Genomic DNA, 72,089 nt, shown 5'->3' on the forward strand with positions numbered 1-72,089 from the left:
AGTACAGAAACACGCAATAGTGATTACATCCCTCCAATAGGATTGGCGTCAAGAAGGACATCCGGCCTTAAAACAGGGCCAAATCCACATATCCTACACAGTTCGCACCCTCGACCCCACAGATGTGGGAAGAGCGGTAAAAGAAGAAGGAAGAAGATTTCCTCTTACAACAATAATCACCACCACCATTCCTCTCTCTTAGCTGTACTATCTGACATTTTTTGTTCACGTTCTCTTCCTACCCGGAAAAAATAGATTAAACTTAAATCTTTAATGTTCCTCCCCTCATTTGCGAATATCTTCATTCTTCGAAGTCTCACTCTCTCACTCACTCACTCACTCACTCACTCACTCACTCACTCACTCACTCACTCACTCAGCAGGCTTCTATGGAACATGAAGATCCCGTGCCGATCTCGCAAATTACCTCCACTGAACTCTGTTTTGGGCGAGTTCTTGCCAGTTGTTCACATTTCGACGTCTACATAGCTTGAAGATTTCGTTTTTCCGGGAGCTATGTAGTCTTCTTATTGGTCTGTTTCCTGTTAGTTCTTCTTTCGTAAGACCACATTTTCCATCCTTAGAAGACGACCAGCCCATTTATAGTTGGGCCCATGAGAGTTGAAGTCTGACGTTTAGCGCCACTGGCGAGAAAAAGTTGACTAGCGCTGCTCGAAAATGGTCAGTTGCTATGGCAACGATAACATAGCTGCCACATTTAAGAACGCTATGGCCACGTGGGTTGACTTGCTGTCAGTCGCTTTAGTGGTATTATTCGGAGTAGTACTGTGTTAGCTATGGTAATTGTTGCTGGTTTACTTAATAATTGAAGGTTTGTTTCCTGAATATTATTTTCGTTGGTAGTTTATTTTTTGTAAGTTCATTAGCGGCTAGTTGTACAGTTCTATTCACTATTTGACACGTTCATTTGTTGAGGTTGTTGTCGGTGTAGTGTTTATGAAATCTCTTATTTATCGGCAATTACCGGAATTATTAGCGCGAGCTTAGGAACGGGTCAAAGTTTATTGAATTGCATTAAATGATTAAATGATTCAGCCAGTATGAAAGAGTTACAATATATGCCGCAGGTTGAGGTAACTATGACAACGCAGCGTACTTCGTAGTTACTGCTTTCGCCGCTCAAATGTCAGACTTCAACTCTCGTGGGCCCAACTATAAGTCTTCTGGAATTGATGATGTTGTTTATTGGTGCTTGCTGTGATAGTGAGTGTATTTCTATATTTGATCTCTTATTCCAGGTTTGAGATATAGGATCAAAATACGGTCCAAACATTTTCCTGTGAACTTTATTTTCGAAAACCTGCAACTGATGTTCTTTTTTTGTTAAACTCCATGATTCTGAACCATAAGTTAGAACTGGCCTGATGACAGTATTGTATATTTTCAGTTTTATATTTCTCGTCATGAAAAGAACAATATGGACATCAATGCATTTGAAGATGATGTAGTAATTTGGGGAAATACAGAGAAGGAAGTCCAAGAGAGGCTGAACACCTGGAATGAACATTTGAAAGCACACGGATTAACAATAAATAAATCGAAAACTGTTACTATGTCTGTCAACAGGCAGAAGAAGAAAGGAAAAATAATGCTGGAAGGTACACAGCTGGAAACAGTAGACCAATATAAATAGCTTGGGTGCATCATTTCAAGTGATAACAGAATACAGCATGAGATTAACAACCGCTTTCAAAAATCAGCTCAGTTTTACCATCAAGTTCGGAAACTCCTCTGGAACGAATAAGTTCCCTTAAGATCAAAGCAGATTCTATTCCAATCATACTTCACCCTCATAATAATATATGGCCTAGAAACCTGCACAACAACCCAACAAGTGGATAGCAAACTACACGCCGCAGAAATGAAGTTCCTACGAACTATGGTACAGAAGACAAAAAGGGACAGGGTAAGGAATGAAAGAATAAGGGAGGAAGCTGATGTGTACCCATGCCTGAATGAAAAAGTGACAAGAGCCCGTTTTAAATGGTTTGGCCATGTCAAACGAATGGACGATAGAAGGACAGCGAAACAATGGCTACACACAGTCGTGGCCGGAAAACGACCGGTAGGAAGACCTAGGAAGAGATGGCTGGACCAAGTGAAAGAGGACATAGGAACAAGAGGAGTCAGCTGGGATGTCGCCTTGAGAGAAGAGTGGTACATGGACAGACAGAAGTGGAGAGAGCTCGTAAACCACACCCGGGCAACTGGAGTGGAAAACTGATGATGATGATGATGATATTTCTCGTCAACAATTTTGATATAGGAACTTGAAAACCTCAACTGGTTCAAAAGTATGTTTACCAATAATCAGAGGTGACCGGTTCTCATTCACGTCAATATTCCTCTTCATTATCATGTACTCTTTTGGTTGTTAATTCTGAGGCCTAATTTTAACGCTGTCTCCTCAAGTTCAATGAACAATTTCCTTATTTAAATCTCATTTCTTCCAATGAGTACATTATCATCTGCGTACGCAAGCACTTTATGATGCTGTCCGAGATATATTCCCGACGGAACTAATTTCAGTGATCTAATAACTTTTTCAGGAGCAATATTGAAAAGAAGTGGGATAAAGCATCGCCTTGTTTTGAACCACTTCTGTTTTGGAAAGGGTCCGATCTTTTCCCATTGTATTGCCATCCATACACAGTCTACACAGATTAATGAGTTTAAAAGGGAATCCGAATTCTGTCATGACATTCCACAGACTGTCTCTATGGACTGAGTCATATGCTTCCAGGAAATCAACGAACAAATAGTAAATACCGTACTTTGATTATCCCACACTTTCTCACTTATCATTTTGATTGCAAATATGTTATCAGTCGTGGATCTATTGCTGCGAAATCCATTTTGGTAATCACCAATGATGTTCTCTGCATATGGTTTCAGGCGATTTAGTAGAATAACAAATTCTATAAGATGTATTAACAAGAGATATCTCACGGTAATTTTTAATATTTTCTTTGTCTCCTTTTTTATGTAGTTGCACTATGAGAGATTCTTTCCACTCTACAGGCATAACTTCTTCCTGCCAAATCCTTAGGATAAGTTGGAATATACGTATATTTGTATAGGCCTAGTACTTCTCCAGATTTGATTAGTTCAGCTGGGATGTTATCATTACCCGAAGATTTATTATTTTTCAGAAGTTTAATACTGTTTACTACCTCCTCATAAGTAAGCTCCGGAATCAAATCATACTTAGGAGGATATTTTGGTTTCACAATTGGTGATTCTGGATTAGGGCAGTTTAGCAAATTGTCAAAATATTTCTTGCAATGAGAGAGCAGGTTATTCTGTTCAGTTATGAAGTTCCCCTTATGATCCTTCATGAACTTTGTTTTTGGCTTGAAGCCTTTATTTATAGTATTAATTGTACCATACATTTTACTGATGTTATTGTTTTGATGATCATCTTGCATTGCTTTAACTTGTCGCTTATAATATTGTTTTTTTCTTCCGAATCAATTTACTGCAATTTTTCTGTTTCTCTTTATAGGCTTGCTCTATTCCTATTAAAACGCAACCATTCTCTACGTAAAACCATTACTTCATTCACTGCTTCCTAACATGTCGCATCAAAACATTTCTTTTTAGTTTTACTCCTTTTAGGTAAACAACTGTCTGCTGCTGATAGAATACATTGTTTAATATTATTCCATTCTGTATTGCAGTTTGCCTTTACCTCCTCATTATTCTCTGTAAGTGTACTATTATCTAACAGTTTGAATTTCAATATTATATTTTAGACTTTCCTCTGTTATTTTTACATTTTCCATTTAATATTTCTTAATGAACTCAGAAGAAGACTTTAGTGTTGTTTTCAATTTAATTTTGATTGTTGCAGTCCTAGATTGTGGTCAATTCCCATTTCGGCACCTCTTAAGGATCGGACGTCAGAAATAGCATGTCTATGTTTTCTATCCATAAGAAAGTGGTCAATCTAATTGGCTGTTTTGCCATCAAAGGAATACCAAGTTTCTTTATGTATCTGTTTGTGAGGAAAAATGGTACTGCTGATGATCATGTTAGCTGATACAGCAAAATTTATCAGCAGCACTGCATTTTTATTACTTTCATTATGCAGGCTTTCTGCACCGCTAGTGGGTTGGAAGAAATTTTCTTTTCCTATTTTTGCATTGAAGTATTTATTTATTTATTTATTTATTTATTTATCGTATGATGAATCTATGTACACACATGTATATAGTTCAGGGTAAATGTGCGTAGTCACAAGTCCGTACAGTACTATAACTCTAGGTCTAGCATTTTGACCCAATCAACTGCTTCATCCGATGTGCGGTGAATGTCCATCAGCGTTCCTTTGAAAGCTCGAATTGGGCAGTCAGCAACAATGTGGTGGATTGACTGAGAAGATGCACCACAATCACAATCTGAAGACCTAGTCCAACCCCATTTGCACAACAGATAACCACATCTGCCTTGTCCAGTTCTTTGCATTGAAGTCACACAATATTATCTTAACATCATGGCGTGGCACTCTATTTTATAATTCTGAGAAATATTCATAAAATATATCCTTAATATCATCATCTTTTTCATTCGTTGGTGCATGACAGTTTATTGAGGACAAATTAAACTATTTGGATCTTAATCGAAGTGTCGAATCACTTCTTCTTCTCGTCTGAATGACCACGACTACCACAACCACAAGAAGCTCAGAAATGACTCTTTGCTAAAACGATCACGAATTCTTGACTAGTAACTGTATTAGCCTTCTACTAGCAATATTACCCCCTGTGGGTGTGGGCAATAGAATAACACACAAGGTATCCCCTGCCTGTCTAAGAGGCGACTAAAAGGGGTCCCACGGGCTCTGAATTTGGGAGCGTGGGTTGTGACTACGGGGCCCTTAGCTGAGCCCTGGCATTGCTTCAACTTATTTATGCCAGGCTCCTCACTTTAATCTATCCCATCCGACCGCCCTTCGTCAACTCTTGTTCTTTTTCGACCCCGACGCTATTAGAGAGCATTCATTTTCACGCCCTTCGTGGCCCTTGCCTTTCTTTGGCCGATACCTTCATTTTTCGAAGTGTCGGATCCCTTCCATATTTTCCCTCTGATTAGTGTTATATAGAGGATGGCTGCCTAGTTATACTTCCTTTTAAAACTAATCACCACCACCACCACTTGGAGACCACGGTTCCCCTAGATGAGTATGTCATTGCTCCCGCTTATTTGTGTCAAGCTCCTCACTTTCATCTTTCATTTCCGGTCTCCCTTGGTCATATCTTGTTCTTTTCCGACTCCGACTGTATTACAGCATCCGAGGCCTAGGAAATCTTTCATTTTCACGCCCCTCGTGACCGGTGTCTTTGGCCGATATCTTCATTTTTCGAAGTGTCGGACCTCTTCCATTTTTTCTCTCTGATTAGTGTTAATAGAGTATGGTTGCCTAGTTGTAGTCTTCTTAAAACAGTTATCACCATCAACTTAGTTTTATTTATGCTAGGCTCCGGAACTTGTTCTCTACGTTCCTCGATGATGTTAGGTTTGCTATGCCTAAAGTGTCTTTTATTTTCTTCCATTGAGTATTGTTAAGAGGGGTGATGTCTAGTTGTACTTCCCTTGAATCATTAATCCCCACCACTTCATCTTCGTGGCCATCCCTTCCTTTTGGCGTTATCGTCTTTCTTAGAAGGTTTCGAACTTCTCCATTTCTTTCCTATGTTTAGCGTGAAGAGGTGATGATTGCCTAGTTGCATCTCCCTTTAAAACAATGATATAGACCAGCACAGTGACTTCCACTACAATCTCAGCAAATTTGTTTGCCTAAAGCCATTTTAGTTAATGAACATTAGGTACAGGCTTTTTCTCCAAATATACCAGAACCAATTTCTAGGAGGCGACCCATGAGTTCTTGACAATCCAGTAGTCACTACCATTTTCATGAGGGTTTCAGGTCATTTTGCACAATTTTTTTCTGCAACTTATTATTATTTAGCGTATGATGCTTACAAGACAATAAGAATTACAATAAATTATATTGTTACATATATACAATTTACAGCATTAGGATCACTTTTCAAAAAATGGATAGAAAGGTCTGCAATCCATCTAATTCCTTCTGGAGATGCTGAGTGGAGTTCATCCAAGGAGCCGGGATATGCACGTAGAGGGCACTCCTGCACAATATGCTTGATGGTTTGCTATTCAAAACCACAGTCACATTGGGGAGAATTTATCCAACCCCATTGATATAGGGCTGCACAAGTTCGACGATGTTACATAGTACAGGCAACCACTGGGAGGGAGTACAACGTAGAGTACCAGAGATGATACGCAACTGACAATACAGCAATATTTCTTTTGTCACCTGGATTAGCTGTATTATTTGCAACAATCTTTTTATTGACACTTCCGCCTGTGCGTGGGGGTGGTAGAATAACAGCCCCGATATCCCCTGCTTGTCGTATGAGGCGACTAAAAGGGGTCCCAGGGGCTCTCAACTTGGGAGTGTGGGTTGGCGACCAGGGGGCCCTGAGCTGAGTCCTGGCGCTGCTTCCACTTACTTGTGCCAGGCTCCTCACTTCCATCTATCCTATCCGACCTCCCTTGGTCAATTCTTGTTATTTTCGACCCCGACGGTATTAGGTGTCGAGACCTAGGGAGTCTTTCATTTTGATGCCCTTCGTGGCCCTTGTCTTTCATTATCCGATACCTTCATATTTCGAAGTGTCGGATCCGTCAATTTTTTCTCTCTGAGTAGTGTTATATAGAGGATGGTTGCTTACTTGTACTTCCTCTTAAAACAATAATCACCACCACCACTTTGTCAATAGCTCAATATTTGAAAACAAACATTTATGCACATGACCTTCATTTTATTGTATTACAGTATGGCAGCAATATTACGTAATTTAATTTAATTATTCACATACATACCCGGGATCGGTAGCCTCTTCTCGGTACAACTTTAATAAATGGCTTATTGTTCGCAGGGTGTCTAGCACCGTACCTTATTGTTTATATTTTTCATATTTGCCAACGATGTTATCCATTTGCATTGAATTAAAAATGTAGCTCTTCAAGATGGCATTCCTGTCATTTGTGTGTTGCACAGCCAAACTGAATGATAATAGTATAGTTTTCGTGTTCATCTTTCTTGACGTGGTCTAGGAAATTCCGTACTGAGCCGAGACGTGATGTGATAGAATATTGATAACATTACCTATTACTACGTGGCCGAAAATAGTTGGTGATAAAATGCACGTTGATCAAACCTTTCTGCATTTTTTCTGAGACATAAATATCCAACAGTCTTGTGTTGACTAGATCATTTACGGCGGATACAGTTTTTCTTAACACTTTAAGCAACAAATCGAAGAGACGACATTTTAAAGATTTTTCTTTGATTATAACCCACTCTGTGACAATACCCAGTGTGACAGCCTTATTGCTTTCAGTTTTACCGACCTCACTTTATGTTAGGTTTGTGAGGCCTCGAGAGTCTTTCATTTTCACGCCCTTCTTGGTCCTTATCTTTGTTTTGCCGATACTTTCATTTTTCGAAGTGTCGGACCTTCTCCATTTCCTTCTGGTTAGTGTTAAGAGAAGGCGATTGCCTAGTTGTGCTGCCTCTTAAACCAATGATTGCCACCATCACCACCACTGTTCCATTTCTCTCCTGATTAGCGTTAAGGGATGATGGTTCCCCAGTTGTACATCCTCGTAAAATAATGGTAACCACCCCCTCTCTTAATGATTAGTGTTAGGAGAGGATGGTTCCCCAGTTGTACATTCTCTTAAAAATATGATAAATACCACATCTCTTACTGATTAGTGTTAGGAGAGGATGGTTCCCCAGTTGTACACCCTCTTGAAATTATGATAAACACCACATCTCTTACTGATTAGTGTTAGGAGAGGGTGGTTCCCCAGTTGTACTTCCTCTTAAAACAATAATCATCACTACCTCTCTTCCTGATTAGTATTAAGAGAGGATGCACCCCTGTTTTACTTCCTCTAAAAACCATACTCACCACCACTACCTCCACGGCAAGCACGATAGTCACTCGTCAATGAAGATACACCACGACGAACGATCACTGCACTCAGGCGGTGGCCCATGAGTTCTTGACTAGCCAGTAGTCACTGTATTGTTTGTCTGTCATTATTCTATTCACCAGGTAACTTTGTAAGCCAGGTTCAATGGTACCGTCTTTAGGACCCTGTGGGGTGGGAGCATAGAATGCATACCTAGTAAGAGGCGACTAGAATGTTAACTAGCTGGGGCTATCAACTTACGATTGAAGGATGACAACTACGTGCCCGTTGTCAATCCTTTCTTCTTCTTCTTCTTCTTCTTCTTCTTCTTCTTCTTCTTCTTCTTCGCAGGACCGCACTTCTTCCTTTTTCCTTTCGGTTAGTGTTAAGAGAGGATGATTGACCAATACACTTCCTTTTAAAACAGTAATCACCATCAGGGGCGCCTGACTGAACTTGGCATTGCTTCCCCTTACTTGTGCCAGATTAATTACTGTCATCTTCACCCTCTGTACTTGCGAGAGTGGGTTGGCGACCACGGAGCCCTTAGCTGAGTCCTGGGAGTGTTTCCACTTACTTGTGTCAGGCTCCCCACTTTCATCTATCCTATCCGACCTTCCTTGTCAACTCTTGTTCTTTTTCGACCCCAACGGTATTAGGTTTGTGAGACCTAGAAAGTCTTTCATTTTCACGCCCTTCGTGGCCCCTCTCTTTCTTTCTTTCTCAGTTACCTTCACTTTTCGAAGTGTCGGACCCCTTCCATATGTTCCTTTTGATTAGTGTTAATAGAGGATGGTTGCCTAGTGTTGTACTTCATCTCAATAGTCACAACCGCCTACTTTTCCGACCCTGACGGTATTAAGTTTGGGAAGTCCAGGGAGTCTCTCATTGTCACGTCCTTCCTGGCCTTTCCGTTTCTTTTGCCGATACCTTCATTCTTTGAAGGCTCGGATTTCTTCCTCTTTTTCCTTATCTTCAGTATTAATAAGAGGGTGGTTACCCAGTTGTACTGCCCCTTAAAACAATAACCATTACCATCACCAAATCCCTGTGGGTGGGGGCGGTAGAATAACGCCCACGATATCCCCTGCCTGTCGTAAGAGGGAATAAAAGGGGCCCCAGGGGCTCTGAAATTTGGAGCGTGGGTTGGCGACCATGGTCCCTTAGATGAATCCTGGCATTGCTTCCACTTACTGTGCCAGGCTCCTCATTTTCATCTATACTATCCGACCTTCCTTGGTCAACTCTTATTTTTTTCCGACCCCGACGCTATTAGGTTTCCGAGGGCTAGGGAGTCTTTCATTTTTCATGCCCATCGTGGCCCTTGTCTTTGTTTGGCCGATACCTTCATTTTCCGAAGTGTCGGATCCCTTCCATGTTTTCTCTCTGATTAGTGCTATATAGAGGATAGTTGTCCAGTTGTACTTCCTCTTAAAACAATCACCACCACCACCACCACCACCACCGCAGCTATGATGGCAGAGAAGGAAGTAGAACTTGCCTCCTCGGACCTTGAAATTCATGGCTTTTCTGCGGATGTGGGGTGGTTCACTGTCTGGCCCGCAGTATCCCGTTCGATTGGTTCGGCCGATGCGTCGCGATCGGATCACGGGCGGGATCGGCGCGGTCGGCTGGGGATGCTCCCTTTCCAGGACACTATGCCCTCCAAAACTCCCGACCCCTAATATCTTCCCCTTCAACTAACTATCGCCCTCCCCACTTCAGGGGCACCTCGGTGGTTCGAGTAGCTGAGACCCTTTAGCCAAGAAATTTACTCCTGCCAAGTACACAAAGTTACCACCTACCCACTCACTTCCAAGCAACCACCTAAACTTCGCCTTCTAAGCCAAAGTTAACCCCCTGTGGGTGGGGGCGGTAGAATAACACCCACGGTATCCCCTGTCTGTCGTAAGAGGCGACTAAAAGGAGCCCCAGGGGCTCTGAACTTTGGAGTGTGGGTTGGCGACCACGGGGCCCTTAGCTGAGTCCTGGCATTCCTTCCACTTACTTGTGCCAGGCTCCTCACTTTCATCTATCCTATCCGACCTCCCTTGGTCAACTCTTGTTCTTTTCCGACCCCGACGCTATTAGGTTTACGAGGGCTAGGGAGTCTTTCATTTCACGCCCTTCGTGGCCCTTGTCTTCCTTTGGCCGATATCTTCATTTTTCGAAGTGTCGGACCCCTTCCATTTTTCTCTCTGATTAGTGTTATATAGAGGATGGTTGCCCAGTTGTACTTCCTCTTAAAAAAATAATCACCACCACCACTAAGCCAAAGTTAAATCCATCCTCAAACCTTGAAACACTAGAAAACAGGTAACTGAAGCAGGCGCACAGTCAAACGCTGCCTATATAATCGTTCCTTTCAAAATTAGAACACCCGCACACTCACATTAGCGTGAATGTGTCAGTCACTGCGAAACACTACCGGTACAGTTCTGTTGCAATACCAAAGCAACAATTGGGTGACCACCCAGGACTACCCCCTGTTGGTGGGGGTGGTAGAATAACTCCCACGGTATTCCCTGCTTGTCGTAATGGGCGACTAAAGGGGCCCCAGGGGCTCTGAACTTTGGAGCGTGGGTTGTCGACCACGGGGCCCTTAGGTGAGTCCTGGCATTGCTTCCACTTACTTGTGCCAGGCTTCTAAGTTTCGTCTCTCCTATTCGACCTCTCTTGGTCAACTCTTGTTCTTTTCCGACCCCGACGCTATTAGGTTTGCGAGGGCTAGCGAGTCTTTCATTTTCACGCCCTTCGTGGCCCTTATCTTCATTTTTCGAAGTGTCGGATCCCTTCCATTTTTTTCACTCTGATTAGTGTTATATAGAGGATGGTTGCCTAGTTGTACTTCCTCTTAAAATAATCACCACCACCACCACCCTGGACTGCCACATACTGACACTCATTGTTCGCTGTGCCAGCCTGGTCACGAACAATGCGCCGTCGCTTTTGGTAAACAATTCTGAATATGTTATTTTCATACTTCACATTAAAACACATCGTCTTGTAAAACACACCTTAAATGTTTTTAAAACACCCTTAAAACGTTTTAAAAACACCATTAATGAACAAACCATATAAAGACCGACAGGGGAGTGCAATTAAGCGCACCGGTATCGGTACATCAATTCCATCTATCTCTCCGGAGATGGATGGTACATAGGCCTACGGATAACTGGGGTAGAGGAAAGAATGGTGTCAAACTTCTATCTGAGAAAATCAATTAATAATAAATTTATGTTTCGCGGTCATGGCCCGTCAGTCCGACTCCTTGGCTGAATGGTCAGCGTTGAGGCCTTCGATTCAGACGGTCCCGCGTTCGATTCCCAGCCGGGTCGGGGATTTTAATCGCGCATGATTAATTCTTCTGGCTTGGGGACTGGATGTTTGTGTTTGTCCCAATACTTTCCTCTTCATATTCATACAACACACTACACTACCAACCACCACAGAAAACACGCAATAGTGATTACATCCCACCATATAGGGTTGGCGTCAGGAAGGGCATCCGGTCGTAAAACAGGGCCAGATCCACATGTGCAACACAATTTCGCACCCGCGACCTCACAAGTGTGGGAAAAAGCGGTAGAAAAAGTAGTAGTAGTAGAAGAAGAAGAAGAAGAAGAAGAAGAAGAAGAAGGTCATGGCCTGTCAGCAGCTGCTACGTAACATCGTGTCACACGTTTTGTGTCGCTAATTTCAGATGACCCCCAGCCATCAGGCATATTTATGTCAATATAATAATCTGGGTTTAATCTGCAGTAATTACCGAAAACATAAGGTGCGTCGACGATTGTGATGATGTGTTACTAATTGACCTGATGCGACTATAAATAAGGCGTACTGACACGAGTTACTGGCAATCAACTATTTGCAGCCTTTGAAACGTCAACGAGCTACAGGTAATACAGCCATTATTGCAACCTGTTGAGGTGTGAAATGTGATTAAAATGGTCGCTTATTGCTTTGTTGAAATACATATAGTTTCTTAATATACTATATTCTTTCATTGTTGTGGCGAACAGTAATTGTAGTTCCCCCTCTTTGTGGCTCAGTAAAGAGGGATGCGTTTGGCAACATTTCAGATTTTGTCAGATTCTTGCATTAATAACATCAAACCTAGTGTGACCATACCTTGCAGGTAAAAACAAGGACAAGTGCGTCACTGGCAGAATCTACTCGCATCATTCAGATTCCCGTCGGCAATACCGTGGACCGAGAGGTGTGTCACATGTTCTTTAGTATGTTCTTTCGTTGGCACGTAAGTTCTGCCCCATGGTCCCCTGGGATCATCACCCTGTGTGTGGGGGTGGTAGAATAACATCCACATAACCACTGCCTATCGTACGAGGCGACAAAAAGGGGCCGCAGGGGCTCTTAAATTGTGAGCTGAGTCTTGGCATTGCTTCCACTTACTTGTGACACGCTCCTCACTTTCATCTATCCTATCTGACCTCCCTTGGTCAACTCTGCTTCTTTTCTGACCCCGACGGTATTACGTTTTCTAGGTCTAGGGTATCTTTCACTTTCACGCCTTTCGTGCGCTTGTCTTTCGTTGGCCGATACTTTCATTTTTCGAAGTATCGGGCCCCTTCCATTTTTTCCCTCTCATTAGTGTTAATAGTGGTTACCCAGTTCTCTTAAAACAATGATCACCACCACCACCCCCTCTGTCAATTGTTGTCGCCCTGTGGGTGGGGGCGGTAGAATAACACTCACGGTATAACCTGCCTGTCGTAAGAGGTGACTAAAAGGGGCCCTAGGGGCTCTGAATTTAGGAGCGTGGGTTGGCGACCACGGGGCCCTTAGCTGAGTCCCGGCATTGCTCCCACTTATTTGTGCCAGGCTCCTCACTTTCATCTATCCTATCCGACCTCCCTTGGTCAACTCTTGCTCTTTTCAGATCCCTACGGTATTACGTATGGAGGCCTAGGGAGTCTTTCATTTTCATGCCTTTCGTGGCCCTTGTCTTCCTTTTGCCGATACCTTCATTTTTCGAAGTGTCGTGTCCCTTCCTAGTTTTCCCCACTGAATAGTGTTATATAGAGGATGGTTGCCTAGTTGTACTTCCTCTTTAAACAATAATCACCACCACTGTCAATTTTTGTTATTTTCCAACCCCGACGGTATTAGGTTTCCGAGGCTTAGGGAGTCTTTAATTTTCTCACTTTGTCTTTCTTTGGCCGCAATCTTAATTTTTCTAAAAGTCGGACAACTTATTTGTTAAAATAATTGAACAATCATAATGATTAAGAATATTTTGTGTCTAAGGATGGCAACTTAAACACGGAGATTAACCACAGAGTGCATTCTGCCTGGATGAACTGGAAAAGAATGTCTGGCATCCGGTGTGACAAAAGACTTGGCATAAGGGTTAAAGGAAAAGCCTACAAGACAGTAGTGAGGCCAGCCATGTTGTATGGTACAGATACTTGGGCAACAACAGAGACACAATGTAATAAATTAGATGTTGTTAATGGAGGATGGATACCTGATGCATTTCCTCTTAAAACAATAAACTACTGTTGGTGGGCTGCCGACCACGAGGTTCTTAAATGAGTCCTGACGTAGCTTCAAATTACTTGTGTCAGACTCCTTACATTCATCCCGCTGTGGGTGGGGGTGATAGAAAAACACCCGCGGTATCTCGTGCCTGTTGCAAGAGGCGACTAAAAGTGGCCTCAGGGGCTCTCAACTTGGTAGCGTGGGTGGGTGACCATGGGACCCTTAGCCAAATAATTTAATACACCAATACCGGACAGTTCTATCTCAACAGCATTGAGCGGAGTGCGAACAGCGACGGTGGTGACTTCTAGCCCAGGCACTGCATACTTCTCTATGCTGCAGTTCCGAGAAATGCGTCTCCATTCGTTGGAAATATTTGTTAAAATAATTTAACAATCATAATGATTAAGAACAAAATTTTAAAATATGCAATACGGTACCTCCTTCATAAAGTTCCGACGAGCATTATACTACCGATGCCTTTCGCTGAGTCTTAAAAATTAAAAGCCGAATTCTTTTGAGGATCCACCCAGCCTCTCTGGCCTTTTCCCAGCTACTCGGGACCAGCACTTTGAATGAACGTGCCCTAGTTTTACGCTCAGCATAAGAGCGCAGTCGTATAATTTATCGAAAGCGACAACCTATAGGTTTCGTGGGTTCAAAAAGTTTCAGGAATTTCCTAATTTTTATCCCCCTTCCCCCAAATCAAGATGGCGGCGTAATCTGCCAGACGAGCTAGAAAATTGAAATTTGGCGAAATTATAGCTTAGCCTCTAACTGACGGAAAAATTCCAAGATGTTCAAATTTTTCACTTCTTACCCCCAAAGATATCAAAATATGGAGGCAATTTTAATGACTGCAGACATTCCTTTTGAGGTATTTGTTGGCTAAACGGTAAGTTGTATCACAAAACGGATGGCACAATCTCGGTTCAATTTGGAGTGATCTACAACTTAGGTCCTATGACATTTTGTCGCATCTCTATCCTTTATACGTTAAATTGGGCTCTATTTCTCTGTAGATTGTATCTACATTTTGAACTTTATATGCGTATACTTGATGGTTTTAATCACTTACAGGAAAGGTAGGATCATCAAATTCTGCACGAATATTAGCCCACCCAGTAGCCATATGTAAGCCAAATTCTATGTTTGAAGCTGTCACATAAGAATCTGAAAAGTAATTCAATATATGGAAAGCTTGCACCAATTTCACCCTATTCAATGTTTCTAAAACAATCTTACCTTTAAATAGATGAGATACTTGAACATATCATTGGACCAGCCATTTTGATCGCTAAATGTGGCCAGAGGCGTCTTATCGTACAATCCGTTTTTCGATATGATGTACCGTTTAGCAGTAGTTATTCTGTAAATGAAGGCGAACATCCATATACTTCCATATGTCGATCTACTGTATATTTGTTCATCAAAGTCGATTTGTAGCAATCTAGAAAGGGCTTGTTTGCCATTATAATTAATACTTTACAGATTCGTATACAATGTAGAGTGCCGTAGCGAAGCACGGGTACATTTGCTAGTCTTTCTTATATGACCTCTCTTGGTCAATTTTTGTTATCTTCCTACCCCGACGGTGTTAGGTATGAGAGGGTTAGGGAGTATTTTAATTTTTACGCCCTTCGTGGCTTTTCCCTTTCTTTTGCCGATACCTTCATTTTCCGCAGTGTTGGACCTCTACCCCCTGTGGGTGGGGGCGGTAGAATAACACCCACGGTATCCCCTGCCTGTCGTAAGAGGCGACTAAAAGGGGTCTCAGGGGCTCTGAACTTTGGAGCGTGGGTTGGCGACCACGGGGCCCTCAGCTGAGTCCTGGCATTCCTTCCACTTACTTGTGCCAGGCTCCTCACTTTCATCTATCCTATCCGACCTCCCTTGGTCAACTCTTGTTCTTTACCGACCCCGACGCTATTAGGTTTGCGAGAGCTAGGGAGTCTTTCATTTTCACGCCCTTCGTGGCCCTTGTCTTTCTTTGACCGATATCTTCATTTTTCGAAGTGTCGGATCCCTTCCCTTTTTCTCTCTGATTAGTATTATATAGAGGATGGTTGCCTAGTTGTACTTCCTATTAAAACAATGATCACCACCACCACCACCACCACCACCTGTTGGACCTCTTCCATTTTCTTTCCGATTTATGTTAATAGAGGATGGTTGTCCAGTTGTACTTCCTCAAACAATACAATCACCATGTATTCCGTACAAACAGAGTCACTTAGTGTACGTTACAAATGCATTACTTTCTTTGCCTTTATTACTCGTATTTTTCCCTCCCGTCTTCCACATACGTCATCCATTTCTTTAAAAACAATTAATAATTACATTGAAATACTTATTAACGTAAGCATTAAAACAGTCCTTATATATGTTTAGCTCATTTGGCTTGTAAACCATATGACTTCGAACAGTTTGCAATGTCGTAATTGCTGCAATTGTACGCTGCACAATAACGCCAGCCATAATACGAGTACTAGCATTAGTAAACTGAAATTTAAAACTATTTAGTGAAACACGCTAATAAATAATTATAAACACGCCAGTGCGCCAAGAATCATACAAGTGGCAATGTGCTATTGGATTTTTCTTCACACCAAGACATGCAGGTTGCAGCACTATCGACTTTCTCTCTGAAAACAGCAAGATGTCCTGTATTGGTGTATTTAAGTATTTGCCTTTGCTGAATCCTGGCATTGCTTCCAGTTACTTGTGCAAAGCTCGTAACTTCCACTTATCCTATCCGACCTCTCTTGGTCAACTCTTGTTCTTTTCCGATCCCGACGGCATTACGTTTGGAGGCCGAGGGAGTCTTTAATTTGCATCCTCCTGTGGGTTGGGGCGGTCGAATTAACACCCACGGTAGCCCCTGCTTGTCATAAGAGGCGACCAAAAGGGGCCACAGGAGTTCTTAACTTGGGAGCGTGGGTTGGCGACAACAGGGCCCTAAGCCGAGTCCTGGAATTGCTTTAACGTATGTCTGACTCCTCACTTTCACCCATCCTAGCCGACCTTCCTTGGTCAATACTTGTTCTTTTCCGACCTCGACGGTAATAAGTTGCGAGACCTAGGGAGTCTTTCATTTTCACGCCATTCGTGGCCTTATCATCCTTTCTTTTGCCGATACCTTCATTTTTCGAAGTGTCGGACCCCTTCAATGTTTTTTTCTCTGATTAGTGTTATTAGAGGATGGTTGCCTAGTTGTACTTCCTCTTAAAATAATAATCACTACCACCACGTATCTTGGTCAAATCTTTTTCTCCGAACCCGACGGTTTCAGAGCATTCGAGGCTTAGGGAGTCATTCATTTTCACGCCCTATGTGGCCCTTGCCTTTCTTTGACCGATACCTTCATTTTTCGAAGTGTCGGGCCCCTTCCAATTTTAGAGTACCCTCTGATTAGTGTTAATAGAGGACGGTTGCCCAGTTGTACTTCCTCTTAAAACAATGATCACCACGACCACCGCTCAACTGGATGATAAACTGCATCGTTGTTGTTCACGACAGGGTTAACTGGCATGCATTTTCTTTCTTCGCGAGGAATTCGTGCATTGTGTTTCCTATTTATTCTCGCTACCTGTTTATATTTTGGGGCTGAAATAACTCGTTGACAAGCCACATATTTCAAGCACCATGGAAATTGTGAATGTCTTGAAAAAGCACTTTCAGTTCAGCTATTCTGAGACTGCACGATGTTAACCAATGATGCAGGAATACTAACATTATCATCAGAGCCCTAAAGCATTCTATTTCCAATTTTCAGTAGTGCCCCATTGAATTCCTCTTCTACCTGACCATCAAGTTACAGACAAATGTTGGTTGTGAGAAAAAAAAAAAGTCTCTCAACCAACGGACCCTCTATTGGTTGGGCGCGCTAGAAAACACCTACGGTACTACCTGCCTGTCGTAAGAGGCGACTAAAAGGGGCCCCAGGGGCTCTGAACTTTGTAGCGTGGGTTGGCGACCACGGGGCCCTTAGCTGAGTCCTGGCATTGCTTCCAATATTTGTGCCAGGTTCCTCACTTTCGTCTATCCTATCCTACCTCCCTTGGTAAACTCTTGTTCTTTTCCGACCTCGACGGTATTAGAGCACTCGAGGCCTAGGGAATCTTTCATTTTCTCACCCTTCGTGGCCTTTGTATTTTTTTGGCCGATACTTTCATTTTTCGAAGTGTCGGATCCCTTCCATTTTTTTCTCTCTGATTAGTGTTATGTAGAGAATGATTACCTAGTTGTACTTCCTCTTAAAACAATAATCACCACCACCACCACCACCACTACCACCACCACCACCACCACCACCACCACCACTATTAGGTTTGCGAGGCCTAGGGTGCCTTTCACTTTCGTGCCTTCGTGGCCCTTCCATTTATCTTATTTTATTATTATTATTATTATTATTATTATTATTATTATTATTATTATTATTATTATTATTATTATTATTATTTGCTTATGCCTTCGTCCTCCGAAGAATCGGACAATCGGATCTGTTTATTTTGCTCTTCTGATTTGTGTTAAGACAGAATGGATGCCAAATTGTACTTACTCTTAAAACAAGCACCGCCACCACCCTCCTGTGGCTGAGGGTGGTAGAAGATATGCACGGAATCCCCTGCCTGTCATAAGAGGCGACTAAAACGGGACCAGGGCCTCTCAACTTGGGAGTGTGGGTTGGCACCGCGGTTCACCTAGCTGAGTCTGATACTGCTTCTATATACATGCGTCAAACCCGTGTAGGTGGAGGATGGTTGCCTAGTTGTACTTCCTCTTATAACAACAATCCTGGTAGAATAAAACTCATGGTATCCCCTGCCTGTCGTAAGAGGCAACTATAAGGGGTCCCTGGGGTTCTTAACTTGGGAGCATGAGTTGGCGACCACGGGACCCTTAGCTGAAACCTGGCATTGCTTCCACATATTTGTGCCAGGCTCCTCACTTTCATATATCCTATCTGACCTTCCTTGGTCAACTCTTATTCTTTTCCGACCCCGATGGTATTAGAGCACTCGAGGCCTAGGGAATCTTTCATCTTCACGCCCGCCCTTCATAGCCCTTGTCTTTCTGTGGCCGATACCTTCGTTTTTCAAAGAGTCGGTACCCTTCCATATTTCTCTCCGATTAGTGTTGTATAGAGGATGATTGCCTAGTTGTACTTCCTCTTAAAACAATAACCACCGCTGGCACCACCCGACGTTATTACAGCATTCGAGGCCTAGGGATTCTTTCATTTTCACGCCCTTCATGGTCCATGTTTCTCTTTGGCCGATACCTTCATTTTTCGAAGTGTCGGATCCATTCCATTTTTTCCCTCTGATTAGTGTTATATGAAATGGCGTATGGCTTTTAGTGCCGGGAGTGTCCGAGGACATGTTCGGCTCGCCAGATGCAGGTCTTTCGATTTGACACCCGTAGGTGACCTGCGCGTCGTGATGAGGATGAAATGATGATGAAGACGACACATACACCCAGCCCCAGTGCCAGTGAAATTAACCAATGATGGTTAAAATTCCCGACCCTGCCGGGAATCGAACACGAGACCCCTGTGACCAAAGGCCAGCACGCTAACCATTTAGCTATGGAGCCGGACAAGTGTTATATAGAGGATGGTTACCCAGTTGTACTTCCTCTTAAAACAGTATCACCCCCACCACCACCGCTATTGCGTGATTTGCATACTGTTCCGACATCAGAGCAAACTTCCTCTAGTGGGTGGGGCTGGTAGAATAACACCCACGATATTCTGCCTGTCGTAAGAGGCGACTAAAAGGGGCCTCAGGGGCTCTCAACTTGGGAGCGTGGGTTGGCGACCACGGGGCCCTTCATTGAGTCTTGGCAGTGCTTCCACTTACTTGTACCAGGCTTCTCACTTTCATCTATCCTATCCGACCTCCCTTGGTCGATTCTTGTTATTTTCTGACTCCGACGGTATTAGAGTACTCAAGGCCTAGCGAGTCTTTCACTTTCACACCCTTCGTGGCCCTTGTCTTTCTTTGGCCGATACCTTCATTTTTCTAAGTGTAGTATCGCTTTCAGTTTTTTCTCTGTCTGTCTTAAGAGGCGACTACAAGGGGCCTCAGGGACTCTGAACTTTGGAGCGTGGGTTGGCGACCACGGGTCTCTCAGCTGGGTCCTGGCATTGCTTCCACTTACTTCTGCCAGGCTCCTCACTTTCATCTATCCTATCCGACCTCCCTTGGCCAACTCTTGCTCTTTTCAGACCCGACGGTATTACGTTTGGAGGCCTAGGGAGTCTTTCATTTTCATGCCCTTCGTGGCCCTTGTCTTCCTTTGGCTGATACCTTCATTTATCGAAGTGTCGGACCCCTTCCATTCTTACCCCCTGTCCCCCTGTGGGTGGGGGCGGTAGAATAACACCCACGGTACTACCTGCCTGTCGTAAGAGGCGACTAAAAGGGGCCCCAGGGGCTCTGAACTTTGGAGCGTGGGCTGGCGACCACGGGGTCCTCAGCTGAGCCCTGGCATTGTTTCCACTTATTTGTGGCCGGCTTCTCACTTTAGTCTATCCTATCCGACCTCCCTTGGTCAAATCTTGTTCTTTTCCGTCCCCGACGCTATTAGGTTTGCGAGGGCTAGGGAGTCTTTCATTTTCACGCCCTTCGTGGCCCTTGTCTTCTTTTGGCCGATATCTTCACTTTTCGAAGTGTCGGTTCCCTTCCGTTTTTCCCTCTGATTAGTGTTATATAGAGGATGGTTGCCCAGTTGTACTTCCTCTTAAAACAATAATCACCACCACCACTCTTACCCCCTGTGGGTGGGGGCTGTAGAATAACACCCACGGTATCCCCTGCCCGTCGTAAGAGGCGACTAAAAGGGGCCCAGGGGCTCTGTACTTTGGAGAGTGGGTTGGTGACCATGGGGCCCGCAGCTGAGTCCTGGCATTGCTTCCTCTTACTTGTGCCTGGCTCCTCACTTTCATCTATCCTATCTTACCTTCCGTGGTCAACTCTTGTTCTTTTCCGACCCCGACGTATTACGTATGGAGACCTAGGGAGTCTTTTATTTTCACGCCCTTCGTGGCCCTTGTCTTCCTTTAGCCGATACCTTCATTTTTCGAAGTGTCGGACTCCTTCCATTCTTTCTCTCTGATTAGTGTTATATAGAGGATGGTTGCCTATTTGTACTTCCACTTAAAACAATAATCACCACCACCACCACCACCATCTCTCTTGGTAGTGTTATATAGAGGATAGTTGCCCAGTTGTATTTCATCTTAAAACAATAATTACCACCACCACCACTCAGAGCTAACTTTACTTTCTATTAAACAAATATTGACACTTACAATTAATTCGTTGGATATTAATTTTATGCTTATTTCAAATCAGGTAATGAAGCTCCTTCTAGTTCTCTTATCATTCGTAGTTGCCAGCCAGACTATCTCGTATCCGGAACTTGTGAACGAGGAATGGAAATTATTCAAGGTAAGGACATGAACACATTTCCCATTACAACATGTTAGAGTGGAGTTACTAAGTATGTTTAAGGTTTATGTGTTCTGTTACTCAAGGAACTTATTTCATGTCCTCCTGTTTGTGGGACTGGACGCCATTAAGAGCATTCGAGGCCTACATAGTCCTTCATTTTCACGCCCTTTGTGGCTGTGGTCTTTCTTTCGCCGATACCTTCATTTTTCGAAGTGTCGGATCGCTTCATATTATCCCTCTGATTAATGTTAATAGAGGATGGTTGCCTAGTTGTCTTTCCACTTCAAACAATAATCACCACCATCACTACCACCACCACGATCACCTATGTACGGTCAACCGCATAAAAATTGGCGGCAAAGAAATATATCATTTTATACATTCTCGAAATGCGAGGATATTCGTAAACTGTGGATAGTCGGTGGCCGGAGAGATGGTACTTGGAATTCTACCACGTGCACAATGTGTACACCCTATTTCAAAGAAGAGGATTTTGAAAGAAAGTCATATTCTGCGACGGCCAATTTTTGTGCGATTGAGTGTATGTACATCTCTTGATACATAAAGTGATCGGCTGACACGAATACAAGCACGACTGGAAGGTAGCAGCGCATTACTAGAGGTTTTCTTTGGCTGGTTAATACACGGAGATTTATCTACGCCTCGCCATAAAGGGTGCACGTCTGTGCTTTTAGAATCATTTTAAAGAATAACGTTGGCTACAAATCTCCCTGTGTGTGGGGGCGGTAGGATAACATCCACGGTAACCCCCCTCTGTCATAAAAGCTGACTAAAAGGGGCCCCAGAGATTCTTAACATGGGAGCGTGGTTTGGCGACCATGGAGCTCTTAGCTGAGTCATAGCGTTGCTTCCACTTACTTGTGCCAGGCTCCTCACTTTCTCCTATCCTGTTCGACCACCCGACCATCCTTGGTCAACTCTTGTTCTTTTCTGACCCCGACGCTATTAGAGCATTCGAGGACTAGAGTCTTTCATTTTCACGCCCTTCATGGCCCTTGTCTTTCTTTGGCCGATATCTTCATTTTTCGAAGTGTCGGATCCCTTTCAAATTTTTTCTCTCTGATTAGTGTTAGAGGATGGTTACCTAATAGTAGTTCCTCTTAAACCAATAATCACCACCACGACCAGTGGCTACAAATTGCCCTAAACACGGCTTGTCACTTCCGTTGACAAAGACAATTGTATTAAAGAGTAAGTCAATAAATATTTTACTTATTTTAGTCGCAACACAGTATATGTTATAGAGGTTGCTGCAGATTATTCGAAACAAAGGGCAGGACTCTTCCTAATACGCTGAAATGACTTTTACCTCAACAGGTCCAGTATGAAAGACGTTACTCCAGTCCTACTGAAGAACAACGCCGTCTTGAAACGTATCTGAAAAACAGAAAGATGATCGCAGAGCACAATAAGCGATATGCAGAAGGGGAGTTCTCATACAAGCTGGAGATGAATCAGTTTGGAGACATGGTAAGCATTAATTTTATTATTTATTTATTTATTTATTTATTTATTTTATTTATTTATTTATTTGTTTATTTGCGAAATAAGCCCGTCAGAACTTCGCAAAATACTTAGAGGCGTGTATTTGCCCTTCTTTGTGGCCATATTTCTTTCATTCAGCTGTGGGCTTCTTTCTATATTCAGACCAGGTAGTTACAGTTTTCTTCTTTGGCCTTTCCCTTGATCAACTTGCCATTTATGAATTTTGGATCTGGATATTACCCTGTTTTGGACATATGCTGGAGTAATTCCTGCCTATTTCAGATCGTTTTTGATTTCGCCAATCCATTTCATTGTGTCTGTTTTAGCTTTACTCCTGTTTCCATAGAATTCGACTGTTTGTTTTGTAAGTACCCTATGTCTGGGTCCATTCTTTTGATATGTCCATAATATCTAAACCTGCGTTTTCTAATGCCTGTCAATGTTTGTGAATTGTCTGATTCCCTGTTCGCTTCTGAGTCGGTATTGTCCATCTGCGAGTTTCGGGCCCAGAATTTTTCTTGTGATTTTGCCTTCTTTTGTCTCATTGTTTTCAGTGTCTGATTTCGTATTGAAAAATAACGTTTCTGATCCACCACCGTCTCGATCCTCCTAAGGTTGAATTTTGGGTTATTTAGTAAATTGTGGTGCTATTATTTGGAATAGGCCGAAATTGTAATTCTAGACCAAGTCATAAGTGAGCCTTTACCATTATTCCGTTAAGTGTGCACACTGATCATTCCAATCAGAGTGTCAGAGTAGGGATCGAATAGCTGGATTACTATGATGAACCAGTGTGTTACGTACCAGCAGTATCAGCAAGTATGAACCAGAGGAATGGCATGCTAAAGAAGAAGGTTATCTAACTCTCCAGATACATCCCGCCGATATTCAGGCAGGCTATTATACTCGGTACGCAGCAGTAAACCCATCTATCGGAGATGAGTGGCAGCCTAAGAGACAAAGCATATCACAACAAACAATGGTCAATGTAATGTTATTGTTGATCAATTTTTTGAGCTTTTGATATTGTAGACCTTCACATTTAGTTTTCATCCGACTCTGAAATGCCAATCTTATCATAGTCGGTACGTTAAAACTGAATTAAACATAAATTATCGGAAATTGTATTCTCTATAACTTCCGTTATGTAGCACTTTTCGATAGGACCAGTAACATAGGCATTTAAAAATTAAATTTTAGGTGCCTTCCCTGAACTACCATTTTATCCAGGGTGATACACATTTTTTATAGCTTACATTGTAGTTCTTTATTCCCCGACTCTATATGCCGATTTTCATTTAATTCTGTTCACCCATTTTCTCGTGGCTCGGTGTTGATATGGACTTAGCAACAAAAATACAAGTTCATGAATATCTCTGTTAGCTGGTAGGTAAAAATGTATAAGACATAAATGATCGGAAATTTAATTCTTTGTAACTTTAGTAATGTAGTATTTATCGATAGGGCCAATAATAACATAAATATTTGAGAATTACGTTTTAGGCCTTCCCCTAAACTATCATTAAACTCAGTGTGAATAAAATGATTTATAGCCTAGATTGTAGTGGCTCATTCCCCTACTTTACATACCGATTTTCATTAAATTCTCTTCAGTCGTGTTCTCGTGATGCGCGTACATTTTTTGCTGTGCCTTAATTCGTTTGAATATTAATTGCCTTTAATGGCACTCTTATAAGATTTAACGCAGTCTTAACTGGTTTTCGATTTCAGGTTTTAGTCCTTCTGTTCAATTGTTTATTAATTGCATTTTATGGCTTTATATGAAGTTTACCTGCAGTTTCACTGCTCTTTTCATGTTAATTATTTACGATCTATGTCTTAACTCGTTTGAATACTGTTTAATTGCCTTTTATGGCACTCTTGTAAGATTTAACGCAGTCCTAACTGCTTTTCGATTTCAGGATTTAGTCCTTCTATTCAATTGTGTATTAATTGCCCTTCATGGCTTTATGTAAAGTTTACCTGCAGTTTCACTCCTCTTTCATGTCAATTAGTTACGATTATTATATTCACTATTTTTTTTACAAGGTTTAAATTGAAAAAAAAAAAATTTTTTTGTAAATCTGTGGTTCCAACCCTCTCATTCCAAATTTCAGTGAACTTTCACTCTTTCCCCAATGGTAGGGATTTAAATCCTTATCTTCGATTATCCTTCCACTCTTCAAGCCTCGCCGTGTCCTATCCTATCCTTGCCTAAAATCCAGCATAGGTCAGAGTCACAACTCAATCGAACAGTGTTACCTCAGTTGTCTAAGTGGTACACCCATACAGTATAACCAAAACGCAAGGAATCTTGGTATTTTATTTGACGAACATCTGTCCTGGTCTGCCCAAACTATATCTGTGTGTAGAAAAATTTACGGAACGCTACACTGTCTCAGAAAATTTAAATTCACTCTCCCTTTTAAACTAAAGAATTTTTTTGTTGAATCTCTCGCATTACCTCATTTTGATTATTACGATATAGTTTACAACAACCTAGGAGTGGAATGGGGAAGGAAATTACAGTGTGCTCAGAATGCTTGTGTAAGATATATCTGTGGGCTTCGTTACACTGACCATGTCACACCGTCGCACATGCGCCTCGTGTGCCTTCGCCTGCAAGAACGACTCACACTTCATACTCTTTACTTTTTGCATAATATTCTTAAAACTTCTCAACCAGCCTATCTCCGTGATCACATCAAACTCCTCTCCAGAGACCATAACAAAAATACCCGATCCTGCAGCATCATGTGTTTATTCCTTCCCTTCCTGTACACAGAGCAACAATCTACACGAAATCATTCACCTTTACCGCAGCCCGACAATGGAATTTCTTACCAGTAGGCGTCAGAAGCATGTCAAGCAGCTCATGCCTGTGTCGAAATACTAGGTAAACATGCAGAATCATCAAGTTTTGACCTGGAAACACCTCACGTACTTCCTCTGCTCATTACTTCCCTCCTTCTTTCACAGATAATTTTCTCCTTACTAATCCTTCTCTTCACTTCTCAATTGAAGGCGATATCTCGGTATCTTCTTGAAATTTATATACTTTTGAAACTTTCTTTTAAGTAGTATACCTAGTACTTGTTACTCATAGGCTATATTTTTAATGTACTCTACGTACGATGTGTATTATATAGATGATATGATTTGTTTTTTAATGTATGATATGATTCTTTCATAATATCACTACGTTTGATTATCTTACTAGTACTAACTTATTACTGTTATTATTGTTAATATTGTTTTCATATTATTATCATCAGTAGTTATGTGGTTAAGTGTAAGAAAGACAGTACTTTACATCCCTAACTTTTCCAGAATAAATAAAACATATTATTATTATTATTATTATTATTATTATTATTATTATTATTATTATTATTATTATTAAACACACAGGAAAAGTAAAATTATAATCATTAACACTATGTACCTGAGACTGATGATTTTCTTTTAATAATAATGCTTTATATACAGAGTCATCATGAATTTGTGACCTTGATGGGTCTATTTAATCGGACTGACAACCTTTCCGGAAGGGAAGGAGTGTCTGCAAGCGGTCCGAGGAATGTTCAAGCTCCTAAAGAGATCGACTGGCGGCAGAAGGGAGCTGTTACTCCGGTTAAGAACCAGGGAGGTTGTGGATCTTGCTGGTGCTTTAGCTCTGTAAGTATTACTTCATAAAACTGTAACGTTTCGAAAGCCAGATTACTCTAGTTCCATCAGGCGCATTGTAGATTAGATTTTAGTAGATTGTAGATTAGAGTGATAGAGACTTAATCAAATTATTTTTGTTCATTTATGCATTTATTTATCGTGTCAGAAGCAGACATATAGCCTGGTATTTGAAAAACGACTGCATACATTAAAATACATTAAAAATACACTGACTGACAGAGCAAATGCAACACCAAGAAGGAGTGGTCAGAACTTTATGCCAATTGCAGGGTAGACTGACGTCACTGAGGTATGCTCATGATGTGAAATGCGCCACTGTGCTGCGCACGTAGCGAACGATAAATGGGACACGGCGTTGGCGAATGGCCCACTTCGTACCGTGATTTCTCAGCCGAGAGTCATTGTAGAACGTGTTGTCGTGTGCCACAGGACACGTGTATAGCTAAGAATGCCAGGCCGCCGTCAACGGAGGCATTTCCAGCAGACAGACGACTTTACGAGGGGTATGGTGATCGGGCTGAGAAGGGCAGGTTGGTCGCTTCGTCAAATCGCAGCCGATACCCATAGGGATGTGTCCACGGTGCAGCACCTGTGGCGAAGATGGTTGGGGCAGGGACATGTGGCACGTGCGAGGGGTCCAGGCGCAGCCTGAGTGACGTCAGCACGCGAGGATCGGCGCATCCGCCGCCAAGCGGTGGCAGCCCAGCACGCCACTTCAACCGCCATTCTTCAGCATGTGCAAGACACCCTGGCTGTTCCAATATCGACCAGAACAATTTCCCGTCGATTGGTTGAAGGGGGCCTGCACTCCCGGCGTCCGCTCAGAAGACTACCATTGACTCCATAGCATAGACGTGCACGCCTGGCATGGTGCCGGGCTAGAGCGACTTGGATGAGGGAATGGCGGAACGTCGTGTTCTCCGATGAGTCACGCTTCTGTTTTGTCAGTGATAGTCACCGCAGACGAGTGTGGCGTCGGCGTGGAGAAAGGTCAAATCCGGCAGTAACTGTGGAGCGCCCTACCGCTAGACAACGCGGCATCATGGTTTGGGGCGCTATTGCGTATGATTCCACGTCACCTCTAGTGCGTATTCAAGGCACGTTAAATGCCCACCGCTACGTGCAGCATGTGCTGCGGCCGGTGGCACTCCCGTACCTTCAGGGGCTGCCCAATGCTCTGTTTCAGCAGGATAATGCCCGCCCACACACTGCTCGCATCTCCCAACAGGCTCTACGAGGTGTACAGATGCTTCCGTGGCCAGCGTACTCTCCGGATCTCTCACCAATCGAACACGTGTGGGATCTCATTGGACGCCGTTTGCAAACTCTGCCCCAGCCTCGTACGGACGACCAACTGTGGCAAATGGTTGACAGAGAATGGAGAACCATCCCTCAGGACACCATCCGCACTCTTATTGACTCTGTACCTCGACGTGTTTCTGCGTGCATCGCCGCTCGCGGTGGTCCTACATCCTACTGAGTCGATGCCGTGCGCATTGTGTAACCTGCATATCGGTTTGAAATAAACATCAATTATTCGTCCGTGCCGTCTCTGTTTTTCCCCCAACTTTCATCCCTTTCGAACCACTCCTTCTTGGTGTTGCATTTGCTCTGTCAGTCAGTGTATATACAGATTACACTGCGAGGCGTAGGGAATCTTTCATTTTCGTGCTTTTCACGGCACTTCCTGTTATTTTACCGATACCTTCATTCTACGAAGTGTCGAACTTCTTCCATTTTCCTCTCTGATTAGTGCTAAATGAAGATCAGTAATGATTGATTGATTGATGGTTGCCTAGTTGTACTTCCTCTTGAAACAATAATCACCATCACCATACACTTGGTCAAGTCCGTCCGTCCGTCCGTCCGTCCGTCCGTCCGTCCGTCCATTTAGTGCTATCATCCAAGTAGCAGATTCCTTATCAATAGCAGATTTTCAATCAAAATGTCATTATTTTTTCATGAAAACCGTTTAAAACTTCTTTTTTTATTTTGTTTAACAGACAGGTGCCATAGAGAGCCATCGTTTTCTGAAGACTGGGAGACTTGTGCCTCTCAGTGTCCAGAACCTCATTGATTGTTCTAAGGCCTATGGGACTCAAGGGTGTCGTGGCGGGTGGATGGATGATGCATTCAGATATGTGCAAGCTAATGGTGGAATTGACACTGAAGAATCGTACCCTTATGAAGGCAAGGTAATTATGTATCTATTTTTTTCTCTACCCACATCGCTCGAGATTCTATTGCTTCCACATACTGGTGCTTGATTAGTCACTTTAATCTTTACTATCAGATCTCTCATGGTCAACTACAGCTCTCTTGCGATCACGACGGTATTAGGTTGCGAGGCCTAGAGTGTCCTCCATTTTCCCTCCCTTCGAGGTTCACTTCTCGTGATTCTCAACTCGGTAACTTGGGTTGTGACCACAGGGTCCCTAGCGAAGTCTGGCATTGTTTTTACTCTCTTGTACCAGGCTCACGACTTTAATAATTCCTCTGATCTTCCGTAGTCAATCTCCAGTACGGTTGGGGGAGAGGCAGTTGAATACACCCACGGTATCACTTGCTTGTCATAAAAGGTGACTAAAAGGGGGACGAGGGACTCTGAACTTGAACTTGGGAACGTGGGTTGACAACCACGCCTCACCTAGCTGAGTCTGGCATTGATTCCACTTGTATCAGGCTCCTCGCTTTGATCTTTCCTATTTGTCCTAATCGAGGCCTAGATAATCTTTCATTTTCACGCCCTTCGTGGCCCTTATCTATGTCTTGCCGATACCTTCATTTTAGTAAACTAGTTACGTGCACATGGAAGATGCCGCTCACCCTCATCGGAGGGTCTGCCTTACGAGGGCTGCAGTCGGTTAGAAATAGCCCCACGAAATTATTATTACCTTAATTTTTCGAAGTGACAGACCCCCTCAATTTTCCTTTTTGATTCGTGTTAATAGAAAATTGTTTACTAGATCCCATTAAAACAATCACCACCACCATCACCTCCCTTGGCCAGTTCTTATTGTGTTCCGGTCCCGACGATATTTGGTTTGCTTGGGTTGTGATGTTTTTCTTCTAATTATCCTCGTCCATCTCTTTCTTTTGCTATTACCTTCAATCCTCGAAGGATCAGTCCTCATCCCCTGTGAGTTAGGGCATTAGAATACATCCTCGGTATCCCCTGCTTCTCGTAAGGGGTGCCTCAAAGGGGACCCAGGGACTCTCAAACTGGGAGCGTCGCGATGTGCGACCGCGCTTCCCTGGCTGATCTGCCATTGCTTCTACCTCTTATTTGTGCCAGGCCCTTCACTTTCATCTTTCTTATCCGACCTTCCCACCTGGATATATGAGTGTACCTGCTACGGATATTTGTTCTCAGCTTCTTCGAGCCATGTCAGTGTCCAGGGAATCGGAGTGGCTAGCTATCCGAACTCCCAACAAGCGGAGAGAAATTTCAATACCACCTTTAACTAACTAGTTCAATATTAAGTGCCAAAAATAAAACTATCTACTGTAGTTCAATATCAAGTACCATTGTTACTTGAGGTAAAATAGAATCATCGCTCTCAACATGGAAGTGAACAAATAATTCTTATTCTCTGAATAAATATTTTTTTTTCTTTTTAGGAGAGTTACTGTCGGTACAATGCTAAGTACAGTGGTGGAACCATCAAAGGCTTTGTTGACATCGAAGTTGGAAATGAAGTGCAACTACAGAATGCTGTAGGAAATGTTGGACCTGTAGCAGTCGTCTTCGATGCTTCTCTCGCGTCCTTGCAGTTTTATTCTACTGGTAAGTTACGTCCGTTTGATTATTCATATTTTCCTTTTTTTAAATATTTAGGATCATCTCCCTTAACGGTAGCATTTAACAACTTACGATACTTTGGTTTAACGTATAGAATAGAATGCTCCCATTTCCTAGTTCAGGATCACCTGGAACTGGGGAGAGAGAGTTATCATTCATTGTAATCTAAATTGTGTACTGATACATGCATCATTTTCCTTGTTAAAATTACGTTATCTATTACTACACCATATCGGATGGTTATCTCTTGAGAGACCAGATTAAGGAATGGTTCATCGAAAGGGGGGTAGCAGCCTTTCGGTAGTTGCAAGGGCGGCAGTCTAGATGATTGACTGATACGGGCTTGTAATAATACTCAACATGGTTTAGCTGTGTTGATACTGCTACACGGCTGAAAGCAACGGGAAACTACATCCGTAACTAACTCCCGAGGACATGCAGCTCTCTCTGTATGAATGATGTACTGATGATGGCTTCCTCCCGGGTAAAATATTCCGGAGGTAAACTAGTCCCCCATTCGGATCTCCGGGTGGGAACTACACGAGAGGGGGCAAACATCAGGAAGATGGATACTGACATTCTGCGAGTCGGAGCGTGGAATGTTAGAAGTTTGAATCGTTGTGGTAGGTTAGAGAATCTGAAAAGGGAGATGGATAGACTAAAGTCAGATGTAGTTGGTATAAGTGAAGTACGTCGGCAGGAAGAACAGGATTTTTGGTCAGGCGACTACCGAATTATCAACACAAAATCAAACAGGGGAAATGCAGGAGTTGGTTTAATAATGAATAAGAAAATACTGCAGCGGGTAAGCTACTACGACCAGCATAGTGAAAGAATTATTGTCGTCAAGATACTGTAGACACCAAGCCAATGCCCACTCCAATAGTGCAGGTCTATATGCCTACTAGTTCAGCGGATGATGAGGAATTCGAAAGAATATATGCGGCGATAAAAGATTTAATACAATATGTAAAAGGTGACGAGAATCTAATTATGATGGGAGACTGGAATGCAGTGGTAGGCCAAGGAAGAGAAGGTAATACAGTAGGAGAATTTGGATTGGGTCAAAGGAACGATAGAGGAAGTCGGCTGGTTGAATTCTGCACTAATCATAATTTAGTCCTTGCCAATATTTGGTTCAAACACCACAAACGACGGCTGTATATGTGGATGAGACCTGGAGACACTGGAAGGTATCAAATAGACTTCATTATGATTAGACAGAGATTCAGAAACCAGGTGCTGGATTGCAAAACATTCCCAGGAGCAGACGTGGACTCTGACCACAACTTGCTGGTCATGAAATGCCTCTGAAATTGAAGAAATTGAAGAAAGGAAAGAATGCAAAATGATGGGGTCTAGACAAGTTAAAAGAAAAGAGTGTGAGGGATCGTTTCAAGGAACATGTTGCACAAGGGCTAAATGAAAAGGCTGAAGGAAACACAATAGAGGAAGAGTGGATAGTCATGAAAAATGAAGTCAGTAGGGCTGCTGAAAAATGTTAGGAAGGAAGAAAAGATCAGCAAAGAATCAGTGGATAACTCGGGAGATACTAGACCTGATTGATGAACGACGAAAATACAAGAATGCTAGAAATTAAGAGGGCAGAAAAGAATACAGGCGATTAAACAATCAAGTGGATAGAAAGTGCAAGGTAGCTAAGGAAGAATGGCTGAAGGAGAAGTGCAAGGATGTCGAAGGTTGTATGGTCCTGGGAAATGTAAATGCTGCATACAGGAAAATCAAGGAAACCTTTGGAGAAAGGAAATCTAGATGTATGAATATTAAGAGCTCAGATGGAAAGCCACTTCTAGGGAAAGAAGACAAAGCAGAAAGATGGCAGGAGCATATCCAACAGTTGTATCAAGGTAAAGATGTAGATAATTTGGTTCTGGAACATGAAGAGGCTGTTGATGCTAATGAAATGGGAGACCCAATTTTGACGTCAGAGTTTGACAGAGCTGTAAGTGACCTAAATAGGAACAAGGTACCTGGAACTGATGACATTCCCTCTGAATTACTGACTGCCTTAGGAGAAACCAGCATGGCAAGGTTATTCCATTTAGTGTGTAAGATGTATGAGACAGGAGAAGTCCCATCCGATTTTCGGCAGAATATTGTTATACCTATTCCCAAGAAAGCCGGTGCTGACAAGTGTGAAAACTACCTCATCATTAGTTTAGTATCTCATGCCTGGAAAATTTTAACACGTATTATTTACAGAAGAATGGAAAAACAAGTTGAAGCTGAGTTGGGAGAAAATCAATTTGGCTTCAGAAGAAATGTAGGAACACGTGAAGCAATTCTAACTTTATGTCTGATCTTAGAGGATCGAATCAAGAAGGACAAGCCCACGTACATGGCATTCGTAGATCTAGAAAAAGCTTTCGATAGTGTTGATTGGACCAAGCTATTTAAGATTCTGAAGATGATTGGGATCAGATACCGAGAACGAAGAATTATCTACAATCTGTATAAAAATCAGTCTGCAGTGATACGAATCGAGGGCTTTGAAAAAGAAGCAGCAATTCAGAAAGGAGTGAGGCAAGGCTGCAGTTTGTTCCCCCTCCTTTTCAATGTTTACATAGAACAGGCAGTAAAGGAAATCAAAGAAATTTGGAAAGAGAATCACAATCCAAGGAGAGGAAATCAAAACCTTGAGATTTGCCGATGATATTGTTATTTTATCTGAGACTGCAGAAGATCTCGAGAAGCTGCTGAATGGTATGGACGAAGTCTTGGGTAAGGAGTACAAGATGAAAATAAATAAGTCCAAATCAAAAGTAATGGAGTGCAGTCGAACGAAGGCAGGCGATGCAGGAAATATTAGGTTAGGAAATGAAGTCGTAAAGGAAGTAGATGAACATTGTTACTTGGGTAGTAAAATAACTAACGATGGCAGAAGTAAAGAGGACATAAAATGCAGACTAGCACAAGCAAGGAAGAGCTTTCTTAAGAAAAGAAATTTGCTTACTTCAAACATTGATATAGGAATTAGAAAGATGTTTTTGAAGACTTTCGTGTGGAGCGTGGCATTGTATGGAAGTGAAACATGGACGATAACTAGCTCAGAAAGAAAATAGAAGCTTTTGAAATGTGATGTTACAGAAGAATGCTGAAGGTGAGATGGATAGATCGAATCACGGATGAAGAGATACTGAATCGAATTGGCGAGAGGAGATCGATTTGGCTAAATTTGACGAGAAGAAGAGATAGAATGATAGGGACACATCTTAAGACATCCAGGACTTGTTCAGTTGGTTTTTGAAGGAAGTGTAGGTGGTAAGAACGGTAGTGGTAGACCAAGGTATGAATATGACAAGCAGATTAGAGCAGATGTGGGATGCAATAGTTACGTAGAAATGAAAAAGTTAGCACAGTATAGGGTGGCATGGAGAGCTGCATCAAACCAGTCTATGGACTGATGACACAAATAACACCATCACTACATTAATCATTAAAATTAAGTCTCGTAATTATTTATACGCCTCCGTGGCCCAGGGGCAGCGCGCCGGCCTCTCACCGCTGGGTTCCGTGGTTCAAATCTCGGTCACTCCATGTGAGATTTGTGCTGGACAAAGCGGAGGCGAGACAGGTTTTTCTCCGTGTACTCCGGTTTTCCCTGTCACCTTTCATTCCAGCAACACTCTCCAATATCATTTCATCTGTCAGTCATTAAGCATTGCCCCAAAGGAGTGTGCGACAGGTTTCGGCAGCCGGCACAGTTCCTATCCTCGCCGCTAGATGGGGCTTCATTCATTCCATTCCTGACCCGCTCGAATGACTGGAAACAGGCTATGGGTTTTCATTTTTCAATTATTTACACACAATCAGTAAATTGCCACGTTTCAAATGCATTTATTTATTTACTTTTATTCTAGATATTACCAGTGTTATATAGTCTAGGACAAAATTTATCTTACCCTTCTTTCTTTCTTTTTTAATCCGTTTACCCTCCAGGGTTGGTTTTCCTTCGGACTCAGAGAGGGATCCCACCTCCACCGCTTCAAGGGCAGTGTCCTGGTTCGGAGGATACAACTGGGAAGCAGGACCAGTGCCTAGCCCAGGTGGCCTCCTGCTGTGCTGATGGGGATGGGAAAATTGGAAGGGATAGGCAAGGAAGAGGGAAGGAAGCGGTCGTGGCCTTAAGTTAGATACCATCCCGGCACTTGCCTGGAGGAGAAGTGAGAAACCACAGGAAACCACTTCGAGGATGGCTGAGACAGGATCGAAACTCCCTCTACTCAGTTGACCTCCCGAGCCTGAGTGGACCCCGTTCCAGCCCTCGCACCATATTTCAAATTTCGTGACAGAGCTGGGAATCGAACCCGGGTCTCCGAGGGGTGTCAGCCAATCACACTAACCACTACACCATAGAGGCGGTATCGTACCCTTCATAAATTAAATTAGGGCTTACTTTCTTTTCCTTTATTCTTTTGCCATACTTTTTTACTACACCAAAAACTTTTGCTGTCCTACCCGGTGCGATCAATCCTTTGTTTAATAATTTTATAATGCACTGTATAAAATTATTTTCCCTTTCTATTTTTGCTTTGAAGTCATTACCCAAGTATTTAATTCTAAGTGAGCCTGTTTCCGTACATATCCTCACCAGAAGTGCCTCCTCCATTATTTCTCCACATACCAAACAATAATTCTATTCATTTTTCTCTCTTAGACCCATATCCCACAGATACCTATTAGCCACCACACCATAACTCTTACTTCTTTACCGAGCTCGGTCGCTGCAGTCGCTTAATTGTGGTCAGTATCCAGTGTTCGGGTTTTCCGACAGTGTTAGATTTGCGAGGCCCTTCGTGGACCATCCTTTTCCTTAAGAGATACCTTCAATCTTCGATGTTTTCTTTCTGATTAGTGAAGAGAGGGTGGTTGCTCAGTTGTACTTCCTCTTAGAACGATGATTACCAGTACAACTCGTCCGTAAACAGCTTGTTATTTTGTTACATATCTTGTTGAGAGCGATATCTACATGTTTGGCATCATGAATGAGATATTCTTCTGTGAAATAACATAGTGCTAATGCTAAGTTCCAGCAATGCATGGGTGACTGATAATTATTTCGTTGTACTTTCCTTTAAACCAACAGTTACTACCACAAATACTGTGGACGAAAGTATCGAAGACAGTGCCTTGTAGCTAGTTGGGCATATGAACATGATCCAAGTTACTGATCTATCGTAATTAAAGATCTCCCGGAATAAGGATGTAACCAACACGTTTTTGAAAAGTGAGATTTCAGTGGAAATAGGGTGTATCATCACCCCTCTATGATGTGGTGTCATATTATGTCTTATATTTGAACTTCAAGCTGACTTACTACCAACAGAACTTCGTCCTCCGTGGTGTAAAGATGGAACATCAGTCAAGATGGTGGACGGTGTTTGTGTTCCTTCACCATCAGGTGTAACAGATCATTTAAATAAAGACCATAGACGAAATCACATCTATATTTTGAAACAGATCATTGTAACAGATCATTTAAATAAAGTCCATAGACGAAATCACATCTATATTTTGAAACAGATCATTGTAACAGATCATTTAAATAAAGTCCATAGACGAAATCACATCTATATTTTGAAACAGATCATTGTAACAGATCATTTAAATAAAGTCCATAGACGAAATCACATCTATATTTTGAAACAGATTATTGTAACAGATCATTTAAATAAAGTCCATAGACGAAATAACATCTATATTTTGAAACAGATCATTGTAACAGATCATTTAAATAAAGTCCATAGACGAAATCACATCTATATTTTGAAACAGATCATTGTAACAGATCATTTAAATAAAGTCCATAGACGAAATCACATCTATATTTTGAAACAGATCATTGTAACAGATCATTTAAATAAAGACCATAGACGAAATCACATCTATATTTTGAAATATTTTCTTGATAATTATTACAGTAATATTATTTGCTGTAATTTGTGCATGTACAGGATTTCTCTTCTGTTATACACAAACGTAAGACAGACTTGCAGATTATTTTCCATTGTATCACTTCCAATCTTTATAAAATATTTTTAAAACCTTAAGTTATAACAATGTATATGATCCTGAGGACCACTCAGCCTACATAAAAAATGAGTACCAGGTTAATTCTTGGGGGCAAAGGCGGCCGGGCGTAGAGCTAACCACTCTATCCCATCACCTGCCGAGGTTAACAATGGTGGAAGCCTTTACCTTTCACTCCTCCAAGGGCCTTCATGGCCTGTACGGAGGTGACTTAGCTTTTTCTTTAAAGTTATAACAATAAAATACTGTTTTTAATAGATGAAATCATTTGTACATTTGCATATCCAATCGGTTCAAGTAGTGTATGCCATGAAATAAACAGCAAAAATAATTTTACTCTCTCCTGAAAAATTACTGATTTGTCGGTTACATCCTTATTCCGGGGAGGTTTTCAGTTCATAACACAATTTTTGTTTTCAGGTATCTACTATGAAACTTCATGCCGCAATAACAATCCAGTTCACGCGGTACTGGTTATAGGGTACGGGTCTGAGTGTGGCAGTGACTACTGGCTGGTCAAGAACTCATGGGCTGCTACCTGGGGAGATGGTGGATACTTCAAGATTGCTCGAAACAGAAATAATCACTGCGGAATTGCTTCATGGGCGAGCTACCCAATTGTGTAATATGAATACATTATTATAAGACTATCACAGACTTATGTACAAATCTACACGAATACAATTGTTGGAGATCCTCTGTATACACATTAGTTTCTTTTGGCAGTTGCTGTATTTGAGATATTTGTACGTTTCAGATCAACTCAACGCTGTACTAATTGCCTTCAGTTCCCATATACAGTATGTTTGTTTGTCTATTTGTTTGGTGTTTATTTGGTTTATTGTTTAGTCCTCTAGGTTTTAAGTTTGTTACTTCTGCCGGACTGAGTAGCTCAGGTGGTAGAACGCTTGACGTTTTGATCTCAAGATGGAGGGTTCGATTCCGGCTCAGTCCGGTTGTATTTGAAGTGCTCAAATACGTCAGTCTGATGTTGGTAGATTTACCGGCACATAAAATAACGATTGTGGGACAAAATTCCGGCACCTTGGCGTCTCCGAAAACCGTAATAGTTGTCAATGGGACGTAAAACCATTATTATTATTATTATTATTATTATTATTATTATTATTATTATTATTATTATTATTATTATTATTATTATTATTATTATGAATTCTTCTGGCTCAGATAGTGGGTATTTGTGTTCATCCTGTGTTCTCCTCATCTAATAATAATAATAATAATAATAATAATAATAATAATAATAATAATAATAATAATAATGTTATTGTTCTTACTCCCCACTAACTACTTTTTTGACGGTTTTCAGAGACACCGAGGTGTTGAAATTTCGTCTCGTAGGAGTTCTTTTACGTGCCAGTAAAACTAACGACACGAGGCTGACGTATTTTAACACTTTCAAATACCACCGGACTGAGCCACGACCGAATCTGCCAAGTTGGGGTCAAAAGGCCAGCTCCTCGAGCCATTCAGCCCGGCCATACTACATTACGAACCATTACAGAAAAACGTGCCGTGGTTAATATATTGTTGGCGTCAGGATGGGCATCCGACCGTGTAATTGAGCCAACTCCCAAACGTTGAGAAAAAGCCAAGAAGTAGTCAAATCGTCCAGTAGCAAGTTTAATAAACATGTCTTCTCAAATTCCACAACGGACTGGGGATTTGCTGGAAGAACGGAAGTTTGTAGTGCTCATTTCATTTATACAGTGTGTTCCAAAACATGCGAGAAGTAATCGGAGGGTGAATAGTTCACCCCGAAACAACACGATAAGGCCCCATGAACATATGCCCTTCGGTCGATCGTTTACGGGTAACAGACTTTCCAACTTTTTACTGGAGGTATTCGTAATACTCTAACTTGGCAGATTCAGTGTCGAGTAGCTGTCGTCATGTTGATGTTGCATTTTAATACAAGAAGTCCTCAAAAAGTCCACCATGTGCCTGAAAGCATTCCTGAACATGCTGCCTTACTGTTAGTCGGACATGTTCGAACACCCCAGGCATTGCACGTGTTCGATGGCAATCTTGCTCCACACGTTGGACTTCCTGTGGTGGGGTTGGTAGAATAACATCCACGGTATCCCCTGCCTGTCCGAAGAAGCGACTAAAAAGGGACAGGGGTTCTCAACTTGGTTGGTGACCATTGGGCCCTAAGCTGATGCCCGGCTTTGTTTCCACTTACTTGTGTCAGGCTCCTCACTTTCATCTATCCTATCCGACCTCTCTTGGTCAACTCTTGTTCTTTTCCGACCCCGACGCTATTACGTTTGCGAGGGCTAGGGAGTCTTTCATTTTCACGCCCTTCGTGGCCGTTGTCTTCCTTTGGCCGATACCTTCATTTTTCGAAGTGTCGGATAGCTTCCAATGTTTCGCTCTGATTAGTGTTATATAGCGGATGGTTGCCTAGTTGTACCTCCACTTAAAACAATAATCATCACCAACACCTGTCCTCCTTCTCATGTTATTGGTGTTGGCATTTGCTATGATTTAGCCCAGTGTTACGGCTGGATATCCTTTCTGACGTAGGGGCCGATGACCTAAGTGGTAGGCCCCTTTAAACAACAAGCATCATCATAGTCAACCTTTCTGACGCCAATCCGATGTGGGGAATGTATTCACTATCGTGTGGTTTTTTGCTACTTGTTTAACGTCGCACTAACACGTCGAATGTTTTCGGTGACGGTTGCGTGTTTTTGTGACGGTTAGTAGTGTCTTGTATGTAGATGAAGAGAAGTGTATCAAGACAAACACAAATACCCAGTCCCCGAGCCAGAGAAATTGACCACTCACAGTTAAAATCCTCGGCTCGATTGGGAATCGAACCCGAAGACCAGTACCTTAACCATTCAGCCAAGGAGCTGGACGTAAATCCTAACACATTCCGATGATATAATTCAGTTGATGGAGTTTGGAAATGGTGTCTCTTGACAAGATTCGCAAGAGGAGAGTCCAGTCAAAAGAGGAAAAAAGAAGCTCTCTAAATCTTAACTCTGCGCATTAATTTATTTTTGCCCCCAAAAGACTGCGACCCCATGGCTTCGACGCAGCCCCTGCACATTTATTTGCTACTGATTAGTCTCACTAACACATCAAGGATTTTCGGCGACGCAAGGACAGTAAAAGACTAGGATTGAAGGTTGCAGGCCTGGCCTCAATTACGGTACAGCCCCACTATTTGTCTGGTGTTAAAGTGGGAAGTCCGCCTGTGCAGTGTAGTGGCTAGTGTGATTAGCTACCGCATTCGGAGGCCCGAGTTTGATTCCCGGCTCTGCCACGAAATTTGAAAAGTTGCACGAGGACTGGAACAGGGTCCACTCAGCCTTGGGAGGTCAACTGAGTAGAGGGTGGTTCGATTCCCACCTCAGCCGTCCTTGAAGTGGTTTTCCGTGATTTACCGCTTCTTCTATAGGCAAATGCCGGAATGGTAGGTCTACCAAACTTAAGGCCACGACCGCTTCCTTCCCTCCTCCTCGTCTATCCACCCTGTCGGTGGAGGCGGTAGAATAACAGCCACGGTATCCCCTGTTTGTCGTAAGAGGCGACTAAAAGGGGCCCCAGAGGATCTGAACTTTGGAGCGTGGGTTGGCGACCACGGGGGCCCTTAGCTGAGTCCTGGCATTGCTTCCAATTACTTGTACCACGCTTCTCACTTTCATCTATACTATCCGACCTCCCTTGATCAAGTGTTGTTCGCTTCCGACCCCGACGGTATTAGGTTTGCGAATCCTAGGGAGTGTTTCATTTTCACGCTCTTCGTGGTGCTTATCTTTCTTTGGCCGATACCTTCATTTTCGAAGTGTCAGAATCCTTTCATTTTTTCGCTCTGGTTAGTGTTATACCGTGTGATTCAGCCGCCCCTTCCAATGTAGTTTTATGCAATCTGCAATATTAATTTCGTCCTGAAAACATCTGCCCTACCGGTAAGCTCAGACAACACAAGCGGATGTCTTGGTATTTACTGCCTAACCATGATAGGACGCCGTAATATTATACTCAAATTAAGCACTGGAAGACATGCGTGTGCCTTTTATATCATATGATTGCTAGTTATACTTTCTTTTAAAGCAATAATCACCGCCACCTCCACCTTCCTTGTCTATCCCTTCCAATCTTCCCATACCCCCACAAGGCCCATGTTCACCATAGCAGATGAGGCCACCTGGGTGAGGTACTGATCCCCAATCCCAGTTGTATCCCCGACCTAATATCTCGCTGGAGGACACTGCACTTGAGGTGGTAGAGGTGTGATCCCTCGCTAAGTCCGAAAGAAAAACCAAGTCTGGATCGTAACCGGATTAAGAAAGAAAGAAAGAAAGAAAGAAAGAAAGAAAGAAAGAAAGAAAGAAAGAAAGAAAGACAACGGGAGACCACGGAAAATCCGATGTTCGGGTTCGAAACTACCATGTCCCACTTGAGCCGAACCACGAAAGCTCACTCAGTATTATTGTTATTATCATCATTATTAATAATAATTGCCAGGTGCAGCCTATGTAATGCAGACTCTCCGGCAGGGGTGGGTGGTATCTGGTATGTCTTGGAAACTGCGTGTTATTGTTCTGGAGGATAGAGTTGTGTGTGGCTTTCAAGGATGTTGGGGACAGTACAGATACCCATTCCGCGAGCCAGGAGAAATTATTCATTTACGGTTAAAATCTCCGACCCAGCTGGGAATCGAATCCGGGGCCCTCTGAACCAAAGGTGACTAGGATGACTAATCAGCCCAGGAACCGAACATCAATGCATTTAAAGATTTAAAGTGCGTGGTATAGCCGAATAGAGGACTTGGGGACGGGATGCCTCACAAAAACTTTAGGAGAGTGTAGCCAAGAAAGTATGTACTACAGTAGTACTGATACACATGCTTCTGAAGGGAAGGACTGGAATAAAACAAAGTTTTGTCCTGTAATGGAATGAGATCTCAGTCATTATCGATAATTCCTAATTTTATTGCTCATACGTTATTGTACTAAGCACCAATCGAGACAAGCAGGATTTACAACTAAGAATACAATATCGTTCTAAGTTTCAGTTGCTCAGTTGTAGACCAGTCTTCATTGTTGAAATTTCATATCATCATTGGACGTCTTCTGGAAGAGACTCGACTTGAATCCATTCAATCTCAAACACTGCTCTTCTTTCTGCAACATAGAAAACAGTGATATATAAGAACTAAGCTATTTTCATGGTAGTTGTATCTATTAGTTGTCACAGAGTGACGTAATCTGTTAGCATCCATTCCCGATAATTTTTCTCGAATTCATCCTACTGAATGCAAGTTCCCGAATTGCGACAGACATAAATGTTCATTTTTCCGAATGTGTGGTCCAGAATGACTTTATACCGAAAATCGCGAAACTAACAATCCCCGAACGTTTCTGAGCATATTACATTACAATGAAATTTTCAGGTGTTGATTAACTAACCAAATGAATACATCCAGAGACGACAAAGAATTGTTGTTTGACTGGGTTTTCTATTATAAAAGTAGATCTGACGAAGACGACAACATTTATTGGGATTGCAGTAGGCTGAAAAAACAAAAGAATGAATCTGCAGGTCCAAAATCCTGGGGCGCGAGAACCTAACTGTCGTGAAAGATCCAGAGGAGTCGCCTTGGTTTTTTACGTCCCACTGACTACTTTTCGGTTTACGGAGATGCCAAGGTGCTGGAATTTAGTCCCGCGGGAGTTCTTCTACGTGCCAGTAAATCTACCGACACGAGGCTGACGTACCTCAGCACCTTCAAATACCACCGGATTGAGCCAGGATTGAACCTGCCAAGATGGGGTCAGAAGGCCAGTACCTCAACCGCATGAGCCACAGCCTGGAGCAGTCTCTTAATTGCGAACAGGCGGAGGCTGATATGATTGCTCGAAATAATCCGGAATTACAGCAGTCGCAAATATTACGTCAAGAACTGCCAACAATAGCGTCTGGTGTTCTCTTCTTATTACCAGACCAGGTAAACTTGAAACAGGAATCAAGGAGAGAGCGTGATGTCGACTTGCCTTCAAAACCAAGGACAATCGAAGAGTTCACACGCATTCCGGATAGACATCAACGCACACTGGCAGGTGATATGATCCAGCTATACGACTTATGTGTGGTTGGAGATTCACGCGATGGATTAGCAATAGTTTTTGCCATACGTGAGGATTTATCCCTTTGTGGGTGGGGGCGATAGAATGACATCCACGGTATCCCCTGCCTGTTGTAAGAGCTGACTAAAACTGGGGAGCGTGGGTTCGCGACCACGGGGCCTTTATCGCCCTGTAGGTGGGGGTGGTGAAATAACACCCACGATATCCCCTGCCTGTCGTAAGAGGCGACTAAAAGGGACCTGAGGGGCTCTTAACTGGGGAGCGTGGGTTGGCGACCACGGGGCCCTTAGCTGAGTCCTGGCATTGGTTCCACTTACTTGTGCCAGGCTCCTTACTTTCATCTATGCTATCCGACCTCCCTTGGTCAACCCTTGTTCTTTTCCAACCCCTACGGTATTAGAGCATTCGAGGCCTAGAGGCCTAGGGAGTATTTCATTTTCGTGCCCTTCGTGGCCCTTGTCTTTCGTAGGCCGATACCTTCATTTTTCGAAGTGTCGGATCCCTTCTATTTTCCCTCTCTGATCACTGTTATGTAGAGGATGGTTGCCCAGTTGTACTTTTAAAATAATAATCACGACCACCAGCAGTCAGCTCCCGAGCGAAACTATCTTTAATTCGGTCTATTTACAGACTTCGAGTGGGATTTTACCTCTGAGTTGCGTGTGTTGACACGATGGACATTCGGTCTTTAACAATCTGGGCAAGGCATTAATTGAGCCTGGATGTTTTGTCGACCTTACATTAACTGGGGAAGGTGATGACACTGAAAGAAAATAATAATAATGATAATAATAATAATAATAATAATAATAATAATAATAATAATAATCATCCCTAAGAATACATGTCTCCTTCATTTACAAATTAAAACAAGAAATAGACTCAAGGGTATCGTTAGGTGCTTTCCTCCCTTCCTGATCTTTTTCATAATTATCTATGATTAATAATAATGTGGTTTAAATCTAGTTTTAAAGCCGGATGTCCTTCCTGTCTCCTACCCTATTTGGAGGGGTGCATAAGCTACAACAGAGGTGCTCACGCTGGGCATTTCGTTCCGCGGGTGCCCAGCACTGTAAGCGGGCGGGCAGGCAGGCGATGAGCGTACGCTATTCAGCCACAATGAGGTTGTGGTTACGTCACAGGCCGTGAAGGTTGGGTGAAGTTCTCCTAGTCAGTCTCGACCACTGCGGCGATACCCGAGTTTGAAATGGAGGAAAAATATAATGAAAGAGGACAGAAATCCGCGTTATTTTCAATTTACGTTGTAGGGAATAAGTTATTTATGCTCATTGCAGTTTGTGTATTTTGATCAGATACAATAAAGAGTTAGGCCTGCAACCTAAAATATCTTTGTACTATACGTATTGAATTACAATTTTCACGATTATATTTTAAGAGGTGCTTTAAAAACATCTCTAATACTATATAATATCGAGTTAAGGCGGATACGCTGTGGATTGTGGTTGCTTGAATTTATATATATAAAATGAGAGTTTTGTCTGTACATTGCTCAGAATTTAAAAAGGATGGTATTTCTGTATCGGTCATGCCCATAGTAACAAGGATACTAACTTTTTAATTTTCCGTAACGTCTGCCTGTCTGTCTGTAAGTATGTATGTATGTACACGCATCACGAGAAAACGGCTGAAGAGAATTTAATGAAAATCGGCATAAAAAGTCGGGGAACAAGTCGCTACAATCTAGGCTATAAATAATTTTATTCAGGCTGAAAGAAATGGTAGTTTACGGGAAGGCCTAAAACTTAATTCTCAATTATTTAAGTTATTAGTGGTCTTATCGTAATGAAAATAGGTATAAAAAGTCGGGGAATTAGTCGCCACAATCTAGGCTATAAATAATTTTATTCACGCTGAGTGAAATGGTAGTTTACAGTATAGTCGTGAGTGAGACAGTGGAGTGAGCGGATGTGCTGAGTAGAGTGCTGAACATGGGCGATTCACTAGTGCAGTACAGGGCAGCTATAGGAAGGTGGAATGGAGGAGTGAAATGTGAAAAAGTGAGAGGAGAGATAAGAAATGGGCAGCAAATGGGTGTACCGGTAACCTTGTTGGTAGCCGCAGTAATAGCAACCTTATTGGAAATAGTTGGAGTGGAGCTAAACCCGGGGCCTGGACCAGTTGGTGCAATCGGATGGGAAGAATTCGAAATGATTAAGGAACTGATCAAAGAAGCATGTCAGGACGAGCAAATAAGAGACCTAATTAGAGAACAAGCCAAGGAAATAAATAAAGAAATGGTAGCTTAGGGGGAGGACAGATGTTTAATTCTCATATATTTATGTTATTAGTGGTCGTACCAATAAATACTTTATGCCTTATACATTTTTACCGTACCGGCTATGATCACAGAGGTATTCATGAATTTGAATTTTTGTAAGTCCATATCAGCGCTGAGTCACGAGAAAATGGGTAAATAGAATTTAATGAAAATAGGTATGTAAAGTTGGAGAATAAGGAACTACAGTCTACGCTATAAATAGTTTTATAAGACGCCCTCTAACCGCACGGCCAACTCGCCCGGTGCCTATAATATAGAAAGCTCATAAAATTGGTCAACAATAACATTACATTGACCATTGTTTGTTGTGATGTGCTTTGTGTCTTCTGTTGTCACCTATCTCCGATAGATGGGATTACTGCTGCGTACCGAGTATAATTTTTAAAATTGTGCTTTATACGTCGCACCGACACAGATAGGTCTTATGGCGACGATGGGATATAAAAGGGCTAGGAGTGTGAAGGAAGCAGCTTTGGCCTTAGTCAAAGTACATCCCTAGCATTTGCCCAGTGTGAAAATGGGAAACCGCGGAATACCATATCAGGGCTGCCGACAGTGGGTTCGAATCCACTATCTCCCGGATGCAAGCTCACAGCTGCGCGCCTCTGACCACACGGCCAACTCGCCCGGTAGTAGTATAATTGGAGAGTTCTGGCGCCTCCTCCCGCGGGAAATTTGAATTCTGGCGGGAAATTTGAATTTTTGGCGGGAAATTTGAATTTTGGCGCGAGATTTGAATTTGTAAACAAAGCCACGTGCTTTTTGACAGCTGTCATCGACAACAACGCATCGCTAACCTCACTGCTGCCATCTTGACGGGCCTAAACCTCAGTAGTGCCAACTTAACCTAACTAGCGTGAGGTAAACAAAGCCACGTGTTTTTTTGACAGCCACGTGCTTTTTGACAGACAACAACGCATCGCTAACCTCAGTACTACCATCTTGACGGCCCTAAACCTCAGTAGTGCCAACATAACCTAACTAGCGTGAGGTAAACAAGCCACGTGTTTTTTGACAGCCACGTGCTTTTTTGACAGCTGTCATCCGCCATCTTTAATCCAGAGAGCACCGTGCTGCCCTCTTTATCGTAGTAGATGTAAAATTCGTCACCTGTCATCGGCAGTGCTGCCATCTTGGCGGGCATAAACCTTAATGCTACCAACATAACCTCACTAGCGTGAGATAAACAAATCCACGTGCAGCTGCCATCCGCCATCTTTAATCCATAGAGCACAGTGCTGCCCTCTTTAGCTACTTACCTTTGAAATGTGGTGGCGGATAATTTGAAAAATGCTTTTTGACAGCAACCACCTTTGAGCACCGTGCTGCCCTCTTTAGCTACTTACCTTTGAAATGTGGTGGCGGTAAATTCCACGTGCTTTACAAACCTATATGCTTTTCTGACAGCTGTCATCCGCCATCTTTAATCCAGAGAGAACAGTGCTGCAATCTTTAGTTGAAATGTGGTGGCGGCAAATTCCACGTGCTCTTGTTTGGAAACAAATCAACATGCTTTTTTTGACAGCTGTCAACCGCCATCTTTAATCACCGTGCTGCCCTCTTTAGCTACTTACCTTTGAAATGTGGTGGCGGTAAATTCCACGTGCTTTACAAATCAACATGCTTTTTTGACAGCTGTCAACCGCCATCTTTAATCACCGTGCTGCCCTCTTTAGCTACATACCTTTGAAATGTGGTGGCGGCAAATTCCACGTGCTTTACAAACCTATATGCTTTTCTGACAGCTGTCATCCGCTATCTTTAATCCAGAGAGAACAGTGCTGCCCTCTATGTGGTGGCGGCAAATTCCACGTGCTCTTGTTTGGAAACAAAGCCATGTGCTTTTTTGACAGCTGTCATCCGCCATCTTTAATCAACAGAGCACCGTGCTGCGGGCAATTTCGCCAGCTGTCATCCGTCATCTTTAATCTACAGAACACCGTGCTGCCCTCTTTATGGCTACTACCTTAAGCACGTAGTAGCGGGCAATTTGAAAAGTTCTGTTAGCTATCATCCACCATCTTTAATCAAGAGAGCACCGTGCTGCCCTCTTTAGCTAGATACCTTTGAAATGTGGTGGCGACAAATTGAAAAATTCCACGCGCTCTTGTTTGGAAACAAACTCACGTGCTTTTTTTGACAGCTACCATCCGCCCTGCTCTCTGTAGTAGCGGGTAATTTGAAAAGTTCTGTTAGCTGTCATACGCCATCTTTATCAAGAGAGCACCGTGCTGCCATCTTTAGTTGAACTGTGGTGGCGGTAAATTCCACGTGCTCTTGTTTAGTAAACAAACTCACGCGCTTTTTGTCAGCTGTCATCCGCCATCTTACATCGCAAACCTCAGTGCTACACTCTTTAGTTGAAAAATGGTGGCGGATAATTTAAAAAGAAAAATTCTACAGCAGCCATCTCTCGACGCTAATTGCACAAGATGGTGGCTATACATGACTCCTTAAAGGTGCTTATGCAAGATGATCGCTATACATAGTTCTTATGAGACTCTCTTGGGATGCTTGCGCAAGATGGCGGTTATACAAGGCTCCTTATGAGACACCCTAGGGATGCTTGCGCAAGATGGTAGTTGCTCTTATGAGGCGGCTTAAGGATCCTTGCACAAGGTGACTAGAGACGCCCTAAGGATGCTTGCGCAAGATGGCGGATGCAAGATAGCGGTTATACATAGCTCCTTATGAGACAGCCAGTACTCGATACAACATGTGATCAGAACATTGATTGAAGTGTTCAGAACACAAAATAAGTAGAATCAAACACTGTACTCGATGTCGTTAACTTCAACATGTGATTAAAACATTGTTTGGGGTGTTCAGAACACTACATAAGTAGAATCGAACGCTGTACAACATGTTAGGGGATACCTTTGTTCTAAGAAGACCAGATTGAAACATAACATGACTAGAATTGAACACTGCACTCGATACAACATGTGAACAGAACATTGATTGATGTGTTCAGATCACTAAACAAGTAGAACCGAGCACTGTACAACATGTTAGGGGATACCTTTGTTCTAAGAAAATTAGATTGAAACATAACAAGACTAGAATCGAACACTGCACTCGATGTCGTTAACCTTAACATGTGATCAGAACATTGATTGATGTGTTCAGATCACTAAACAAGTAGAACCGAACACTGTACAACATGTTAGGGGATACCTTTGTTCTAAGAAGATCAGATTGAAACATAACAAGACTAGAATTGAACACAGCACTCGATGTCGTTAACCTTAACATGTGATCAGAACATTGATTGATGTGTTCAGATCACTAAACAAGTAGAACCGAACACTGTACAACATGTTAGGGGATACCTTTGTTCTAAGAAGATCAGATTGAAACATAACAGGACTAGAATCGAACAGAGCACTCGATGTCGTTAACCTTAACATGTGATCCGATACAACATGTTAGGGGATACCTTTGTTCTAAGAAAATTAGATTGAAGCATAGCAAGACTAGAATCGATCACTGTAAGAACATTGTTTGATGTGTTCAGAGCAAAAGTACAACTTCAATGATTTACCTAGTGTAAAACACACACTGTGCACATATCGCATAGCTATCTCGCCTATCACGAAAATCAAAAACACACTGTGCACATATCGCATAGCTAACACTTCAAATGATTTGCTTAGTTCGAAAATAAAAAATCTATACCACGTGGCTAACTCGTTCATCGCACTGCTAAGACGCTTAGTAATTGCAAATACACTGATATATGTCATACGAAAATCAAGAAAGCACACTGCGTAGCCAACTCGCTCGGGTCACTCGCTTAATAATTGCAACACTGATACACACACGGATAAGAATGTTCCGAGATACTACATACTTACATGTTAAAAAAATATTGGGGGTGAAAGATCATAAATTATATGTACACATGTTCTCTCCTCCAAGTTGTAAGACGAAATAGACGCAGTACTGCGAGTTTCCGCTCTAGCTAGTGAACGGAAGTAGCATGATAACTCAGCAAAAAAAAAAAAAAAAAAAAAAAAAAAAAAAAATACGCGTGAGCTTGCAAGTCAGACACAATGATGGATACCGCGATTCAAATCCTGGCAACTTATGCCGTCAGGAAGGGCATCCGGCGAGCATCTAGCTGTAAATCCCCGATTCTCATGTTAGAAAGAGCAACTTGTGGTAAAACATTCTTAATCCCAGTTCTTTGACGTCAGGAAGGGCAACCGGTCGAAAACAATTGTGTATGATGTAAGAGGCTAGATACTGCTAGTTTTGCGTCAGGAAGGGCAACTAGACTTAAAACAAATTCTTGCGATTAAAAATCTTAGTTTTGCGTCAGGAAGGGCATCCGGCTGTAAAACAATAGTTCACGATACAGCGATTTAAAATCTAAGAAGAGCATCTAGCTGTAAATCCCCGATTCTCGTGTTAGAAGTTGTAAAAGAGATTCTTAATCCTAGTTCTTTGACGTCAGGAAGGGCAACCGGTTGAAAACAATAGTGTATGATGTAAGAGGCTAGATACTACCAGTTTTGCGTCAGGAAGGGCAACTAGTCTTAAAACAAATTCTTGCGATTTAAAATCTTAGTTTTGCGTCAGGAAGGGCATCCGGCTGTAAAACAATAGTTCGTGATACAGTGATTTAAAATCTAAGAAGAGCATCTAGCTGTAAATCCCTGATACTCGTGTTAGAAGTTGTAAAAGAGATTCTTAATCCGAGTTCTTTGACGTCAGGAAAGGGCACCCAGTTGAAAACAATAGTGTATGATGTAAGAGACTAGATACTGCCAGTTTTGCGTCAGGAAGGGTAACTAGTCTTAAAACAAATTCTTGCGATTTAAAATCTTAGTTTTGCGTCAGGAAGGGCATCCAGCTGTAAAACAATAGTTCGTGATACAGCGATTTAAAATCTAAGAAGAGCATCTAGCTGTAAATCCCCGATTCTCGTGTTAGAAGTTGTAAAAGAGATTCTTAATCCGAGTTCTTTGACGTCAGGAAGGGAAACCGGTCGAAAACAATAGTGTATGATGTAAGAGGCTAGATACTGCCAGTTTTGCGTCAGGAAGGGCAACTAGTCTTAAAACAAATTCTTGCGATTTAAAATCTTAGTTTTGCGACAGGAAGGGCATCCGGCTGTAAAACAATAGTTCGTGATACAGCGATTTAAAATCTAAGAAGTGCATCTAGCTGTAAATCCCCGATTCTCGTGTTAGAAGTTGTAAAAGAGATTCTTAATCCAAGTTCTTTGACGTCAGGAAGGGCAACCGGTCGAAAACAATACTGTATGATGTAAGAGGCTAGATACTGGCAGTTTTGCGTCAGGAAGGGCAACTAGTCTTAAAACAAATTCTTGCGATTTAAAATCTTAGTTTTGCGTCAGGAAGGGCATCCGGCTGTAAAACAATAGTTCACGATACAGCGATTTAAAATCTAAGAAGAGCATCTAGCTGTAAAACCCCGATTCTCGTGTTAGAAGTTGTAAAAGAGATTCTTAATCCGAGTTCTTTGACGTCAGATAGGGCAACCGGTCGAAAACAATAGTGTATGATGTAAGAGGCTAGATACTGGCAGTTTTGCGTCAGGAAGGGCAACTAGTCTTAAAACAAATTCTTGCGATTTAAAATCTTAATTTTGCGTCAGGAAGGGCATCCGGCTGTAAAACAATAGTTCACGATACAGCGATTTAAAATCTAAGAAGTGCATCTAGCTGTAAGTCCCCGATTCTCGTGTTAGAAGTTGTAAAAGAGATTCTTAATCCGAGTTCTTTGACGTCAGGAAGGGCAACCCGTCGAAAACAATAGTGTATGATGTAAGAGGCTAGATACTGCCAGTTTTGCGTCAGGAAGGGCAGCCGGTCGTAAAACGAATTCTTGCGATTTAAACTCCTGCGTCAGGAGGAGGCACTCGGCTTTAAAACATACTTTTAATCCCGGCCCTGCTACGTTAGGAACCACATCTAGCTGTAAAAACAGGAGCTTCAAACATTTACAGTTTTAAGCTTTAGGAACGGGTTACATTTTCTGTTCTACTGCATAGAACACTATCTTTGAAGTTGTATCGGCGCAGTCATTCAGAGCGGACTGCAGAATGCATGTGTTAGGTGAAATTGTACACGTATCTTCCGGCTACACTAACCTTGAACAAAGACACGGTGTGCTGATGAGCGACTTGTAACTCACGTAGCCTGTGTAAGCTCCTATCATAATTGTACGGAGAGGTTAAAACACACAGTGCTAGCACACCCCGCCTCTTAGATCATACACCATAGTTTTACGACCGGTTACCCTTCCTGACTAGGATTTTAAATCGCAGTATACGCGATGAATTTGTTGTAGCGGGTTTTATAACTAGATATCCCGGTACCGGCACATAGCCTACTCCTACCGAAGAAGCCTGCACACAGCTTAACGCCTCCATCCGACAAATGAATCACCCTCAACACTCTTGTACTCACAATCATTTTCGAAGGAGTCTGCATAAGGTTTAACGCCCCGTATCAACAGCCCTTACGTAATGCTGGCTTTTTTTCACACCCGCCTCTTAGATCATACACCATAGTTTTACGACCGGTTACCCTTCCTGACTAGGATTTTAAATCGCAGTATGCGCGATAAATTTGTTGTAGCGGGTTTTATAACTAGATATCCGGGTACCGGCACATGGCCTACTCCTACCGAAGAAGCCTGCACAAGGCTTATTGCCTCCATCCGACAGATGAATCACCATCAACGTCTTGTACCCACAATCATTTTCGAAGGAGTCTGCACAAGGTTTAACGCCCCCTATCAACAGCCCTTACTTAATGCAGGCTTTTTTACACACCCGCCTCTTAGATCATACACCATAGTTTTACGACCGGTTACCCTTCCTGACTAGGATTTTAAATCGCAGTATGCGCGATAAATTTGTTGTAGCGGGTTTTATAACTAGATGTCCCGGTACCGGCACATAGCCTACTCCTACCTAAGAAGCCTGCACAAGGCTTATTGCCTCCATCCGACAGATGAATCACCATCAACGTCTTGTACTCAAAATCATTTTCGAAGGAGTCTGCACAAGGTTTAACGCCCCCTATCAACAGCCCTTACTTAATGCTGGCTTTTTTGCACAGCCCGCCTCTTAGATCATACACCATAGTTTTACGACCGGTTACCCTTCCTGACTAGGATTTTAAATCGCAGTATGCGCGATAAATTTGTTGTAACGTGTTTTATAACTAGATGTCCCGGTACCGGCACATAGCCTACTCCTACCGAAGAAGCCTGCACAAGGCTTATTGCCTCCATCCGACAGATGAATCACCATCAACGTCTTGTACTCAAAATCATTTTCGAAGGAGTCTGCACAAGGTTTAACGCCCCCCTATCAACAGCCCTTACTTAATGCTGGCTTTTTTGCACACCCCGCCTCTTAGATCATACACCATAGTTTTACGAACGGTTACCCTTCCTGACTAGGATTTTAAAACGCAGTATACGCGATAAATTTGTTGTAGCGGGATCTATAACTAGATATCCCGGTACCGGCACATGGCCTACTCCTACCGAAGAAGCCTGCACAAGTCTTATTGCCTCCATCCGACAGATGAATAACCATCAACGTCTTGTACCCACAATCATTTTCGAAGGAGTCTGCACAAGGTTTAACGTCCCCCTACCAACAGCCCTTACTTAATGCTGGCTTTTTGCACGCCCTCAGCCAGCACACAGCTTATTACCTCCATCCGACAGATGAATCACTATCAAGATCTTGTACTCACAATCATTTTCGAAGGAGTCTGCACAAGGTTTAACGTCCCCATCAACAGCCCTTACTTAATGCTGGCTCTTTGCACGCCCTCGAAACTACCTGAGAATGTAATATGCAACAGTAGGATCACCCCCATCCGACAAATGAATCACCCTCAACACGGGTTTTACAGCTAGATGCACTTCTTAGATTTTAAATCGCTGTATCGTGAACTATTGTTTTACAGCCGGATGCCCTTCCCGACGCAAAACTAAGATTTTAAATCGCAAGAATTTGTTTTAAGACTAGTTGCCCTTCCTGACGCAAAACTGGCAGTATCTAGCCTCTTACATCATACACTATTGTTTTCGACCGGTTGCCCTTCCTGACGTCAAAGAACTTGGATTAAGAATCTCTTTTACAACTTCTAACACGAGAATCGGGGATTTACAGCTAGATGCACTTCTTAGATTATAAATCGCTGTATCGTGAAGTATTGTTTTACAGCCGGATGCCCTTCCTTACGCAAAACTAAGATTTTAAATCGCAAGAATTTGTTTTAAGACTAGTTGCCCTTCCTGACGCAAAACTGGCAGTATCTAGCCCCTTAAATCATACACTATTGTTTTCGACCGGTTGCCCTTCCTGAGGTCTAAGAACTCGGATTAAGAATGTTTTACAACAAGTTGCTCTTTATAACATGAGAATCGGGGATTTACAGCTAGATGCTCGCCGGATGCCCTTCCTGACGGCATAAGTTGCCAGGATTTGAATCGCGGTATCCATCATTGTGTCTGACTTGCAAGCTAACGCGTATTTTTTTTTGCTGAGATATCATGCTACTTCCGTTCGCCAGCTAGAGCGGAAACTCGCAGTACTGCGTCTATTTCGTCTTACAACTTGGAGGAGAGAACATGTGTACATATAATTTATGATCATTCACCCCCAATATTTTTTTTAACATGTAAGTATGTAGTATCTCGGAACATTCTTATCCGTGTGTGTATCAGTGTTGCAATTACTAAGCGAGTGACCCGAGCGAGTTGGCTACGCAGTATGCTTTTGTTGATTTTCGTATGACATATATCAGTGTATTTGCAATTACTAAGCGTCTTAGCAGTGCGATGAACGAGTTAGCTACGCGGTATAGATTTTTTATTTTCGTACTAAGCAAATCATTTGAAGTGTTAGCTATGCGATATGTGCACAGTGTGTTTTTGATTTTCGTGATAGGCGAGATAGCTATGCGATATGTGCACAGTGTGTGTTTCACATTGGTAAATCATTGAAGTTGTACTTTTGCTCTGAACACATCAAACAATGTTCTTACAGTGTTCGATTCTAGTCTTGCTATGCATCAATCTTATTTTCTTAGAACAAAGGTATCCCCTAACATGTTGTATCGGATCACATGTTAAGGTTAACGACATCGAGTGCAGTGTTCGATTCTAGTCTTGTTATGTTTCAATCTAATTTTCTTAGAACAAAGGTATCCCCTAACATGTTGTATCGGATCACATGTTAAGGTTAACGACATCGAGTGCTCTGTTCGATTCTAGTCTTGTTATGTTTCAATCTGATCTTCGTAGAACAAAGGTATCCCCTAACATGTTGTACAGTGTTCGGTTCTACTTGTTTAGTGATCTGAACACATCAATCAATGTTCTGATCACATGTTAAGGTTAACGACATCGAGTGCTGTGTTCAATTCTAGTCTTGTTATGTTTCAATCTGATCTTCTTAGAACAAAGGTATCCCCTAACATGTTGTACAGTGTTCGGTTCTACTTGTTTAGTGATCTGAACACATCAATCAATGTTCTGATCACATGTTAAGGTTAACGACATCGAGTGCAGTGTTCGATTCTAGTCTTGTTATGTTTCAATCTAATTTTCTTAGAACAAAGGTATCCCCTAACATGTTGTACAGTGCTCGGTTCTACTTGTTTAGTGATCTGAACACATCAATCAATGTTCTGTTCACATGTTGTATCGAGTGCAGTGTTCAATTCTAGTCTTGTTATGTTTCAATCTGATCTTCTTAGAACAAAGGTATCCCCTAACATGTTGTACAGCGTTCGATTCTACTTATGTAGTGTTCTGAACACACCAAACAATGTTGTAATCACATGTTGAAGTTAACGACATCGAGTACAGTGTTCGATTCTACTTATTTTGTGTTCTGAACACATCAATCAATGTTCTGATCACATGTTGTATCGAGTACTGGTTGTCTCATAAGGAGCTATGTATAACCGCTATCTTGCATCCGCCATCTTGCGCAAGCATCCTTAGGGCGTCTCTAGTCACCTTGTGCAAGGATCCTTAAGCCGCCTCATAAGAGCAACTACCATCTTGCGCAAGCATCCCTAGGGTGTCTCATAAGGAGTCTTGTATAACCGCCATCTTGCGCATGCATCCCAAGAGAGTCTCATAAGAACTATGTATAGCGATCATCTTGCATAAGCACCTTTAAGGAGTCATGTATAGCCACCATCTTGTGCAATTAGCGTCGAGAGATGGCTGCTGTAGAATTTTTCTTTTTAAATTATCCGCCACCATTTTTCAACTAAAGAGTGTAGCACTGAAGTTTGCGATGTAAGATGGCGGATGACAGCTGACAAAAAGCGCGTGAGTTTGTTTACTAAACAAGAGCACGTGGAATTTACCGCCACCACAGTTCAACTAAAGATGGCAGCACGGTGCTCTCTTGATAAAGATGGCGTATGACAGCTAACAGAACTTTTCAAATTACCCGCTACTACAGAGAGCAGGGCGGATGGTAGCTGTCAAAAAAAGCACGTGAGTTTGTTTCCAAACAAGAGCGCGTGGAATTTTTCAATTTGTCGCCACCACATTTCAAAGGTATCTAGCTAAAGAGGGCAGCACGGTGCTCTCTTGATTAAAGATGGTGGATGATAGCTAACAGAACTTTTCAAATTGCCCGCTACTACGTGCTTAAGGTAGTAGCCATAAAGAGGGCAGCACGGTGTTCTGTAGATTAAAGATGACGGATGACAGCTGGCGAAATTGCCCGCAGCACGGTGCTCTGTTGATTAAAGATGGCGGATGACAGCTGTCAAAAAAGCACATGGCTTTGTATCCAAACAAGAGCACGTGGAATTTGCCGCCACCACATAGAGGGCAGCACTGTTCTCTCTGGATTAAAGATAGCGGATGACAGCTGTCAGAAAAGCATATAGGTTTGTAAAGCACGTGGAATTTGCCGCCACCACATTTCAAAGGTATGTAGCTAAAGAGGGCAGCACGGTGATTAAGGATGGCGGTTGACAGCTGTCAAAAAAGCATGTTGATTTGTAAAGCACGTGGAATTTGCCGCCACCACATTTCAAATAAAGATTGCAGCGCTGTTCTCTCTGGATTAAAGATGGCGGATGACAGCTGTCAGAAAAGCATATAGGGTTGTAAAGCACGTGGAATTTACCGCCACCACATTTCAAAGGTAAGTAGCTAAAGAGGGCAGCACGGTGCTCAAAGATGGCTGCTGTCAAAAAGGATTTTTCAAATTATCCGCCACCACATTTCAAAGGTAAGTAGCTAAAGAGAGCAGCACTGTGCTCTATAGATTAAAGATGGCGGATGAGAGCTGCACGTGGCTTTATTTACCTCGAGCTAGTTAGGTTAAGTTGGTAGCACTAAGGTTTAGACCCGTCAAGATGGCAGCATTGCGGATGACAGGTGACGAATTTGCAGCTACTGCGATAAAGAGGGCAGCACAGTGCTCTGTAGTTTAAAGGTGGCGGATGACAGCTGTCAAAAAAGCACGTGGCTGTCAAAAAACACGTGGATTTGTTTATCTCGCGCTAGTTAGGTTAAGTTGGCACTACTGAGGTTTAGGCCCGTCAAGATGGCAGTACTGAGATTAGCGATGCGTTGTTGTCTGTCAAAAAGCACGTGGCTGTCAAAAAACACGTGGCTTTGTTTACCTCGCGCTAGTTAGGTTAAGTGACAGCTGTCAAAAAAGCACGTGGCTGTCAAAAAAGCACGTGGCTTTGTTTACCTCGCTCTAGTTAGGTTACGTTGGCACTACTGAGGTTTAGGCCCGTCAAGATGGCAGTACTGAGGTTAGCGATGCGTTGTTGTCTGTTAAAAAGCACGTGGCTGTCAAAAAACACGTGGCTTTGTTTACCTCGCGCTAGTTAGGTTAAGTTGGCACTACTGAGGTTTAGGCCCGTCAAGATGGCAGCAGTGAGGTTAGCGATGCGTTGTTGTCGATGACAGCTGTCAAAAAGCACGTGGCTTTGTTTACAAATTCAAATCTCGCGCCAAAATTCAAATTTCTCGCCAAAAATTCAAATTTCCCTCCAGAATTCAAATTTCCTGCGGGAGGAGGCGCCAGAACTCTCCAATTATGCTACTCCCGGTCGACGGAGTGTAACAGCCTGTCTGAATATTAGCGGGAAGTAGCTGGGAAGTTAGATAATTTTCTTCTTTAGTGGTGGTGGTGGTGATTTTTGTTTTAAGAGGAAGTAGGCCTACAACGAGGTAATCATTCTCTCTGAACACATTAGTGGGAAATAAATTTAAAATGAAAACAAAATTATTTATTCAACAAAGGACTTTGGAAACGCAGTACAAAGTAAAACAAATATTTATTGAATTACGCCGAAAAATTACTAACGAATCAAAAGGGAACATACGTTCCCCGAGTAACAGTACACTAGTACTTTATATACCCTTGAGTAATCCACTGTGGCACATTAAGCGGATGACGAGATCAGCAGTAGTCGCGTCATCGGCTAGTATGCGTTCGAGCGTTTCCTGCAGCCGAGGCTCCATCTTAGGCCAGAGAGATCGGCGCACTCTATGAAGAAGTGGGCCACGGTCTTCTTTAGCATGCCATTCCTCTAGTTCATAAATTTTCTGATAATACTGGTACGTAACATAGTATTCCAGCTATACGATCCCTACTCTGAGACACTGATTGGAATGAGCAGTGTGCATATTTGACGGAATAATGGCAGAGGGGTGTTCACGGCTGTCTGCGGCCTGGTCATTGCAGCACTGGAACTTTGGACTGTTAGATCGGCACCGTAGTACTGTTCATTAGAAGTGAGAAAATGTGCTGTCTTTCATTTGATCGAGTATTTTATATGATAACATTGCTTTTAATCGCTACATCCCTACTTACGTTTTTGTAATGAACTATGTTGACTTCAGTTAGGAAAACCTCAAAGACAGTCTTTCTGAGAATCCCGTAGTGAAGCACGGGTACATCAGCTAGTTACCTGATAAACTCACCAACAGTCCAATAATGCTTACAGGGAATAACATCAGTTATCAGTTAGATTATTTATTTGAAGCCATACTGTACTTTTATTTGGTAGATGCATTTATAATCTTGTTGTATTTTAATGTTGGATGGTAAATATCTATGTCCTCACTCCTGATGAAACTCTGTCGCCATTTAGAGGCTAGCTTTTGTCATCGGACGCCTGATGATTTTAGATACTATTTTTAGAAATTCAGTGAATAGTGAAAGTCATACAAGACTATGCAAACTGAAGCAATGCACTTGTTGAATTATGTAAATATATTACGTTGTTTTTAATGAATGACAGGAATTTTACTTAAAAAATGGAAATATTGTCAATTACATCAAAGGAATTGTAAATCATTGCTTATACGCTTAAATCATCTGTGCACAGTAAATTGTAACATAAAAATTATAACGTGTCAGTTTTCTTTGAATGTATAAATATAAGAAAATAAAACTTATATCGAGCGCTGTATAAATCAAACCGTAATATCTTGAAAGGTGGTGGTGATTATTGTTTTAAGAGGAAGTACAACTGGGCAACCATCCTCTATTTAACACTAATCACAGAGAAAAAATAGAAGGGGTCCGACACTTCGAAAAATGAAGGTATCGGCCAAAGGAAGACAGGGACTATGAAGGGCGTGAAAATGAAAGACTCCCTAGGTCAGTTTTCCTTTTTAAATACTGTAAATCGTCGCCGTAAGACCTGTCTGTGTCGGTGCGACGTAAAGCCACTCAACATTCCGCTGAGTAGTGGAGGAAATCTTCGTAATCACAATCGAACGTCACTGCTCCATATCCCTCTCAAGTGTGTTCGGTCTCTCTTTTCACTATGACGTATGCTTGTCTTGACGTAAGCTGCCCGCATTTATAAGTAATCGCCACGTAAGACAATACCCCAGAAAGTAAATATCGCCGCCCGATGCTCTTCTTTTCTCTTTTTCGTAATGGCTGATCACTGCTGCCAACCTGCCTGGTTACATATTAAAATCACCAGACATAACCATAACAAACTAACCTCAATGTAAACACCGATAATAAATGTTTCCCTACCCTAGTAAATGATAAAAGTTAAGATGAAATAAATCAAGATATTCATAATTAAGTCGATTTCCACGCTCAATGAGCAATTAAGGAAATAAACACACTTTCTCACTCAAATTAATGTTACATATATCTGTCTTTATTTTGATATACAGTAGGCTTACTATAACCATATTCTGGAAAAGAGGGGCGTGTTAAACGATACAATTTATTTAATAAGTCTTTGCAGTGTAATTTTCGAAAGTTCCAGACATCCAATGACTTCCCTTTCTTTTGCGCGAACATTTCCTTCTCTCTTCAATACCAGTAACCAGTAAGGAGAGAGATTATTGGGCATATTTTCAGCCTGCAGGCTGGTTATATCTTCAAGCTTATCAGGAAACATATAGGAATACTAATGTGCCAAGCTCCGTGAACGGAAATTAGGTCAGCTTTCAAGTTCACTGCGGATTTGAAAATAATAATGTTATAAGTTCTACTGCCAAAATTTCGTCCCGCAAGAGTTATTTCATGAGACTGGCGTATTTGAGCACTTTCATCATTTCACACAAACTATGTTATTAAATGCATTATTCGAACATGCCACAATTCTACTTACCTGGTATTAGCCAAATATATTTATAATCCCACAGAAAAAGAAAATATGCTTTAAATATTCTCGCAAATGTATCACTAGTGACTTTAACGGCAATGCGGTGGCAACACGCAATTCACGCTAGAACAGTGATTGAACGTTGCCAACGTGCCAGATTAACGGTAAATGTAAGACGTCGTATCGGCAAGTAGGGTCCCTAACTGTATGGTTACCGACACTGAAAAAGACCAGCAAAATACTCAACAGCAAGAAAAGTAACTATAAATCAATACCTTAATATCACAGGGGAGAAAGGGTAAGGTTGCACCCTTAGGGCACGTCCTTACATGGAGAGGACTATACGTCAGGCCAGCCCTGCTGCACTGGCCTAGCCTCAACAGGCGCCCAGCTTAGCACCTCTGAGTTATACTGTTGCATGTTTTTTTGGTGTTTGGTAGAATGATGTGTTGCCTGCAAATTAAGGTGTGCATTAAGGCGAATTCAAACACGCAGGTCCCGATCTAGGGGAATTAACCAAACATGGCTAAAATACCCGACCTTTCCGGAAATCGAATGCATGGACCTTTGAAACAATCGAACGCCACTAACGGTGCTTACCATATCAGAGAATTGGTTGTATCCCATCTTGTAGCTAACTTCTCCTCTGGCATATTTTGCATTGTGTCTATCGATCATATCTTTATGATGTAAGAAAATATTCAGGTGATACTCATCTTCTGCAGGAAGAGGATATTGCTTCCCATATCGCACCTGAAACAGTGAAGGTAAATCTAGTAGGAAAGTTGATTATATCAATTGGTTTTAAGCTGCTAATGTAGGGATATTGCAGAAATATGGGAAACAAATACAAGCTAACTTAAAAGGTTGTGTAGAAACTGAAGTAGCTCCTGGAGAGGTCGAACGGGTACGTATAGGTCAGAAAGTCCCGAGTTCGATTTCAGGTGAGGTCAGGGATTTTAATCGTGTCTGGCTGATTCCTCTGACTCTGGGACTGGGTGTTTGTGTTTGTCCTATTACATTCCTCTTCAAATACATATAACACAGCACACTACCAACCACACAATAGTGAATACATCCCTCCAAATAGAGTTGGCGTCTGGAAGGGCATCGACATGTGCGTACCCGCCACCCCAATGAGCGTGGGAAAAGCGGTATGATAATAATAATAATAATAATAATAATAATAATAATAATAATAATAATAATGAAGTACGTATAATGGAAAAAAAAAATAAAAATTAAAAAGAAGCGTGGCGCAAATCTCTGTTTCGCAGTCAAATCATCTGCAAGAGTGTCACGTGGTCAGGGTACAACATCCTCAGCTGTATTGCTAGGCTTTCATGAGATTTCTTTGCAATTGTTCTTACGTCGCACCGACTCTGACATGTCTCATGCCGGCGATGGGGTAGGGTAGTGCAAGGACTGGGAAGGAAGGGACCGTGTCCTTAGTTAAGGTACAGACCCAGCCAGCATCTGCCTGGTGTGAAAATGGGAAACCAAAGAAAAAAAAATCCTAAATGCAAGCTCTCAGCTACGTGGCTCGATCTGCGCAGTCAACTCGCTCGGTGTTATCACGACCAGAATCGCTGCATCTCATATCAACATCTCCTCGGTTCTTCGCACGAGGTTGAGGAATCCCATTTTAATGGTCAGTCCAGAATTAAAATTCCTGGACTGGCAGGAAATCTAGGAGGAAAGTTTTTTATACAAATTGGTTTTAAGCTGCTAATCTAGTAATATTGGAGAAATATGGAAAACAAATACAAGCTGATTTACAAGGTTGGGCAGAAACTGAAGTAGCTCCTGATAAGAGACAGGCACCTACACCACGGGGCTGACGTAAGTTATATTGTAGTTTGACGTAAGCTTTTTATGGTATTAAAAACTCCAAAATAATGTTTGTTTAATATCCTTGGAGAAATAATAATAATAATAATAATAATAATAATAATAATAATAATAATAATAATAATAATATATTTCGGACCATGATTCACAATTTGGAAGGGTTTCAAGTCGAAAGAACTGCAAAGATGGGAAGAGCTTGGACGGATGAACAAAAGAAACAGCATAGCGAGCTTATGAAACAGTACTGGAGGAAGAGGAAACTTTAGACAAAGATAAAAAATGAAATTGTAGCGTGATCCTCAGTGGTCAATTTGCAAATAAAACAATTATAAAATAAAACATATTACCTGGCTTTTCCCAGTTTAGTGTGGTAGGACCTTGATATGGATTTGGCGCAAATTTACGGCTCGATGCCCTTCCTGACGCCAAGTTTATGTGGAGGGAATTATTAGCTATTGCACACACACACACACACACACACACACACACACACACATACACACACACACACACACACACACACACACACACACGCACACACACACGCACACGCACACACACGCACACGCACGCACACACACACACACACACACACACACAGAGTCCCCAAGTCAGGGGAATTAACCGTACGAGTTAAAATCCTCGGTCTAGCCAGGAATCGAAGTCGGGGTCATCTTCACTGACTTGTGATCATCTGGTAGGAGCGTTATACAGTATATGAATGCTTGTAGAGCGGAAACGGATGTTCAAAACTAACAACCGGATCAGCAAATCGATACTTAACTGTCGTTTTAGCAAAATAATTAAGTGTAATGTCACCGAAATAATGTGGGTGTTCACGTGCTCCTGTACACGAGACGCTCCTGGGCAAATCCAAACATGCCTATTTTTACTCATGGAATTATTTAATTGTTATTGATTTTTGATCAATGATAGTTATACAGAGAGCCTTCCTGTGTCAATAAAAAATGTTTGAACAGTTGCACATTCAAAAGCTGCTGTCCAGTTGTTAATTTGCATTTTTCTTTCCTCCTGGAAGTCTAGATATGACGGACACGTTTGGTTTTGTCTGGACGCACTAGCGTAAAGAATGAAATCTTCACCACTTCACCACAAGGAAGTGAAACGCAAATCCTTGTTTGGAAATGTAGAGGTTTATATAAAAGCATGTAAAAATGAAGAACGTTTGAACTCTCGGTGTGTAACTTACAAGGAAACCCTTCTATCTGTAAATCTCCGATTTGATTGAGATTTGGAATAACGACTTCATAGGAATGCTTTATTCAGACATATCAAAATTAGATGCCCAGTCGTATATTTAGTATCTGTTTTGGGGTGTCAAAGTTTTGCTAATTTAAGCACCACATGGACAGGAGTGAGCGGCGGGGAGCAGGTAGTGGCAGGGAGGCCGGCCAGTTCATGTGTTATGCTCTCATTCGTTCTCTCTCGCACACGCATTGCTTAAATGAGCAAACTTTGACACCTCGAAACAGGCACTGAATATACGAATGGGCATCTAATTTTGATATGGCGGAATAAAACATTCCTACCGCAGTCCTTGCACCAAATCACAGTCAGATCGGAGATTTACAGTTGGAAGGGTTTCCTTGTTAGTAAACATAAAATTCATGTTACGAGACCAAGTATATTAGCACATAGTTCAACAATTTAATCTGAAATTTCTAACAAGGGGGAGTTGCGGAGTTGTCGACAATAATCTCGACGAAACTTTCAACTTAGACCGATAATTATCTCAAAGTAGTATGTGTGATGTATTACGTAGCTCCTGATGCAGTAATAGGAAACTGGGTTGGGGGCGCCTGTACTGCGATATACACTGACTTAGCAAATGTCATGGTATAGTCACCTAATAGCGTGTGGGGCCTCCTCTGGCCCTGCGAACTGCAGTGAGACGCCGTGGAAATGAGTCGACAAGTCCCTGGTAGTCCTCTGGACGCAGCTGACACCAAATCGTTTGCAGAGCGGCCGCCAATGCTAGTCTGTTCGTGGGTGCAGGATCCATGGCACGGAGCCTGCGTTCCAGGACATTCCAGATATGCTCGATAGGGATCATATTGGGGCTCCTGGGTGGCCATGGCAGTCGTTGGACCTCCGCTGCATGTTCCTGGAACCATTCCCGGGCGACGTGGGAGCGATGTGACGGCGCGTTATCATCTTGAAACACCGCAGAACCGTCTGGGCGCTGGTAGGCCAAAAATGGGTAGAGATGGTCTCCGAGCAGCTCAACATACCGCATACCATTCAAAGTCTCTTCCAAACAACTAGGGGGCCCATTCCATACCAGGAAAATGCACCCCAGACCATAACAGAGACACCAGCGCCCTGGACCTCACCTTCGAGGCAGCAGTGTCCATCCCTGGTGACTGGCGACAAATGCGCGCCGTTGTGCCCGATGACGTTGGTTTAACGGTGGCACCCGTATGCGGCGCCGCCTCCCATACCCCAAAGAACCCATGTTCCTGCGGATTGTCCACTGGGAGACGTGTCTAGTACGGTCTGTGTTGAATTGAGCCGTGATTTGTTGCACGGTTGCCCGTCTGTCACTACTGACAATCCGTCTCAGATGTCGCCGGTCATGGTCATCGAGGGTGGCTGGACGGCCGGTCGTTCGTCTGTTTTGGACGGTGACACCCGCATTCAACCATTCACGATACACACTGGACACAGTTGATCGTGTGAAGCCGAATTCCCGCACCACTTCCGAAATCGCACTTCTCATCCGTCGGGCACCGACCACCATACCCCGTTCAAACGGTGTCGGCTTACGACGACGTTCCATGTTACACCTGTCACATGCACAGCCACTGTTCACAAGGTCTCCTATACAACTGCTGCTGGCACAGGGGGCGTGTGGTGCGCAGACAACACACCTGCGCATCAGTGCTCCGCTATGCCATGACATTTGCTCAGTCAGTGTATACAACCTACTGTCAAATATTACTATTTACGATACTGTACCTCAAAAGCACACAACAGAATAATATAAAATATCAGAGGGAGTGGTCTGTGGAACGATTACTGCCAAAATTAAGAAGCGAAAGACACAATGTCAAAAAAAATATTAACCATTACTTGTATGTTCAAAAATAATATATTATGTTTATAAATTCGAAAGTACACAAGAAACCCATATGTTTAAGAGTTGTTTGTGTCAGTCTGAAACTGTTTCAGTCTCATGTAACGAATAACGCATAATGTGGTAACTGAGATAATATAATATGTAGAGCAGGACTGTCCAAACTTTTAATGTTCTGGGGCGCACTTGACGTTTGTCTATGGAGGCGCGGGCGTCGTTTGATAAATGCAATAATAATATAATTTCGTGTGGCTATTTCTAGCCTAGTGCAGCCCTTATAAGGCAGACCCTCCGATAAGGGTGGGCGGCATCTGCCATGTGTAGGTAACTGCGTGTTAGTGTGGTGGAGGATAGTGTTATGTGTGGTGTGTGAGTTGCAGGGATGTTGCAGCCCCCGAGTCACTGGAATTAACCAATGAAGGTTAAAATCCCCGACCCGGCCGGAAATCGAAACCGGGACCCCCTGAACCGAAGGCTAGTACGCTGACCATTCAGCCAACGAGTCGGACAATACAACAACAATAATAATAATAATAATAATAATAATAATAATAATAATAATAATAATAATAATAATAATAATAATAATAATAATAATAATAATAATAGAAAAACTTTAAGCTATTATTGAATGAATATTATACACACTGGGTACGTATATATTTACTGTGAAACGTGGCTTTGCATGTCCGCTGCAAGTTGAGGGAACAGTATTGCTTCTCCCCTTCACTATAAAAACTGTAGTTTCGTGACCATTTAATTACGATTACAATCAATGTATAAAATAACTACTACTAAAGTGTTTTCATTCCTCCCCTGGAGGGGGAGGCGGGCCTCTAAGATGTTGACGCCATCTCTCAGGCCGGGAGATTTGTTACGGTGAAGGAGATGCTTGGAGAAGGTGAAGGGGTTAGCGGCCGTGGTCTATATTAGGAACTATCCCGGCATTCGCCTTAGTGCAGGAGAATGGAAAACCATTCTCAGGACAGCCGACGCGTGGGGCCAGCCTTGTCCCGTCTCCGTATGCAGAGGCGTAGAGACACGGTAGAGCCGTGGCCATCGCTCGGTTGGCTGGTCAGCGTGCAGAGCTGTTGGACCACTGACCAGCCGTAGTCACTTATGGGCCGAGACCCACTCTGCATCTACCGACCCTATAAAATAATATTGCGAATTAATAACTGATGCACAGTTTCGCAGTTAATATAAATAAAAATAAAAACTGAGTACGTGAAAATTCAATTCTTCATTGAAAAAGTACAGTTGAAATCTGTAAGCTAAAGGGTGGAGCAAATCAAATGCGCTTATAGTTAACTAGCATACAGATCCTTGTCACGATACAATCCGAATTGAAGCCATGTGCGCATAAACGGGCTAACCCTCAGAAATTTTTGAGATATGTGCAGCTATCCCTTTGTTGGGACAGGAACTAACTATTAATTAATGGTTAACTACAATTACATCAGACCGTAATCCAGAAAAAATATGACGGACATCGGTGGGCGACATGAGAAGTTAAGGGGAAGACAACGTGTTTTTTCCGAGTCACCTAAAAAAAATCATAAGTCGAACGTCATGAAATGCAACTCATTAACTCAAAATATGAATAATTGTGCACCAGAAGCAACGTTATCACGTGATTCTATTGCAAATCTAAGTTTAATTTCAATGGGAAAATAACGAAGGAAGAATTATTATTTTATCAACGTCAGGTTGAACACACACACACACACACACACACACACACACACACACACACACACACACACACACACACACACACACACACACACACTGTAAAAATATTTCATGTATGAAACTCCAACAGCAAATAAGATAAATAGGTATCAACGAAAAACTTTACATGAAATAACATGCATCATCATTAACCACATCCCATTATGTAAAAACATACAAACAAACACATTTCTCGAAAAAACATTCAACTCTCCAAAATTCACCTGAATTGTTGAGTAGATACAGTGATATTTGTATGATACTCGTGAACATCTAAAGCTCTAGTCACCTTAAAACTCACCGGAATTGACGGCATACCATCTTCTTGTAATTTATAGAAAAGGGAGGTAATCCTCATTTCAACTCACGTGAAGGGGGTTAGGTTTCGTTTACGTACCTCCGTTGTAAAACACTGAAAATTATTCAATTGCATCATTCTTGTACCCGTTTAAAATGATCTTCATATCTCAGTCGTAACTCTGGGTCACGATTTTTCGGATTTTTCCGAGACATATAATTTTGTAGTTAGGTACGTTGGCTGATTTGGGAAAATGTTAGGATAGGCATAATTAGGTAATTAGGCACAATTAGGTTTGCGTGGCACCCGAACTGGATAAACACCTTTTACGGGTTTAATACCTTCTCTAACAATAAATTTGATATCAAAATGATTACTGCACACAACACTAGTATCACTTGGTTCGATGTTTTCCCTATGAATGCACCTAACCAATTTACCTTAACATTAGGTCTTTTGAAAATATGAACACTGAAGCTTTTGCTCTGCCCCTGTAATTGGACTTTCATCCAGACACTCAGTACTATGCCCATCCCGCGTCCAGGATACCTGACGTGAAGATATCCCAACTAGATCTCAGGGTTCATTATTTTCGTAAAGATTTTATCGTGGGATTCAAACAACACTGATACGCTATGTAAATCTATCTATAATCGGAATTAATCGGAATGGGATCTGAAGTATCATGACATTGCCAGAAAATGGATAATTCTACAGCTTGAATCTAAGTTGATCTTTGTTACTATGGAAAACATCAATAACACATCGTTTTAAACTTAATTAATGTCATTTATTCAAGAAAGTAATAATTAAGTGGATGAGAAAGATAAAACGTGAGAATTAAGTTTAAAATTTTATTAATATTCATTCTTCTCATATGTAATAAACATTTGTGCTCATATAATTGGCATCAGTCATGTTATTTGGCTTCTTGCTTCTCCTATCTTTTACTATTTTATAATATATCATAATTGAAATGGATTATTAATTATATCCATTTATATATAAATATATATATATAAATTGCACTTTGACGTGGGAAATTATTGGTTGTATCAATCTAAAGGATCCTTCTGTACATTATCATATCGCTTGTTGTTCAAGAATCACCTAAATCGCAACATGTTTCCTTATTTTACATTAGTTTTCATTAATTTTGTTTAGGACAAGTTTTGTTAACACAAGATTGATATTTGATTTAGTAGCATTTCAATGTAAAATTCTGAAAAAGATAGGTTTTCCACTCGACAGCATAAATCTGCTTCTATTCAAGTAAAAGCTACTATGTTAACCATCATCATACTTTATATCAATTCATTTTAACGTAAATAATAATTGGGTGTGTCTAACAGGAAGATAAATTTCTCAAATGAGACCAAATATATTAATAAATGACCTAAAATGCGAGTTATTCTAATTATCTTGCCTAGGGAAATTCATTTTTGAAGACACTATGTAGTATCTACTCTCAATTATATTAATCACACAATATGATAGTAATTATTAGGGCTCGGATGTTTAAGACCTAAAAATAGCCCAAATAAGCAAGCAAATATGACCTCAAAAGTGGAGAAATATGACCTCAAAAATGACGAAATATGACCTCAAAAGTGATGAAATATGACCCGAAAATGATTAATCTAAATATGGTCATTTTAAAATAAGTTATCAATCGAAATGGCAATTTCTTTGATACATATTTGTTAACTAAATTTTTTCTTACTTTCATATTAATTTTCTGGGTCGCCATAAGACATATCTGTGTCGATGCGGCGTAAAGTCACTAGCTAAAAAAATCTGAGTATTCACTTATCAAGCATTTGTGAATACATACCTGTAAAGTTCTAAATTCGCTAAGATTATCATATCACACAATATTTTAAAAGTCAAGACATGTTTGCACCCTACATTGGTGGTTTGAAATACGAGAAAAATAGAAATCAATCTATTTTTAAATATTTTTGAACGCTTAAGTCTAGATTTCATTAATATTACTCAAATGAGTTAACGTTTAAATTGAGCACCACGAAATTAAGCAGGTGTCTTTCAATACATTATGGTAGGGCGGCAGGGCACATAGTGCAAACTCGCATACCTTTTTCATTCATGGAACTGAGTGTATGACAAGATTCATACTCAATGCATAAGGTGCGAAACACCCGATTATCACTTAACACATTATTGTAAGAAGAGAAGCTCCTTTTTACGACACAAGACGTTATTAGTGCATATTTAAATAATGTTAGATCACTGCTGTCAAGAATGCTTCATCATGAAATGTACTGGTACCTTCTCGTCTAAGAACATCATTAATCTTGCACACACAGCGAAAAGTGTCATTTCGATTAAGCACGTTTTAAAGTTTCCGTTTTACACTGTCGCCAAGTATTCCATGTGATTGATGTACTGGAAGTTCAACACTTCTCAAAACTTCAATACGTGCATGAATTTCTAAGCTAGCAGCTTCTAAACGAGGAATTGCCCTCGATATAATTCCAAAATTAGACTTAATATATGCCAGACTTTCTGACAAACTGTTAGAAAACAATCCTGCGCAATCTTGATAGAAGAGGCAGAGTATTCTACTTGTATTAGCTGCAGATGTGATACCGAGAAACAGTTTTGTGAATACTAGTTCGTATTTGGTAAGTTGAAGGTAATTTTGCACAGCTACAGCTGTCGTCAAAGCGCCGAAACATGACCAAAATATGACGTTTATATGAAAATAACTCAAAATATGACCTTATGACAAAAAAGCCAGAATATGCATTTATATGACAAATAAAAATCACTTAACTGTGACGATAATCACCTGATTTTCACCAAAATCCAAATATGCAAGAAAATAGAGACAAAGAAAAAAATATGACTTTTCCTAAACATCCGAGACCTAGTAATTATGCAAGTTAATCTCCGTTATGCCATCATTATTTGGAAAAAATTGAATTTTGAAATAATAAGTTTAAATATCCAAGTGCATAGCCAACTATTCTTATAAGAATTCCTTTTTGATGATCTCGACCTTCAGTGACATTTCATAAGTAGGCCTATATGTATGTATAACCGTGTCACCATTACTCTAGGAAATGGATTCTCAGACAATATACCGCTACTGTATAATAAACATATATGATCCTGCTGTGCATCAATTTTAGTTTCCTTACTCTTCAAATAAATCATTTATCTCATATCTCGTCGTAGTATTAGGCCTACATAATTATTCATTCAACAAATTCTTCATTCACAACATATAACATTGTTATGTTTTCATCATAACTCATTTTACCTTATATCACTTAATATACCTTCATATATTTCAACTCTGTATATATCTTATCCGACGGTGAAATAACCTTATTTCCATTTACTCGCAGTATCAGACCAATATCCTATCAAATAACGTTAACATGTTTTCAATATGTCATTATCTCCATATTTAATGCATATCCTAATTTATTACGGTAACATATAACCTATACACATCGCAATATCACTTGGCATTGCATATCGAAGATCCTAAATTTATCCTTCTCATTAACATTTCACAGATGGTACAGTATAACATGGCTAATTGGGATTATTTGTTTTCATTAGAACACCATTAACACTTTATTACACTTCCTAACTTGGGTTTGTCTTATATTTGGTGAAGACTACCTGTTCCCTTATATCATTGGCATAAATAATCACTCGCGAGAATATAATGTAATTTAAGTCGTTCTGAAGACTCTGAACACATATCTATCAATGTAGGGTTTAACTACAGACATCCTAATCTTGTTATTATTTATTTATCTATACACATGATTTTAGAAAAACTTATCTTTTTCCGACGCTTTCCGGAATTATATTTATCATTATTTTTGGTCATCCTCTACAGCTCTGGATTCATTCTGCTTGGACAGCATAGTTGGTGTCTTTGTGGGCCAGGGGTCATCTCAGCCATGTTGGTCCAGTTCGGTATCATCCATACAGTCGACTCCCAATCTTCTCAGTAAACAATGGTTTCCTTCAAAATCTCGAGTGAGAATATTGAATACAATAATGAGATCAGCTGTGACATTATAACAGTTTTAAAGCCTTCTAACATGAATTATATAATTGGGTTCCACTTAATATAACTTCGTATAATAGCAATGTTTCTATTAGATCTCCAATATACCGAGCTCGATAGCTGCAGTCGTTTAAGTGCGGCCAGTATCCAGTATTCGGGAGATAGTGGGTTCGAGCCCCACTGTCGGCAGCCCTGAAGATGGTTTTCCATGGTTTTCCATTTTCACACCAGGCAAATGCTGGGGCTGTACCTTAATAAGGCCACGGACGCTTCCTTCCCACTCCTAGCCCTTTCCTGTCCATCGTCGCCGTAAGACCTATATGTGTCGGTGCTACGTAAAGCAACTTGCAAAAAAAATCCCCAATATGTTTGCAGATATTTCAATTCGTTATAATAAAGAATGGCTTTAATAGTTGTTTATCGTATCTAGTACGGTATAGTGAATATTATTTCTTGAAATCAGGGCATTGCCGTTGCTCTTCTTGTTTGCCGCTGCGAATCAGTTTATGTGGCGAATTTTATTACTTTATGCGTATTTGTTAAATATATCTTCTTGTGCTGTAGGCTTGTATATGTCCTATACATGGCTTTTCTTATTTCCTTTAGTGTTTCTAAGAATTTGACGCAATTTTACTTCTTCTTCAGAATACGTCCATGTACTTGAGTTAGGCTTTCATTTGTATTTTTTAAACAGTGTCGTCCTTAACAATTCGAATATCTATTTTGTCAAGGTCACTGCCACCACGATTTTATACATTCCGACTTTGCGTTACTCTCAATTCCTTGACATCTTATGTAATTTATTCATTACTAGTTATCACGCCCGTCTTAATTCAATTGAGCTTGATTGCTGGAATAGTGGAATGGCACAATAAGCTAAGTCTTTATCTACAAAAATAATCTTTTATCATCACAGTTACGGGTGACATATTTACACAAAGGCTGGCTGCACGCATTTGGTTACATCTCTTGTAGCGTTAGACCATTTTTGCACTTCAACCTTGGCAAACATACAATCTATATGATTAAGCTATAAACATACTGCAAAGCAACTCAGAAGAACATGAGGACAATAACCTTATCGTTATCACCACCGGAATTGTTCGAATAAATACGCTTTTTAAGTACAAACAGCTTCTTACGGCACTGAAACAGACTCTATAGCCTTTTAAAGGTTATAAATAAGTATATTTTTCGATTAATAATATTCAAATTTCCATACATATTTGGTAACAACAAGAATTTCACTAATCAAAACAAACACAAACCATTATGGACAGTTTCGATAAGTTGCTTAAGGTCTGAGGTATTGCAGTTGGTCTTGGTTAAACATCAGAGAAATTTGTGGTGGGTAAATAAACTCCTGCTTGTTTGCCAAGGTTGAACGGCGGAGTGCAAAAATGGTCTAACCCTACAAGAGATGTAACCAAATGCGCGCAGCCAACCTTTGTGTAAATATGTCATCCGTAACTGTGATGATAAAAGGTGATTCTTGTAGATAAAGACTTAGGTTATTGGTAGAGGTTAGTTATTTTAGGAGAATAAGATTATTAGGAAAACTAAACATTGCTTGAAAAATGCAGCATTCCATTGCGCTCTCCAATGCTGAAGTTCACGACGAGCTTGTAAACAAGAAAATGATGGCGGTAAACAGTAGGGAGTACGTGAGTCACGGTGAAGAAAGTGAAGATACTTGTGGAGATTATTGTAAAAGTAAAAAGTTTAAATGGCGTACAGAAATAGTGGCGAGGGACACACCACGCACAGAGGTGACGTTATTCCGAAGAAAGCTACCGGTGCCGCGTGTTCATGCCCACGGAAGTGAAATAACCGCGAACAACGTTTTGTGGAATTTTAATAATGGGGAATCATGATTTACAGAATATCTATATATGTGGCTGTGTGGATATTGGTGGTATTAGACGTAGGTACTCAGGTGTAGGAGACGTTTCAG

At 41.6% G+C, this 72,089-nt stretch overlaps 2 protein-coding genes across 4 annotated transcripts in view; one reads left to right on the forward strand and one right to left on the reverse strand.

Moving 5' to 3' along the window:
- The first annotated feature begins 20,873 nt into the window (after positions 1–20,873).
- LOC136874794 (cathepsin L1) lies at positions 20,874–36,751 on the forward strand. Of its 2 annotated transcripts, XM_068227981.1 has the most exons (6): positions 20,874–20,996; positions 22,338–22,490; positions 25,995–26,183; positions 28,199–28,390; positions 29,817–29,982; positions 36,469–36,751. In XM_068227981.1, exons 1-6 carry the CDS (start codon positions 20,883–20,885, stop codon positions 36,672–36,674), a joined length of 1,020 nt encoding a protein of 339 aa, XP_068084082.1. In that variant the 5' UTR covers positions 20,874–20,882; the 3' UTR covers positions 36,675–36,751. The 2 variants fall into 2 exon arrangements, with proteins under 2 accessions (XP_068084082.1, XP_067004569.2); XM_067148468.2 differs by lacking the exon at positions 25,995–26,183.
- A 4,303-nt stretch (positions 36,752–41,054) lies between these two features.
- LOC136874809 (cathepsin L1) overlaps positions 41,055–72,089 on the reverse strand; it is a 34,431-nt gene continuing 3,396 nt past the window's right edge. The window contains exons 2-3 of one of the 2 annotated variants that reach the window (XM_067148486.2): positions 59,702–59,854; positions 41,055–41,210 (exon numbers count right to left, since the gene is read on the reverse strand). In XM_067148486.2, the coding sequence (XP_067004587.1) occupies positions 41,124–41,210; positions 59,702–59,854 (240 nt within the window). In that variant the 3' untranslated portion in view covers positions 41,055–41,123. The remainder of the gene's footprint in view (positions 41,211–59,701; positions 59,855–72,089) is intronic. The other variant, XR_010860305.2, reaches the window with a different exon arrangement.

This window comes from Anabrus simplex, chromosome 1, assembly GCF_040414725.1.
Source record: "Anabrus simplex isolate iqAnaSimp1 chromosome 1, ASM4041472v1, whole genome shotgun sequence".
NCBI classification, from domain to species: Eukaryota; Metazoa; Arthropoda; class Insecta; order Orthoptera; family Tettigoniidae; genus Anabrus; species Anabrus simplex.

Excerpts from the sequence above, each read along its gene's own strand:
- LOC136874794 (XM_068227981.1), top strand. The coding sequence starts at position 20,883 with ATGCTTATTTCAAATCAGGTAATGAAGCTCCTTCTAGTTCTCTTATCA. Across the intron at positions 26,184-28,198 it reads CTTGCTGGTGCTTTAGCTCT|ACAGGTGCCATAGAGAGCCA; the intron begins GTAAGTATTACT and ends TTTGTTTAACAG. Across the intron at positions 29,983-36,468 it reads CTTGCAGTTTTATTCTACTG|GTATCTACTATGAAACTTCA; the intron begins GTAAGTTACGTC and ends TTTTGTTTTCAG.